This window comes from Pinus tabuliformis, chromosome 7 (genome assembly GCF_031772625.1).
Source record: "Pinus tabuliformis cultivar Carrire ecotype Pingquan chromosome 7, CPIR1, whole genome shotgun sequence".
In the NCBI taxonomy this organism is placed as follows: domain Eukaryota; kingdom Viridiplantae; phylum Streptophyta; class Pinopsida; order Pinales; family Pinaceae; genus Pinus; species Pinus tabuliformis.
The window spans coordinates 144,823,277-144,895,365 of NC_142293.1; the positions used below are offsets into that span (position 1 = coordinate 144,823,277).

Below are 72,089 nucleotides of genomic sequence, written 5' to 3' on the forward strand. Positions count from 1 at the left end.
ATAATATCATATATTTCAACATGCCTGATGTTGTATTGTTCGAGGAAAATTTTATTTACATGGAGAAATCCCGTGATATTCTATTGTGGATATGCCCAAATTGGGTAGTTTGTGCCATTAATGCTCTAACCATTTCTGGGAGCAGCCATGTGGGACCCTAAAGGATTTTCCCTCAAGGCATATAAATCGTTTATTGGCAGCATATTAATTGGATATTACAGGGGAACTCTCATTTGTGTGCGTATCCTAAACTTATATGCTCCATATGCTAATAGAAAAGATATTTTGGAGAAACTATATGCCTATGGACTAGTACAATCACTTATTATTGTAGGATATTTGAATTTAACAATGAATGCAGGGGGGATCTGAGGTCAAAAAATAAAATTGGATCCATTATTTGGCCTTTTCAATGAATTATTTTACTATAAAATGCTCAAGGACATAGCCCCTTGTCTTATAAGTCCCACCTGGAGGAATGGATGCTCCGATGTTGAGAGAATTGCGAAAAGGATAGACATGTTCCTTGTACACATCATTTTGCATGCAATATTAAAACATCTGGCAACGTGCTCCTTATTTTTTGGAATCGCGGACCATGATGCAATATTTTTGGAATGGAATGGTGAGAAAGTAGTCAATGTGCTTCCATTAAAATTTAACCACATGTGGCATCAAGAAAAGGAATTAGTGGACCTGGTTCGACGCTCTTGACTACATTCACTTGAGTCAAATCAAAACGAGAAGATGGAAAAGGTCACATGTAAAATGTACAGACTAAATTTGGAGGTTAAATCATGGGTCAACAAGCATAAAAAGGAACTCTCTCTAGAGTTGTCTAACATAAAGAAAGAAATTGATGAGCTGATGGATCCCACATTTCCTAGTTTCTTCTCTGAACAAAAGGGGAGGCACTATTGGATCTTTTGGTCCAGAAAATTTAAATTTTGAAATTCCAGGAAGATGAATGGAGGCTAAAAATCATAATGGCCTGGGTTCAAGGTGATGATAAGAACACCTGGTTCTTCCATAAGGTAGCTTATAAAAGGAAAAACAGAAACACAATCTGGTATATTCGAGATGCAGAGAACATACCTCTCTTGTCTATGAAAGACATCCAACAAGAGCTTGTATGTTTTTTCAATAAGAAATACATGGCTCTTGTGGTCTTAAACATCGAAGATCAATTGGAGTTGGTTAACTTATTACTCTGCATGGTTAATGAAGAAGACATTGAGCACATGGATAGACCCACTACTTCAGAAGAACTGCAAGGAGTACTAAAAGAACTTGCAAAAGACAAAAGCTCGGGACCGGATGGGTGACCGGTGGAACTAATTTTATTCTTCTTTGACTCTATGGTATCAGATCTCATTGAGATGGTGGATGCGTCTCATCTTTAGGGCCGCATATTAGGTGTTATCAATGTTACCTTTCTCACTCCCATTCCAAAAAAATATAATATATCATGCTTTTCTAATTACAGGCCAATATCACTTTGTAATGTAGAATATAAAATTATCTCTAAAATAATTTCTAACTGAGTGTTGATGAGTCAAAATGTACCACCAACAACTAAGGGGGTATCCCCGGTGTGAAGTCCCAATTACACCTCACACTATTTGGGATAGGAGCCCCATCCAATAAGTGGGCCTGATTGCCACCATGAATGTTTTCGCTCTTGGTTATCAAATGAGAGGGTGTTAGAGTGATACGAGAGTGGAATGCTCAGGTAGTGAAACAAATCATCCCAATATTGACAAATTACAGAAAGAGGTACACACAAGCCTCATCAACAATAAGAAGAGATATGCCATGAGAGGGGTTAGTGAGGTATAACCCAATCAGACATGCAATAAAGAGGAACATGCCAGAAGTTAATTTCAGTGTAGTTCCCAATAGGTCAATAACATGGAAATGAACAAGTAAATATATATTTGAAAGCACAACATACATGCAACCACTATGTACGAGTCCATAACATATTGCGTGTTTCAAAGCACACATACAAATATAGTGAAGTATCATACAAATAATACAAAAACCATGAGTAAGCATGGGAATCAGTGCCAAAGATAAAGAACATCTTATTAATGTCGTTGCATCTTCAAATACATATCATGCAATCAGTCAAAACCCATTAGTGGAATGTGGGCTTCTCATACCATTGCCCAATGCCAAAACCTTAGCCCCACTGCCAATCCACTATAATAGCGGCCAAGAGCTGAGTGGCTCTAGCTCTCAAGCATAAATCTCCTATCTATTCCTAACCTCAAATCAAGTGCTAAAGTATTTGATAATGAGGCGTCAGGGAATATTTATAAAGATGAGGTGATTGTTACTGTGACCCTTGGCCTTCCCTTGTGCCCTTTCAGCTACCCTCATGACTCTTGAGTTTACCCACTTCTTTCTCAAGCCAAATTAATTGTTACATGCCCACATCAGTCCTAACTTCACTGATTATATAATGGATGGAAATATTTACATTATGATGAAGGAGAAAGAGGGGAGGATGTGGAGGGTCATCAAAAACCCTAGAATGTTTGTTGCCTGTATGTCACAACGATGAGGGTGCTTTGTCTTGGAACTGTCTTGTTTTCCTGCCACTCTGATTCACTTGCATTCGTGATGTGCCTTGGAGTTTATTGAGAAGTTTTTGGAGCTTGCAAGGGACCACATGGCTTTCTATGCAAGCTTCATGATACATCCTAAATCTGACACACGGACCGACATCTTGTTACCTTCCTTTTGCCTTGGATCTAGCTTGAATTCAATATCTGTTGTTGGCCAAGATCATGCATTCCTGCAACATTGATCCCTTGGGTCATTTTAGCAACCAATTCGGCTTAAGTGTCTGCATAAATGGAAAGGATCTGCCTTCACAACTTTGGTCCTACACATGTACACAATCATTAATTAAGCATCAAGACAAAAGTATTCTGATGAAATATAAGAAATAAATATCACAATTAATAATGAACAAGAATTCTTAGCCTTGAAATTACTTGTGATTTCATGGTCACAAATTTGTGCATTGCTCTGCTCCATGTCGTGGGATCGAGGTGGCACCAATGGTTGCTCTCCCTGAGCGGTCAGATTATTATTGCGATACTATCTTTCATGCTCCTTTTTCATCCTTTCCCACATGTTGGGCATTTTTGCATTGCGTTGTTTTTTAAACATTTGCAATGGTGTCAAGTCAAATTCCTTGGCCATTTTCGTTGAATAATATGACCCTTTGCAAACATTTGAACCTTGCACTACCTGAAAAGTATTCGTGGATGCACAATGTATCTAAGAAACCTGGGGTTGGCGAGCTTGCTTCTTGAGCCTGCACCCATCATCAACACCCATCGTTATGATTCTCATGCCATGTTTTTGGAGGTGAGTGGATGCTTTTCTTTTTATTGAAGTCATGAACCATCTCAAATTCCTCCTTGAATTTGTATCCTTCGCTCTCTTATCTAAATAATAAGATAAGCTTGGTGTTGTAGTGGAAACAAGGACCCTTCAGAGAAATGATTGTCATCAACGATATATGGTAGTCTCGGTGATTGTTCATGGGCACCGATGTTGCCTTTTTTCATTCGACGAATTAATTCATGCTCCTAGGGAAAACGATGCTTGAAAAAATGCTTCTAATGTAGAGATTTCATGTGACTTGAATCAACACATCCTTATACTCCCTTCATGCCATATACTTCCATAAATCAATTGCGTGTGTTGCGTTAAGGCTTAGCGGATTTCTCAGTGCGTTGATTCTTCGTTTCCTTCTTGAAGAGACATCGGCAAGAGGATCTTGCGTGGTCGCGTAGTCGCTGAAGGGGATAGGTCGCACCCGTTGTTGGCTCCTTCTGGCATGATTTTATGACCAAGCGACTTGGGAAAGGTCGCATAATCACATTGGGGGCAAGTCACACCTCCTGGTTACGTGTTGGAATGCGACTCAGTGACTTTAGTGGATGTTAGATTCACCGAGGTCACAATGGTCACAAAATCTAGCTAGTCGCACCTCCTAGCTGCGTGCTAGAATGCGACTCAGCAACTTTAGTGGTTGTTAGACTCACCGGGGTTGAAATGGTCACAAAACATAGCTAGTCGCACCCCTCGGTATGTTGCCTAAGGCAATGAGGTGTAACTCTACAGCCTATAGTGTTGACCAATTGAGCCTTACAACTTTTTTCCAATCATATGAATTTGTGGATGTCTATGTCTTAGCTTCCGAATGTGAGCAACGAACCTGCTTTGTTACAGACGTGCGCAAGCGTGGCTTCCACAACTAGCTTTGGTGCGATGCCTCGACCATTTTGGGCTTCTTGGTGGCATACATGTGCTTCAGATGCCACCCACTATTATTTTAGATCAACCGAGTAATGGATCCAATCCCAAAATAGCCAAGCTCGGACGTTTAGTGCGATATAATATTTATTGGCCATTAAGAATGAAACCATCCTGGTTAACCTATTGGTTCGCAACAAATTGTCCCTGTTCAGTAGAGTTTATCATCTTCTATGCCTTTTCTGTTTCACAAGGCCCGTCCATTCCAACTACATCCAAGCACTGGGGAGGAAGTATCGCCATTCAAGCTAGTTCAGATGTGAATCATCCTGTAAGATGGCTAACATTTGGTCATCGCTTGGAATAGTAAGGCGTCAATGCAATTTTTCAGTCGATCTAATCAACCCTCCTATTGATTTGGTAATTCGAGTAACTGGCTAAGTCTATCACATTTCTAATACGTATTAATGGTAGTCCCTCCCCTCATTTCTATAGTGTAAGGCAGGCCCGCCAAACCTTCAATATGAATTGTGGTTAACGCCATGCCACCCACGTCTTGTACCCATGTCTCCAACATTCTATTCCACGTATCATTGTGTCGTTATTTTCCATGTCTTGGGTATGGGATATCAATAATCTTCATATATAAATGTCGATACCACATTCCCATAGTTGGTTTAAACAGAGACATTCATAAATCCCTCAGTCACATGCGTAGGGAATAGATATTTTGATTGCACCTTAATAAGAGCTTTGAATGTCTTTCTTTGTTGGCCCTGGGTGTTTTCCTTGGCAAGATTGCACAGTCGCTGATGATGGAGGTCGCATTAGTCATGAATTAATGGAGGTCGCCTTTTGGAGGCTCGCCTGAGGTGCGACCCAATGACCTGGAGAATCACGTGCGACTTGGCATCGAAACAACTTTGTCATAATCTTTCACCAGATGATTGCACCTTACCAAGCCTTCGATGTATGTCACAGTCTCTACCATCTTGCCTCAAATCCTGTACCTATGTTTTCTTATCCCACCTTAAGCGCATCAATGAACCTGAACCGCACTTGGTGTCACACCTCCGTGCAACCACAACACTTGTTACCACTTTCCATGGCTTTGGTATGGGATATTGATCATACACATAGAGATATCGCATTCCCATCATAGTTGGTTCAGGTGCAAATGTCCATTGTGCTGGCTTGGAAACTTCTTGAGTATATATATAGATATGTATATCCGAGAAATGCAAACACTTGCTTGTGGTTCTATTACACCTCTCAATTCCCTTTCCCAAAAGTCCTTTTGCCTCATGTTTCATCTCTTTGTCGCATGTGTGGGGAATAGAGCTGCTGAGTGCGCCCTCGACTATTCAAAATTATATATATATATATATATATATATATATATATATATATAATTTTATTTTATTTATTTATTTATTTTTTTTGTTGGTAACTTGTCGTGGGTGCTTTTGAGGTGGCCCATCCACCCATACGCATGCTATGTGTGTCTTTTAGGGTTGCCACTCTAGTGCTAGCGAGGCCCTGAAATGTGAGTTGTGTGGTGTTTTCCTTCGCTATCTAATTGGTGGATATATGTACCTAAATGTTGTACTATGTAACACCCCCCCATTTATAGGGAGTAATAGTTAATATTTGACCTAAAAATGGGGACCCTTTTAAATTTTTAGCCTTTTAAAATAAATCCTAACTCTACAAATTTTCCTTAAACCTTTAGAATGCAAGCCATACTTAAAGCTTTTATTGAAAATCACATTTTTTAGTTTTCCATATGACAATTATAAGCATCCTAACGAAAATCCCGAAATGCGGTATGCGATAAAGCCCCCACTGCGACTTTCCAATTCCGACACTCTATGAATATGCAACCGTACTTCGCAAGTCGCAATTTAATAAAGCATGCCATTGTCTTATCCCTTAAAAATCGCGAAATGTGATATTGCGATGTTTCACAATCGCATTTCGCATTATCTCCAAGCAGTGCTATATTGCAATGTTTGAAAGTCGTGATGCGAAAAATTAGGCGTGAAGTTAATTAATTTTAATGAAATATTAAGTGGGTTGATAGAGCAATTATTGTTTAGTAGCTCGAGGAGAGAAGTTAATGTTTACAAGTTGTGGCTAGTTAATGTAAAGATTGCATTCAAGATCTTCCTATGATTCAAGTCATTTCAATGATCTCTCATCCCTAATTTCCCTCTACTATGTGCGCTGATACATCTCTCTTTCATTTCAGGGGAACTTCAAAAGAGATGTCCTTACAAAAAGTAATGCAAAAACAGAAGCAACATAGTGTTTTAGAGTCTGAGGTTGCAGAGATGTTGCCCATATTTGTTGATACAATTTGCAGTGCTGATGGAGAAGCAACGACGTGGGAAGTCATCTACAATAGACTTGAAAATGAGCTGCCTAAAATTACTGTTACCAAGGCAAAAACCAATTCAATAAAACCCTCAGGAGTTCAATTCAAAGATGTTGCTTGCTCTTTTCTTCACAGAATGGGAGCAAGAGCTAGATACTACCATACATTGATATGGTTAGATGGGTGGTGGAGAATGTCAATATTGAAGACAGACAATTCAAGAACTCAAAGATGGCGCTGATAGGATCGTTTAAAGTTGAATATTTGAAACAAATGTACCATCTTCCTGACCCTCAGGATATATATGATAAATCATTCCTGGCCAAGTTCGCGAAGCAGAATGAAGAACCCTTCAAGATGATTCAGGGGTGGAGAGTCCTAGAAAAAAAATTCAAATATGAGAAGACGAGTGTGTATCCCGTAACTTCTTTAGAAAATCCTCATAACTATGAAACCTCTATGTTATGTAGATTGTATGGAATGCCTAATAATACCAAGTTCCCTATAGAACGGGTCCCTTTAATTGATGCATGTGTCAATTCTCATATAATGAACTGGGCTACTATCCTATCTGATAACCTAGTTACTACTATTTCTGAATATCGTCAAAAGAGATCCACCTCCATAGAGAACCTTCCTCCATTTTATATGAGTGCTTATATCATGGACTCTATCTGTTTTTGTACTAAGTTTCCAATTATGGGTTGGAAATGGACCTTGCAAGACCCCTACCCCATCCATCTTAGTCACAAACATATGTGGGAATCCCATTTTATACCCCATTTTTACAAGATATGCCATGGTGTTATTCTACCATTACATCAAATGATTTTTGATAAAAAGTCCCCCAAATTTTCTAAGGAAGCCGCTACAGACCTTGTCGTAGTAGGAAAGTACTTTGTTGAACAATGGTTCACATATATCTGAGTTTACGGTAGTACAACCGAACCACATGTACTTCCTTTGTATGTCTTCGAAAAGCTCTTAGCCAGAGAAATAACTCACCAAACTGTTGGAACAAGCTTAACCAAGACCTTGAAAGATAGCAAAAAATCACTATGGGCACTCTTTCCCATCCGGTGTGGTTCTATTTTTTTGGTGAAATTCAACCATGCAAAAAAAATAATTACTAAACATAGAGAGCCTCAGGCTGCATACTCTGCCAAAGAGTCTATTTGATGCAGAGAAAGTAGCACAAAATCTTACTATGACACTAAAGGTCAAACCCTTTATCCATGAAGCTCATGAATTTGAATATTTTTTACCATCAGCTGAATCATTCAAACAAGCATTTGATTTGGCGAAGGTGAATTTGAATCTTGATGACTTTGAAAGGTTTTAGGAATTTAGAAATCAAAGGCTTGAAACAATCCCATTGCATTTGTTAAGAACTGATGACAAACCTACGCCCAATGTAACTATTAACAACGAAGGACCAAATTCTCGCATATAATCTCAGGTGAATGCTGCGCAGAACATAGGGAAGACACAGGAAATAGAGGCTACAACGGAATCCAGTAGAAGGTCAATTGAAAAACAGGTCAAAAGTGACCTAGCACAGGATATCGGTCCCAAAGGAAAAAGCAGTGATATGGAGCAAGAATGCGACCAGTTTAATAAAAAACTCCAAGATACTACCAAACCAACAGATGTCCAAGAAACTATAGGATATCATACTCCATAGCAAACTCAGAAAATTTCAGAGTCCGAGCCAATGAATGAGCAAGGGACAAGTTCACAGAATGTAGAAATCATTCCTACATTTCCAACATCTGAGATTATCCTAAAGGTTACAAAAATACCTCCTTTAGATGTATTCTACAGCCCATTGCATAAGGTTGTAGTAAGAAGATAGAGGAAAAGAAGGAGAGTGGAAACACCTGAAATCCCACTAGGGAATGAACCAATGGATATAGTCTAGAGGGATATTCCTTCAAATCTAGCTGAAAATTTAACCAGGTTGTCACAATTTACAGGGGCATATGCCATTGCCACCATGGATAAAGCCACTGAAGTATCTGTTTTGTTAAGAGAAAGGGAAGAAAGGATAGAACATCTTGAGCAACAACTGGAAATCGAGAAAGAAAATGTAAACAAGCAAGCTGCAGAACAAATAGTCCAATTGCAGCAAAGTATGGAAGTACTTAAGATATGCCACGATGTAGACATCTCCGTAAAGAATATGAAAATCCAAGAGTTGCAAGAGGCTATGGCCAAATATAAAGATGTTCCCACTATTGATGAGTTCATCAAAGAGGCATTGGAGCTAAACTCCATTATGTCAAAACAACAAAATCTTTTCTGCTAGAAAATGTCCCATATCACCCCTTATTTGAATACCAGTGATCAATTAACAGATAAGGCAATTGATCATAGAACTGAGTTTAATGAATTAAATACTAAGATCTCTGACTACATTTAATGGCAAGAATCTGCAGAAGGAAGAAGCGCCAATCTGCTAGAGATTGAAGAAACACACAAAGACATATTATTCACAGATTGGGATGCGCGGATCAAGCAAGGAGAATTGGCAGTAGCAAGAGAAACATGAGTGGCAAAGAATATAATAAAATAGTCAATCACACTTTGCACACCACCAACTTGATAAAAGAAGGTAACCCAAAGTCACTGCCAGATTTGAATGACTTGGATAAAAACTGGAAAGCAAAGATGAAAATCCAAGGGGAGGTGATCACAAAATTATCAAAGACCGAATGGGAGGCATATTGGCAATTTCTTATCAATCCTCACAGCCAAATTATGACGTTGAATTGTTCACTCAATTCAACGCAAAGGATGTTTCCACCTCTTACAGATGCCATCTTCGCAGGACAGGTCATAACAAAATTTGGGGCACGTCCTCAAGTAAAACTAATGTCTGACGTATGCGACCTCAAGGAAAAGCTGGCAGACAACAAGACATCTTCATAACCTCTGGTCATCAAATCACTTTTATTTTTAGAGTTAGTTGCTAGTTAAGAGGAAGTTTGTTTGAAACCTCCTCAGATATTTTGTATAATCTATTTTTGAACTTTAGTTAGATAATATTTATACCCTTCTCATGCATTTAGAGATGGGTCCACGATTTTATCCAAAACATTTGAAAAGAATGCACTTTTGTAATTTTGTGAATGCCTTGATGAAATTATGGAACATGGTCATCACTTTTGAATATCAAACTACTTTCCTTTGTTGATGCACTACTATATGCTTGGAGAATAATTTGAGTGCAGAAAGGAGTTGATCTATGTTACTAGTCAAATGAGAAGAACCTCACACATATGGTACTTTTATCTTTTATGATCAGTTATGTTTTATCAAATTAGTGATAAAATTTCGTTTTAATGAATTATATATGGAGTATTTTTTTTGTTTTTGTTTTTGTTTTTATGTGTTAATTGCACTACTGTATGATCCTTAGATGAAAGCATTTATTTACATATATGATCATTAAATATATGCGATATAATCTACGCATTTCTTTGACTAACTATTTAGTCAAAGAAATTATCTTTACATGTTATCATCTCTGTTTAACATGTGAATGATCTTTATTATCACATAGAAAGCAAATATATTTTTAGATCACATGTCGCATAGAATACCCCCTGGTTTATATTAGATTAAGTTAACTGGAGATTTGCATGTCAGAATAGGTCATTTATTTATCATTATTCTTATTGCAATCGCTTGAAAACCACCCATTCTCATTTTCAAACCCATTCTAGAAAATTGGTCCCATCGTCCCCAGTCAGAGCCACCACATCAAATGGAAAAGGAGTTTCCTTCAAGGTTCGGACTGGGAGGTTATCCCCCATGTTGGAGCAGCAGAATTCTAAGGCTTCAACATTTTGGTGCTAGAAGGAGGGCCATATGACTATGAATGGCATATAAATCTAAAGATCAATTGAAAAACATTCATAAGAGTCAAAATCCCTCCACAACTTCTACTTCTTCTAGATATCATTCAAAATCTCTGAACTAGGAATCTGATGTTGTAGAAACATCTCCCTCGTCTCCTGAAGTATTAAGACAACCACCTTCTTTATATTATTCTTCTGAGTTTCCCGAAGTTCACTCCTTAAGATAGAAATTGGAACAAATATCCATTTCTGCAAGAAACATGAAAAGCCCGAAGCGTCTGAAGAAAATGTCACTTCCCTATTACGAGATATTGGTGTATTAACTCGACTACAAAGTGAAAAGCTTGGAGTAACCCCTTTTGAGTTTCCCATTCATTCACGACATAAGAAAGCTGCCACATCAAAATCTGAATCAGATATTGGTGAGATCACATCACCTTTCCCTCCATTTACTTCCCCATTCACTTCTACTCAATCCGCCTCTTCTCAACAATCCATTTTTTCAACTCAAACAGTTAGTACTACCATTAGCAGTAGATCACATCACCTTTGCCTCCATTTACTTCCCCATTCACTTCTACTCAATCCGCCTCTTCTCAACAATCCATTTTTTCGACTCAAACAATTAGTACTACCATCAGTAGTACTAGTCTAGTAGTAAGTTCTTCACCATCCCTATCTACTTCTGGATCTCCTTCCTCATCTTCACAACCTTCAACACAAGTTATGAACAACCAACCTGCTCAACCTTGGACAAACTCTAGTGTTGTGCTAGTTTCTAATCCAAATGCTCTCCCAAAAAACCTAGAAAAATGGTTACCTAAGTATAATCCTGATGATGGTCTTCCTGCTGAAGAACATCTAAATAACTTTATGTTAGCAATGAATATTAATGGAGTTGCACATGAAGATGTTTTTATCAAATTGTTTCCTTATACTTTCGAGGGATCTGCAGGATCCTGGTATTTTTCCCTTCCAACAGGCTTAATAAGAAACTGGGACACTTTTGAAGAAATATTTCTTGCAAAATTTGGTGATGATAGAACCGTGGCATCTTTAATCAATGATCTTTCCAACCTAAAAGAAAGTTCAGATGAAAGGATCAAAGACTTCAACTCCAGATTTAACAAGTTGTTGAACAAAATCTCAGCTGCCTCTAGACCTGCAGTAGATGTACAAATAGAGTGGTACATATCCTCCCTTCCTTCTAATATCACAATTTTTGTAGATAGAGCCAATAAGGTTACCCTTGTAGAAAACATGAAGGAACTCTTGTCTGTAGAAAGGAGAATTATTGCTTTAGAAAAGAGGTCATAGATAGAAGAAAGGAAATCAAAGAAAGTGACATTCAAGGAAGATTCAAAAAAGAAAGCTCCAAAGGACCCTTTCGACCTTGAGGGCCTTCAAAAAGTGCTAAATACCATGTCAAATGAAATGGTCGAGATCAAGAAACAGGTCGCAGAATCATCTTCTCCCGAGAAATCTTTTCACCCATTGAAATAAATACTTCTTCTACATCCCAGCCACCAAATACTATTTCAAACGTTGGATCCGATCAAGAATCAGAAGAGGACCCAGCAACAGAAGAAGCAAAAACTGAAGAAGAAGTTGAGTTAAATGGAATGTGGGATTTTATTCTTCCAACTGAAGAGGAAGCAGAAGCTATGTTAGTAACTACAAGAAGTAAAATCTCTACTGATACGTCTACAACAAATCAGAAACAAAAAGTTGCTACTCTTGTAAAGGAGAAAACAATAAGTAAGAAATCTAAGACTACTCAAACTAATTCTATTCCATTAGATCCTCTAACTGCTTCTAAAACTTTAGTAATCTCAGATACAATGGAATACAATATAGTCGAAGATATGAAAAAGACGAGAGCAAATATTTCATTACATGAATTGACTAAACTCAAACAACAATAGAAAAATCTAACGTAGAGAATTAAAAGCAGTTCTTGTAGCTCCTTTACCATCCATTGTAGTTACTCAAGCTGCTAAAGATATGGGAAAGCCTCCTTCATCTTCAAACAAAGTAAATCCCACAAACCTAGTTCTAATAGGTGATAGATCTATTTCTCATACTCCTCCATTTCTTCTTACTTATGAGATTTTCAACAAAAACGTCCATAATTGCCTTGTTGATTCAGGAGCCTCTTCAAACATCATGCCAAGAACTGTGTGCACTAAATTAAATATTACACCTCAAAAATATGATGTACACATAGTTCAACTGGACAGGACAAAAGTAGAGGTACTTGGAGAAATGATATCAGTTTCAATCAGGATTTCCTCCAACCCAAAAGTTTCACAGATAATCGATATTCTAGTGGCTAATATCCCTGAATTTTATGGTTTAATTTTGAGCAGGAATTGGTCTGAAAAGTTACACTGATACTTTGCAACTGATCGGTCTCATATGTGGTTAACATACAATGGTAAGCCTAACCAAATCATAGTAGACCGTGAGAAATTCACTAAGTACACAATCACTGATCTCGAGGGAAGCAATGAACTTGTAGCTTTCAACAATAATATCATCGGAAATTACTCAGCTGAGTCATTCTTGGGATCCTTTAATGCACAAAGATATCCCTTTCTGGATAATGTCGTAGTATCTCAGAGAGAAAAAATTTCACAAACAAATGCTTCCAAGTGTATAGATGTAGTTGATAAACTCGTAGACAATTCATTATTCTGGACTCTTTATTTTGATGGTTCCAAGTCTAAAGATGGTGCAGGTGTTGTGTTTCTTAATCATCCCGCAAGGAGAGAAAACCTTGTTAGCTCGCAGGCTTGAATTTCAATGCATTAACAATACTGCAGAATACGAACCATTGATTCAAGGGCTGTACAAATCCATTGGCCTTGATGTCAAGTATTTGAAAGTATACAGAGACTCTGAAATAGTTATTAAATAGGTAAGAAACAAAATCCATTGTGAGTCTCGACATCTCAAACATTATAAATCCCTAGCCCAGAATCTTACTTCTCACTTCACTACTTTTAACATTTCTTCAGTCCCCATATTACAAAATGCAAGTGCTGATTCACTTGCCAATGTAGCATTGATCCAGGTGGCTCCAGACACATGCAGAAGTCCAAGAGGACTCAGGAAGGGTCAAAAATCAAATTGTTTGGATTGTACTTGAACTAGGTTCATGTTGAAGATCTCATCGTCGTGATCATGGTGGTGTGAACGGTTCGTCAAACCGAGTCCAGATGCGAAAGTTAGGAGTAGTAAAATTTCAGGGTTGACTTGGGTGACTGGGCAGGCTTAAGGAGGCACCCATTTGGACAAAATCTAGCCACCAGATTCTGGCCAACCTGGGCCAGAGTTCGGGAGAATTTGTGGCCTACATAAATTGACTCCTTCGGTCAATTTTTGGAATTTTCAAAAAGAACTAATTGTTTTTATATAACAAAAAAACATATTTTTGGGGTGGTAGGCCACCAACCCCAACACCCCCAACGGCCATCATATGTATACATAACAAAAAAAAATTGAATTAAAAGGCCGATGGGCCATGAACCCTGCCGGCCCAACCATACCATAAAACGAAAGTTGGGGTGGGCTGGCCACCTCCGGTGGACCCGGCCCACACCCCTATCCAACCACCCCATATATACATAACAGTTAGAGCTGGGCCGGCGGGGATTGAACCCGCCCGGCCCACATGGGCCAGCCCCCACTGGGCTACCCCATGAGTCAACCAAAAAATGCCCCCTCGTACCATACTTAATGGCTCCTACACATTTAACCGGCGGAGGTTAAGGGGCAGGCCGCACAAGGTGGACCCAACCCCATCAACAATTAAATGCAGCTATCTAAAATTTGAAATGAGATTATATTAAACCATTTCGTGTTTAAAAAAAGGGGAGGATTTGGGGTTTGACAACCCAACCTCCTCCACCCAATTTGGGATTCCAAACCAACTCATCTACAACCACTTTATTGAATAATCCGCCCAATACAATTTATTTAAACCTTCACTCATTTGAGCGCAGGAGAGAGAGGAGGAGCGGCACGCATTTCTATGCAGGTGGAACCATGAACAGTGCAGAGAGGGGGCCGGAACCATGATCTGAGCAATTTCTCCAGGGGCCAGATTTTCACTTTATTAGTTTTCAACAAATTTTATATGGTTTCAACATTTCTCGATGCCATGAACTCAACGTTGCTGTTCGCTTCTCCATCAGAGATCTGCAATTTTTGGGCTTCTTCAATTGTAGAGGTATAAGGTCATCATTTTGAATTTCGGTGTACTTTCATTATCTTTCTATCTAATGAAAATGGGGCCTCCCCACTAATTCGAGCAAGGCCCGGAGACGTAGTCCCTCCTGGATGAACTCCGATATCAATCCTGTGTCTTCTATGTGTGACTTTCTATTCTTCTCTTCCTCTTCTTTTATGTGCTTGTAATTTCATGTTTCAAGCTTAATATGTAATTCTTTAATGCATCACAAGGAAAAGATTTGTTGGGATCAAGCATCTAAGCTTATACCTTCAGAGGAATTTAGTCCAGATAGATTTTCTATAGAGTTAATTTTTAGACCATCCATCCCTGATAATGTAACAAATTGGAGAGTGTTTAATAATGATGCTGATATAATCGATTTCCTTACATCAGAAGGATCTTATGAGGAACAAATCATAGATGAACATGAACATGACTTGCAAATCAACCATAAACAAGATCAAAATCCAATTCCAAAGTCTATAGTCAAAATGGAATATCTTTATGATTTGAAAGATAGATTTAAAAAGATTACCAACTCCAAGGCTCAGAGTTCTACTTTTAGATTTGATGTGGTAAACCTAGGCAAAACTGAAAAGCTTGAAAATTCAACCTAGTTCTTGGTTTATCATTCAAAGAAAGGATATCATTCATTAAATTGTTGAAAACATATAAAGGTGTCTTTGCCTGGGATTATTCAGATCTCAAGACCTATGATACCTCTATAATTCAACATACTATACCGATGACCTCTAATGAGAAACCAATTCAACAGAAGCTTAGAAAGATTCATCCAAATGTTGAAAGCCAAATCAAACCTGAATTGAACAAACTTCTGAAAGAAAAGATAATCTTTCCCATTAGACACTCAAAATGGGTATCAAATATGGTTAGAGTCAGGAAAAAGAATGGATATATTAGGATTTGTATTGATTTTAGGAACTTAAATAGAGCTTTTACAAAAGAATAACTTTCCTTTGCCTACCATGGAGCAAATATTGCAATCAGCTGCAGGCTCTGAGTTAATGTCTTTTCTAGATGGATTTTCAGGACACAATCAGTTCCTTATACATCCAGATGATAGACTGAAGACAAAATTCAGGACCAAGTGGGGACATACGCTTATCAGAAGATGCCTTTCGGACTTATCAATGCAGGCGCTACATTTCAACACGCCATGGATGTTGCTTTTAAAGGTCTGATTAATAAATCAGTTGTTATTTACCTAGATGACATCACAGTCTACTCTAGGAATAGAAACAATCATTTGAATGACCTAAAGCATATTTTTGAAAGATGCCAGACATATGGAATTTCTCTAAATCCCAAAAAGTCATGCTTTACCTTAGCAGAAGGAAAGCTTCTCGAATTCATAGTGTCCAAGAAAGGAATTTATATTGATCTTAATAGAATCCAAGAAATTGAAAATATTCCTTTCCCACATAACAAAAATACCATGCAATCATTCCTAGGCGAGATTAATTTTGTCAAATGATTTGTTCCTGATTTTTCACAGATTGTTCTGCCCCTTCAATCAATGATAAGAAAGAATGTAGTATTTAAATGGGGTAAAGATGAAAGAGAGTCATTTGAGTTAATCAAAAAAGCTATTATTAATGCTCCTTCTTTAACAACTCCTAACTTTCTCAAACCTTTTGTATTGTACACATTTTCATCTGATACATCATATGCAACAGTTTTAACATAGCTGAATGATCAAAACATTGAGACACCTATCTCTTTTTTCAGTTCCAATTTACAGAGTGCTGAGCTAAACTACTCAGCTGTTGAGAAACATGATTTTGTTGTCTTTAAAACCTTAAAAAATTTCAGACCTTTTCTCCTCAAAACTCATATAAAATTAGTTGTACCTTACCCTACAATAAGGCAATTATTGATTCAAAGAGAAATGGGGGAGAAAAGAGAAAATTGCGTCACTGCACTTCAAGAGTATGATGTAGAAATCTGACTAGCTAAAATTGTTAGGGGCCAAGGTTTTTGTAGGATGCTAACTAGAGCTTCCCATTTATCAGGATGCTTAAGACCAAGGTAATGAAGTGAAAATATCAGAGGTAAGCCTCAACGATGCACAATCACAATATGCTGATTTGAAGTTTTACTTAAAGAATGGATATGCTCCTATGCATCTCAATTACAAAACAAAGCATGATTTAAGGTTGAAATCAAATCAGTATGAATTAATTGATAATGTGTTATTTAGAAAAAATTATGATTCGGTATTATTAAGATGCCTAGAGAAACATAAAGCTGAAAAGGTTATGCAGGAATTACATGATGGACTAGCTAGAGGTCATTTCAGAGGAAACACCACAGCTCACAAAATCCTGCATGCAAGTTATTATTGGTCAACACTATTCAAGGATGCACATGACTATGCAAAAAAATGCAAAACTTGTCAAACTGCAGCTGGAAGAGAAAAGAAACCAGCATTCTCTTTACAACCAGTGAATATCCAACAACCATTTGAACAATGGAGATTAGATATAATTCGTGAGATTGTTCCTAACTCTTCCAAGTAGCACTGTTGGGTTGTGTTATATTCTTTCCACGTAGTTAACAGGGGGTTTGAAGGGCACCCGTAACCCCACTTTATGGGGTCCAGGGCAGCGCCCCGAAAATTTTTGGTTTTGGACCCTATGTTAGGTTGGGCGGACCCACCTATGGTTTTGTGCATGATTTTCACACATGTTTTTTGAATGCGATGGTTTTCAGTCCATGGTATTGGATGCTTCGGAATGTATAAATATGTATTGTAATATTGAAAGCAACATAATGAAAAATCAAGCTGGTAGTCCCGGTTTTATGTGTATATGTGTTTTATGTGTTATGCTCTCGCATTGTTTATTTTTCTGTGCTTTTAGAATTCGTATGCAGGTAATTTCTGTACGGGGTTAAAACCTACATTTGGTATCAGAGCTATTTTGGCTTTAAGGGGACGCCTTTGTTGCTAAGGGGTTTCTCTCGGGCCTGTGGTAGACCCGGTTCAGTGGGAGATCTGCGAGATCGATTCTGGTGGTGAAAGAAGATGGCGAGTAGTGGAAAGATAGAGATCGAGAAATTTAATGGTCAGAGTTTTGAGTTGAGGAAACTCAAGATGGAGGATCTCTTGGTGGATAAAGATCATTAGATCGCGGTAGATCTGGGTACTAAACCAACAGGAGTGACCGATGAAGAATGGAAGAAGTTGGATCAGAAGGCAAAGAGCACAATACGATTGTGTGTCTCAGATTCAGTATTGCTGAATGTATCAGGGGAAGCTACGACAAAGGCTTTGTGGGACAAGTTAGGGACTTTGTACCAATCTAAGTCTCTAGTGATTAAAATGTTCCTGCGGAAAAAGCTGTATAACCTGAGGATGAAAGATGGAGACTCAGTGACAGAGCATCTAAATGCGTTTAATACTGTTGTAAGTTAGTTAGCATCTGTTGATATTAAAATTTCAGATGAAGATAAGTGCATTAGTTTGTTGTGTTCTCTACCAGATTCGTGAGATAGTCTGGTTATTACAGTAGGTAGCAATGCAACTGCCTTGCATTTTGATGAAATAGTCTCATCGTTACTGACAGAGGAGATGAGACGGAAAAATATGGAGAGCCAGAATGGTGATGCCTTGTCTGTACGAGGAAGGTCCCAGAATAGAAACAAAAATAAGTCATCGAGTGGGAGATCTAAATCTAGAGGGAGATCTATATCTCCAGGAAAAATTGTAAAAGTGGTGTGCTAGAAATGTGGAAAGGAAGGGCACTTCAAAAGGGACTATAAACCTAAAGCTCCTGATAAAGGAAAGTGATCTAATGATGCTCCTTCTACAGAGGTGAAAACCACCTCAGATGAAGGTGGGGATGTGTACTTGGCTTCTTTAAGTACACATGTAGATCATGAGGCATGGTTGATTGACTCAGCTGCATCCTTTCACTTCACTCCCCATAGAGAGTGGTTCTGCGAGTATGAGAAATATGATGGTGGTGATGTCTTCTTGGGGGATGACAGGAAGACTAGAATCATTGGTCGCGGAAAAGTAAAGTTGAAGTTGCAAGGTGGAAGGGTTAGAACACGTCCAGGTGTTCTACATATTCCTCCATTGATTTCTGTTAGCAAGATGGATGATGCAGGTGTAAAAACAGTGTTCGAGAAGGATACCTCCAAGATGGTTCGGGGAGCACTGGTATTGATGCGGGGAGTTCGGATTGGAACTCTGTACAAGTTGCAAGGTAGCACTGTTATTGATGGGTGCAATATTTCTGTGGTTCCTGAAAGTGGAGCATAAAATCTAGTGGTCTTTGGATAGAAGACCATGCTGTGGCATCAAAGGCTTGGGCATATTGGAGAAAAGGGCCTTCGGATACTTCATGGTAAAGGTATGGTAGAAGGTATGAGTAATAGCTCTTTGGATTTTGATTTCTGTGAAAAATGTGTATATGGGAAGTAGAATCGGGTGAGTTTCCCCTCTGGTAGTAAGAGGGCGAAACATATATTAGAACTTGTGCACAATGATGTGTTTGGACCTGTGAAGGTTCCATCACTGGGTAATTCTGTGTACTATGTATCATTTATAGATGACTTCTCAAGGAATAAATGGATATATTTCCTTAAGAAGAAATCTGAAGTCTTTGACAGGTTTAAAGAATTTAAGGCTCTGGTGGAAAACCAAACAGAGAAGAAGATAAAGGTGCTGAGAACAGATAACAGTGGAGAGTTTTGCAGTAAGGAATTTGAAGAATTCTGTAAGAAGTGTGGTATAGCACGACAGAAGACTACTCCATATACACCTCAGCATAATGGAGTTGCAGAAAGAATGAATAAGACGTTGATTGAAAGGGCAAGAAGCATGCTCAGTGGTGTTGGGTTACGACAGGAATTTTGGGCAGAGGCGGTGGATACTGCATGTTACCTGGTCAACAGGTCACCTTCATCAGCGTTGGAGGATAAGACTCCACAAGAGGTATGGACTGGTAATAAACCCTCTCTTTCACATCTGAGGGTATTTGGATGTGATGCATATGTACATGTTCCAAAGGAGAAACGAACCAAGTTGGATAATAAATCTGAAAAGTGCATCTTTGTTGGGTATAAAGATGGTTTAAAGGGTTATAAGCTTTGGAACCCAGTCACACGGAAGGTTGTGTACAACCGAGATGTGGTGTTCAGAGAGGTGAAATATGTTATTAAACATGAATTCCAATGAAAGGAACCTGAGAAGATAGAGTTTGAGCTAAAGGAGGAAGAATTAGACTCTACAACAGAGGAGGAATCAGAAGATGAAGAGCCACAAACTCCGACTGTGAGAAGATCAGTTCGAGAAAGAAGGAAGCCTGAAAGGTATAGTCCATCTGCTTTCTATTCAAATTTTTCTTTATCTATTACTGATGATGATCCCAGAACTGTGAAGGAAGTAGTAGATTCAGAGGATGGAAAACTCTGGAAAGAGGATGTGGTTGATGGAATGGCATCTTTGCACAAAAATGAGGCTTGGGATCTGGTGGAGTTACTGGCTGGAAAGAAACCCATTGGCAGCAAATGGGTGTTCAAAAATAAGGCAAATGCAGAAGGAAAAGTGGAGAAATACAAAGCTCAGTTCGTAGCAAAAGGTTATTCCCAGGTGTCGGGAATTGATTTTGGTGATATTTTTTCTCCTGTTGCCAAGGTAACTTCTATTAGATTACTTTTATCTGTTGCTGCTGATTTTGATTTTGAGGTAGAACAGATGGATGTGAAGAAAACATTTCTTCATGGGGATCTGGAAGAGGAAATCTACATGAAGCAACCTGAAGGCTTTGCAGCGAAGGGTAAGAAAGAACTAGTATGCAAGTTGAAGAAGTCTCTGTATGGGTTAAAACAGTCACCAAGGATGTGGTATCAGAAATTTGATACGTTTATACGGGGACTTGGCTTCACTAGAAGCAAAGCAGATCACTGTGTGTATTTTAAATTAATTGGCGACCGTGTTATTTATCTGGTCTTGTATGTGGATAATATGTTGCTGGTTGGAAATGACAAAGAAATTATCCAGGATTTGAAGACCCAATTGTCCTCCAAATTCGACATGAAAGATCTTGGTGCTGCAAACTATATTTTGGGCATGGAAATTAAAAGAGATTGGGGAAAGAGGAAGCTTTGGTTAAACTAGAGGAAGTATGTCGAGATAATACTACAAAGGTTTAATATGCAGGATAGTAAACCGGTGAAGGTTCCTATTCACGTAGGTGTGAGGTTATCTGCTGAACAGTGTCCCAAGACACAAGAAGAGGAAGAGGACATGTCCCGTGTTCCATGTGCAAGTGCAATCAGTAGCCTGATGTATGCAATGGTCTGTACTAGACAAGGCATTGCACATGTAGTGGGAGTATTGAGCAGGTTTATTTCAAAACTAGGAAAGGAGCATTGGACAGCAGTGAAGCGGGTTTTCAGGTATTTGCGTGGCACTAGTGATTATGTTTTGTGCTACCAAGGAAGACCAGGATTCGACAGAGTGTTGGATATTCATGGCTTTGTTGATGCAGATTGGGCTGGAGATCTGGATCAGAGAAGATCTACAAGTGGGTATGTGTTTAACCTATTTGGAGGTGTAGTCAGTTGGATGAGTAAGAAACAATCTGTAGTGGCACTATCAACTATAGAGGCAGAATACATGGCAGCCACTCATGCAAGCAAGGAAGCAGTTTGGTTGCAGAGATTGTGTTCAAATATGGGGTTAATACAGGAAGCTATAAGGATAGACTGTGACAGCCAAAGTGCAATTTTCTTGGCAAAGAACCCTGCATATCATTCAAAGACAAAGCACATTGATGTTTAGTATCACTTTGTGAGGGATATGATAGAAGACAAAAAGGTGTTGCTGGTAAAGGTGGACACTTTGAAGAATACTGCAGATGCATTGACAAAATCTGTGAGCTCTGAGAAGTTCTCTTGGTGTAGAGAGACAATGGGTATTTCAGGGCTGGGAAAATGACTAAGCTCTCTTGTTCCCCCCAATGGAAAGAAAACAACAAATGGGAGAATGTTGGGTTGTGTTGTATTCTTTCCACGTAGTTAACAGGGGGTTTGAAGGGCACCCGTAACCCCACTTTATGGGGTCCAGGGCAACACCCCAGAAAATTTTGGTTTTGGACCCTATGTTAGGTTGGGCAGACCCACCTATGGTTTTGTGCATGATTTTCGCACATGTTTTTTGGACGCGATGGTTTTCGGTCCATGGTATTGGATGCTTTGGCATGTATAAATATGTATTGTAACATTGAAAGGAACATAATGAAAAATCAAGCTAGTAGTCCCGGTTTTGGGATCCAGTGGGAAAATCTCTGTGTATATGTGTTTTATGTGTTATGCTCTCGCATTGTTTATTTTTTTGCGTTTTTAGAATTCAAGGTAATTTCTGTACAGGGTTAAAACATACAAGCACAAGTACATCCTTATAACTACTAATTATTTCACGAAATGGGTAGAAGCTATCCCACTAAATTTAGCTAACACAGAAAGTATTACAGACTTTATCGATCAGTACATAATCACTAGGTTTGGCTTACCCACAACTTTAATGTTTGATAATGCATCTTATTTTTCTGGAAATACTATGGTAGAATTTGCCTTAAAAATAGGTTTCAAATTGAAGTATTCAGCCAACTATTATCCACAAGGTAATGGATTAGCCGAATCAACAAACAAAAATCTTATCAGAATCATCAAGTGGACTATAGACCAAAATCATAGGAATTGGCACAAAGCATTAACATTTGATCTTTGGGCAGATAGAATAACACAGAAGGTCTCAATCGGTTCTTCTCTCCTTTTGCTTTAGTTTATGGAAAAGAAGTAGTTTTCCCCACAAACATAGCAATCCCATCTCTCGCCCTAGTGTAATTTATTAATGAAATCCTTCCTCTTCTCTTCAAGCAAGATAATTTTAGATCCTTAAGCTTGAAGAAGAAAGAGAAAAAGCTAAAGCTACCCATTCCCATCATCAACAGTTAGTCAAAGCCTCTTTTGATACAACCTCTGCCAGTCATAAAACCTTTGAAGTAGGTGATCTGGTTTTGAAATGGGACAAAGCACATGAGGAAAAGGGAAAACACACCAAATTCCAAAGACTGTGGCTTGGACCATTCCAAATCATTGAGAAAATTGGTCAATCAACATTTCTTTTACAAGACTTGTTAGGTAGAGTAGATTTTTTGCTTGTTAATGGGAAAACTTTGAAAAAATACTCTTCCTAGAAGACAACCTCTTCTAATTTTGTACCATATTGTCTTTAAGATTCTTACGAAAATAAAGGTTAAGTAGTATTTACTTTTGGCTTCTCAAAATAAAGTCTTTGACAATATTTTGATTTTTCGCTTCTATAAATAGGAAAAGTTAAAGAAATAATTAGAGCATTTGAGTATCAAAATGAACCCTATTTCTTTGGAAAAACTTTACCTTGTTAAAAACACTTATTCTATGAACAACTCTTATCTTTATAAAGTATAGATGTTTTGTTATCAGTCAAGAAAAGAATATTTAACTTAGTAAGGACTTTCTATAGATGAGTATCTCAAAACTCTATTATTATCATCCACAACTCTTAAAAAAGAAGGGCCAATGATTCACCCCATCTAATAATTTTTTTTTTTAGAGTGTAATTCTAAAATATGCAAAACTTAAAAGATAATAAGTCTCATTAAGATCTTGTTTACCATGATCATAGTGGAATTATTAAACTAATATTACCAATACTGCATATCAAAACAGGGTAATAGCCAATGATCTAATCAATCAAAGGACAAGGGGTCTCATCAAGAGCCAGCTTGTTCAGTGTAGTTACAACTAGTGAATGCAATTTTCAGTATTGGGTTACCAAGCCTAGACAATGTCTTTTAAGAAACTTGAAAGAAAAATTACATGAAAGGAAAAAACAAGATTCAAATGAGAAAGAAAGCGAATAAATATCATTTTGAATTTTGAAAATTGCTTTAGATGGGACAATGAATCATTTTTGGTTAAAAGATAACTTTGCCGAGGCTATGAATGCTTGCTGGTAGTAGAGATTCTATCTATGATAAATGAGTAAACAATAAAAACTTATCTTTAGAAGACAGCTATTATATCTCTTTAAATCCTAGTATTGACTGATGCAAACATTTGTATTTTTATCACTACAAGAGTAAAGTAGTTGAATAATTAAATTAAGTGAGTAATTATGATTTCAGAGAAATGTTGTTTAGTTTGTAACTCATGTAATTATTATTCCTATAACTCTTCTAATTTTGAAAGTTTTAGAGATTTCAAAAGACCAATCAAAGATAGCTGGTTCTCCCAAGTGAATCGCCAATTGTTGTACTATGTAACAACCCCCCATTTATAGGGAGTAATAGTTAATATTTGACCTATAAATGGGGACCCTTTTAAATTTTTAGCCTTTGAAAATAAAATCTAACTCTACAAATTTTTCCTTAAACCTTTAGAATGCAACCCATACTTAAAACTTTTATCGCAAATCGCATTTCGCAGTTTTCCATGTGACAATTATAAACATCCTAACGAAATCCCGAAATGCGATATGTGATAAAGCCCCCACTGCAATTTTCCAATCATGACACTCTAAGAATATGTGATCACACTTCACAAGTTGAAATTTAATAAAGCATGACACTGTCTTATCCCTTAAAAATTGCGAAATGCGATATTGCGATGTTTCGCAATCACATTTTGCATTATCTCCAAGCAATGCTATATTGCAACGTTTTAAAGCCGTGATGTGGCAAATTAGGCATGAAGTGTGGGAAGTTACTGAGTTTTAATGAAATATTAAGTGGGTTGACAGAGCAATTATTGTTTAGCATCTCGAGGAGAGAAGTTAATGTTTGCAAGTTGTGGTTAGTTATCATAAATATTGCATTCAAAATCTTCCCACGATTCAAGTGCTTTCAAAGAGCTCTCAACCTTAATTTTCCTCTACTGTGTACACTAATACATCTCTCTTTCATTTCAGGAAAGCTTCAAAAGAGATGTCCTTAGGGAAAGTAATGCAAAAATAGAAGCAACAGAGTGTTTAAGTGTCCGAGGTTGCAGAGATGTCACCCATATTTGCTGATACAGTTTGCAGAGCTGTTGGAGGAGTAATGACGTGGGAAGTCATATACAATAGAATTGAAGATGAGCGGCCTAAAATTATTGTTACCAAGGCAACAACAGATTCAATAAAACCCTTGGGAGTTCAATTCAAATATGCTGCTTGCTCTTTTCTTCACAGAATAGGAGCAAGAGCCAAGATACTACCATACACTGATATGGTTAAATGGGTGGTGGAGAATGTTAATATTGAAGACAGACAATTCAAGAACTCAAAGATGGTGTTGATGGGATCGTTTAAAGCTAAAGATTTGAAACAAATGTATCATCTTCCCTACCCTCAGGATATATATGATAAATCATTCCTGGCCAAGTTCGCGAAGCAGAATGAAGAACCCTTCAAGATGATTCAGGGATGGAGAGTCCTAGAAAACAAATTCAAATATGATAAGACGGGTATGTACCCCATAGCTTCTTTAGAAAATCCCCATAACTATGCAGTCTCTATGTTATGTAGATTGTATGGAATGCCTAATAATACCAACTTCTCTATAGAATGGGTCCCTTTAATCGATGCATGTGTCAATTCTCATATAATGAATTCGACTACTATCCTATCTGATAACCTAGCTACTGCTATTTCTGAATATCATCAAAAGAGATCCACCTCCACATAGAACCTTCCTCCATTTTATATGAGTGCCTATATGATGGACTCTATTTGCTTCTGTACTAAGTTTCTAATTATGGGTTGGAAATGGACCTTGCAAGACCCCTACCCCATCCATCTCAGTCACAAACAGATGTGGGAATCCCATTTTATACCCATTTTTACAAGATATGCCATGGTGTTATTCTACCATTACATCAAATGATTTTTGATAAAAAGGCCCCCAAGTTTTCTAAGGAAGCCGCTACAGACCTTCTTATAGTAGGCAAGTACTTTGTTGAACAATGGTTCACATATATCAAAGTTTACAAAAGTACATCAGAACCACATGTACTTCCTTTGTATGTCTCCGACAAGCTGTTAGCCAGAGAAATAGCTCACCAAACTGTTGGAAAAGGCTTAACCAAGACCTTGAAAGATAACAAAAAATCACTATGGCCACCCTTTCCCATCCGGTGTGGTTCTTTTTCATTGGAGAACTTCAACCATGCAAACAAAGAATTACTCAACATAGAGAGCCTCAGGATGCATACTCTACCAAAGAGACAATTTGACGTAGACAAAGTAGCACAAAATGTTACTACGACACTAAAGGTTAAACCCTGTATCCATGAAGCTCATGAATTTGAATATTTTTTACAATCAACTGAATCATTCAAACAAGCATTCGATTGGGTGAAAGTGAATTTGAATCCTGATGACTTTGAAAGGTTTCAGGAATTTAGAAATCAGAGGCTCGAAACAATCCCATTGCATTTGTTAAGAATTGATGACAAACCTACATCTAGTGTAACTATTAACAACGAAGGACCAAATTCTCACACAAAATCTTAGGTGAATGCAACCCAGAACACAAGGAAGACACAGGAAACAGAGGCTACAGCAGAATCCAATAGAAGGTCAACTGAGAAACAGGTCAAAAGTGACCTAACTCAAGATATGGTCCCAAAGGAAAAAGCAGTGATATGGAGCCAGAATGAGACCTGTTTAATAAAAAACTTCAAGATACTGCCAAACCAACAAATGTCAAAGAAACTACAAGATATCATACTCCATACCAAACTAAAAAAAATTCAGAATTTGAGCCAATGAATGAGCAAGGGACAAGTTCACATTATGTAGAAATGATTCCTACATTTCCAACATCTGAGATTATCCTAAAGGTTATAGAAACACCTCCTTTAGATGTTTTCTATAGCCCACTGCACAAGACTGTAGTAATAAGACAGAGGAAAAGAAGGAGAGTGGAAACACCTGAAATCCCACCAGGGAATGAACCAATGGATATAGTCTGGAGGGATATTCCTTCAAATCCAACTGAAAATTTAACTAGGCTATCACAATTTACAGGGGCATATGCTACTGCCACCATGGATAAAGCCACTGAAGTATATGTTTTGTTAAGAGAAAGGGAAGAAAGGATAACACAACTTGAGCAACAACTGGAAATCGAGAAAGCAAATGTAAACAAGCAAACCGCAGAACAAATAGTCCAATTGTAGCAAAGTATGGAAGTACTTAGGATAAGCCACGAAGCATACATCTTTGCAAAGAATATGCAAATCCAAGAGTTGCAAGAGGCTATGGCCAAACATAAAGATGTTCCCACTGTTGATGAGTTCATCAAAGAGGCATTGGAGCTAAACTCCTTTCGGTCAAAACAACAAAATCTATTCTACCAGAAAATGTCTCATATCACCCCTTATTTGAATACCAGTGATCAATTAACAGATAAGGCAATTGATCCGAGAACTAAGTTTAATGACTTAAATACTAAGATCTCTGACTACATTGAATGGCAAGAATATATAGAAGGAAGAAGCGCCAATCTGCTAGTGATTGAAGAAACACATAAAGGCATATTATTCATAGATTTGGATGTGCGGATCAAGCGGGCAGAATTGGCAGTAGGAAGAGCAGTAGGAATGGCAAAGAATATAATAAAAGTAGTCAATCACACTTTGCACACCACCAACTTGATAAAAGAAGGTAATCCAAAATCACTGCTAGATTTGAATGACTTGGATAAAAACTGGAAAGCAAAGATGAAAATACAAAGGGAGGCGATCACAAAATTATCAAAGACCAACAGGGAGGCATATTGGCAATTTCTTGCCAAACCTCACAGCTAAATTATGACACTGAATTGTTCACTCAATTCAACACAAAGGATGTTGCCACCTCTTACATATTCCATCTTCGTAGGACATGTCAGAACACAATTTGGGGCACCTTCTCAAGTAAAACCAATGTCCGACATATGCGACCTCAAGGAAAAGTTGGTCGACAACAAGACATCTTCATAACCTCTGGTCATCAAATCACTTTTATTTTTAGAGTTAGTTGCTAGTTAAGAGGAAGGTTGTTTGAAACTTCCTTAGATATTTTGTATAATCTATTTTGAACTTTAGTTAGATAGTATTTATACCCTTCTCATGCATTTAGAGATGGGTCCACGATTTTATCAAAAACATTTGCAAAGAATGCACTTTTGTAAGTTTGTGAATGCCTTGATGAAATTATGGAACATGGTCATTACTTTTGAATATCAAACTACTTTCGTTTGTTAATGCACTACTGTATGCTTGGAGAATAATTTGATTGCGGAAAGGAGCTGATCTATGTCACTAGTCAAATGAGCAGAACATTACACATATGGTACTTTTATCTTGTATGATCAATTATGTTTTATCAAATTAGTGATAACATTTCGTTTTCATGAATTATATATGGAGTATTTTTCTTCTGTTATGTGTTAATTGCACTACTGTATGATGCTTATCTGAAAGCATTTATTTTCATATATGATCATTAAATATATGCGATATAATCTACACATTTCTTTGACTAACTATTTAGTCAAAGAAATTATATTTACATGTTATCATCTCTGTTTAACACGTAAATGATCTTTATTATCACATACCAAACATATATCTTTTTAGATCGCATATCCCACAGAATACCCCAGGTTTATATTAGATTAAGTTAACTAGAGATTGGCATGTCATAATAGGTCATTTAGTTATCATTATTCTTATTTCAATCGCTTGAAAACCACCCATTCTCATTTTCAAACTCATTCTGGGAAACTGGTCCCATCATCCCCAGTTGGAGCCACCACGTCAAATAGAAAAGGAGCTACCTTCAAGGTCCGGATCGGGTGGTTATCCCCCATGTTGGAGCAACAAAATTCTGAGGCTTCAACACTAAAGAACACATATTCCCTTATAATGCTGATGTGCGCTTGCCAACGCATTATATTAATGAGCTTAGACTTGACATGAATCATCCAGAAGTTATTTAGCTCGTCTTAATAGTCATGAACGATACCACAGTTTGGAAATAATTCACATGGCCTAACTAGTTTCATTTTAGGGTATTTCTATTGTGGGTATGCATTGATCGGTGTGTATCCGAGCCCACTCCAGATTCCCTAAAAAGTCAATAAAAAAAAGAACCAATTAGTTTACAGATATGACAAATAAATAAATAAACAACTAGTTCACTTTGGGCAAATAAACAATGAATTATCCAAATCAAGGTGTTACAAATTATATGGGTTGGTCAAGTGTGCCCAAGTTTGGAGACCAACTCAAAACCCAAGTGCTCCCATGAATCTGTTAATTGTAGTTGTGTTTGATATTTTATGATGCCCAAGGTGATGATGCACTCATCGAGCGCATTCCTTGAAATGCTCATGACCATGTGTTTGGAGGGTGGAGATTAATGCAAAGCAAGGCTTCAAAGACGCATGGGAAATGTGACAAACTTACAAACCCTAATGCATGCGTTGAGATGGGGAACCAATTATGAATAGGGGAAACATGACATTCAATGATTCTTACCATAATGCCAAACAATGTTGATGAGAATGCAACTCTAGAGATATATGAATTAGGTTATATCATGTAGGGAAACATTCTTGTGCCAATTTAGGGTTTCTCCCCAAACCCTAGTATGGCCAACATAATGAAAGCCAAATTGGAGTCTTGTCCACCCACAAACGGTGCCGCTATTTATTGAAAGGCATAGGGATAATCTCTGAAGTTGTGGGCAAGACATCAAACTTCTGAAACCCTAGTGCAATATATATCGCACGATTGCACAAGTGAGTGCATCAACAGGGTCTGATAAGAACAAGCCATGGGGGGAATTAGCCAATGAACAACTGGAGCATCCCTTAATGGCTTGAGGTGAGCATAGGGGGACTTGAAATTTTTAGATATGCCCAAAATTTTGGGTGGTGTTGTAGCGGCTACAACACCGAGTTAAGTAGATTTTGTTTGAGCACATCACTTTAGAAATATTTGGTTTCCTTGTAAACAAAAGGATCCAGGATGTCGTTGGATCCTTCACAAACTCCAAGCACTGTTATGGCATAAAAGACACTAGGAACTTCAACCTTCCTCTGCTTACCAAGAATATGTGGACCAATTTTATGGGTCCTAGTATTTGGAATGACATTATAAGTGAAAAATACCTTAATGACACTAATTTGGAAGATTGGGTCTTAGTTGGTGTGTCGGTAAAGAACAAACTATCATTCATATGGCGTAGCTTGATGAAATCAAATCCATGGTTATGTGGAAATCTTAGATGGGAGGTAGGTCATGGTAAAATATATATATATATATATATATATATATATATATCTTGGATTAGATGCAATTCTAGGTCTGACTGGGTATCATATCCTCTCCCTCCCCATTATTCAATTCTTAATGGGTATGGGATCCTCACTTTAGCACACATTGTCTACCCACAAAATGTACTTTTTTCCCTCAACTAAATGGTTGCATGTAGAGGAGTTGGCACTCCCATTAGAGTTTGTTGTCGAATTGGAAATCTACCATTCTCATCTATGCCACGTGGGGATTTCTCTGTCGGAGAAGGAAAACAGGCTCACATGTAGCGGTCGCTCCTTTGGAGGTTAGATCTAAACCAAAAATGCATATTAATATATCACCAAGTAGAATCGACAGGGCTATTGCACATATTGGTTGGCTCTTATGTGGAAATAAGACATACCAATAAAACTAAAATGGTTCACCTAGCTAGTGATCCATAATCAAATTCTTACCTAGGAAAGTTTAGCCAAGAGAGGATTTCAGGGCCCGAGGTTTTGTCCTCTCTATCGATCAACATATGAGGAGGTTGTTCATCTATTCTTGAACTATCCTTTTGTGATCACCATTTGGGAGGACGTCTCCAATTCTCTTAAGATCAACACACAGGTGGACAAGTCTTCTATTGCAACATGTCTCCTCAACTGGTCAAATTGTACCCAAGAATTGAGAGAAATTCCACTATATATTTTTTGGGGTATCTAGCATTGTGGAAACAATTGCATTTTCAAGAATAAACTCCCTGACTCGAGATCTGCCAGTCTGAAATTTGTGTCCTACTTTCTAGAAATTGGTCCATGGCGACCATTTTTTCACAAGCGCCAATGGACATATAAGAACCTTGATAATTTTTCCCTTGGCTTTTTATGATGCCTCTACAAGTGGTGTGTGTGGATGTGGTGATATTATCATCTTTTGACCTTCCCTGGCTTTCCATTTATTCTGGTTAGTGGGGCCTGGCACCAACGTTCGAGCATAGGTGAAGGAAACATTCGACCTGCTGTCGAAAATTACTTAAAACAATACAGGCATCTTCAGATGATCATAATAAATCTATATTGGTTTTATCATCTAAGGCAATGTATGTAATCGGGTTTTGGCATTTTCTATAACGATATCATATTTCCGCTATGCTCACGACATTTTCCCCAGACAAATTTAGTGGAATTTTTCCCTTTTAAAATTTTCTCGTTTATTATTGTTATAGTTGAAAAATATATGATTGGTAAATGTCTTCATTGTTTTTCAATTTTAATTCAGTGTTGTGTTTTAATTTTTTTTCAGAGAGAAAAAGCGATATTGTATTATATTGAGGATATATAATAAAACTAGATAGTTACAGAAAAACAGCTCTTTGAAGCTGTAAGATCATGATCATGATAGAGACAGTCTACTATGGACCGTCTGGGCTGTTCAAGAAAAAACCAGGAAACAGAGCAAAAGATAAACATATACCCGATATATGTTCGCGCATACATCATCTATGTGAAAAACTGATAGAACTAGATTCATGGCTGTTTGACATCCAAAAACGCCAGAACATATACAAGTATTAAGAACAAAAGGGAGAAACTAGAGAAAGAGAAGGACAATCATAAACCGGGAATAGAGAAGTCCTGGATAAAGCATGAGAAATCTCCATATATAACCTTCATGGACCAAGCACCAGGTTCAAGTAGCAGGCCCTCCTTTGACAGTCTGTCCGCTTGCTGATTCTGAGCACGGAAAATGTGATGAATGGAGCAATCCCTCAAGAGACCCCAAAAGAACTTGATTCTGTCCACCCAACCTGCAAGATGAGGGGCCAATATATTGCAGGATCCTTTGACATGATCAATCATAGATTTGGAGTCGCCAAAGATCGAAATAGACTGGATATCACAAAAGATGCAGAAAGCAAGGAGGCCCGCTAGAGCCCTTGCTTCAGCCAAACTGTTTGTGCCCTTTCCACTGTGCCATGAGATAAAATATTGAAGCTCCTCGTCCATCAGGATGTGAAAACCACATCCACAGTTGTTTTGCTGCTCAGCACCGTCAAAAAAAGCTCTCGGGAAACCTGCAAGACTAACATCTTTCGCTTCTCTGTTGCGTCTTTTCATACTGGGCTGCTTTTTAGGCACAGAGTCATAAGTGGAGATGATGTGTTGCAGGATAGATTTGAGTGGGAGTTTTGACTCTTTGAAAATCTTGTTATTTCTCCACCTCCATGCACACCACAGCACGATGATAAGGATCGGCCTCCATGAATCCCTTTGTCCACACCACCATTCAAAAGCAGATTGAATTGAGTCAAAAACAAGATGAGGAAAACCATATAGAAGAGCCAGATCATGCCAGATTTGCGAGAAAGCTCTGCATTTAAAAAAGCTGTGAAGATTGGATTCTTCTTCTGCCTCACACATCAAACATCTACTCGGACCGTGCCACATTCTTTTTCTCAGATTATCCCACATCAGATTCCTATTGTGGTAAACCATCCATGAGAAGAAAATAGATTTTGGGGAGCAGCCTGACTTCCAGAAAATCGCAGGGAACTTTGTTCTAGCGTGACAGGGCTTTTGCACAATCAAGTCTAAATAAATGTCTTTAACACGAACCGACAGACTAGCTTTAGGCAGTCGCCATAGCAGCTGGTCATCCTGCATGGATCTATGAAAGCCGCAGCCCCTCAACGCTACCTTGACATGATTCCAGAGCATAGCCAGAGGCGCAGGCATGCCAAGATCACTGGCCTCTTTCCAGAGAGGACAAGGACCACGCCAAGCAGCAATAAGCTTATCCCAAGTGAAAATGCCAATCCTGTGGAAGAAGAACAGAAGGTTTTCGGGGATGGCAATACTTTCCCGACCATTCCATAAGGAGTCTACGCCGATGAAGATACTGCTGCCCGACTGAAGGGACCAATTCAAATTCTTTATAAAATATTGTTCGACTTTGCGGAAGCTGAGCCATATGGCTGACCCGTAAGATATTCCAATCCTGCCATTCCTGTACCAATGCTCCAGGGATTTTCCTTTCATATACTTATTTTTTATGGTAATGCTCCACGGCCCATCTCCGAACATGCCTCTCCACAACGATTTGCACAGGAGAGCGTTTCTGAAAGACCTCAGGTCCAGTAAACCCCAGCCACCTGAGCTCTTGGGCATGGCTATCTTTTCCAATTTTGAAAGGTGAAATTTGCTCTGTATTGATTTACCACCCCATAAGAAATTTGCAGTGACCCTGTTTATTTCGTGAATGATACTAGCAGGGAGGAAAAAATGTGAGCCCAATAAACAACCAATTGCATTAAAACAGCTTGAGTTAGAACTATTCTTCCCGCCAGAGATAGGAACCTATATTCCCAGGCCAAATTTTTTTTGTAATACCTGTCAATAAGCCACTGCCAGTCTGTTTTAGAGTACCCTTTGGCTTTTAGCTGAAAGCCCAAATATTTTAAACCATCCTTGATCGATCTCGCCTCTATACCAAACTGCTCCGAGATCCACTTCACCATGTCCATATTGGTATCGTTGTGGAAAAGAATTGATTTTGCCCTATTTATATGTAACCCTGTAGCATTTTGGAATCTGTTCAGGATGTCACTGAGGCATATCCAAGATATCCTGCAGAGCATAGCAAAGATAAGCACATCATCAACAAATAAATTATGCGATAAGAAAATGTTCCTGCAAATTTTTACAGGCTTGCACTTGTTTTCAGATACCGCCTTATTTAAATGAAGACTGAGAGTGTTCATAGCCAGGATGAACAAAAGCGGTGAGAGGGGGCATCCTTGGCGCAACCCTCTTTCTGCACGGAAAAAGGGAGATGGCATCCCATTAATAATAACAGCATAATGCACATTTTCGACGCATGCCATGATCCATCTGATGGAATTTGGATGTAAGCCAATTTTTGCTAATAAACACCTTAAGAACCCCCAATCTAAGGAATCATAAGCTTTTTGTAAATCAATTTTGAGGATGGCAGCGTCTGTCTTTTTTTGAAACATAGAGAACATGCATTCTTGTGTAATTGCGACTGCATCTAAAATGTTTCTTCCCTTTAAGAATGCATGCTGATCCTTTGTTATGAACTTTGCTAAGGTCGCTTTTATCCTTTCTGCAATAATTTTTGTTATGATCTTGAAAGATATATTGCATAAGGAAATTGGCCTGAAATCTAGAAAAGAGTCTGCTTCCTCTTTTTTTGGGATAAGAGCTATTTGAGTGGAAGATGTGATCTGGTGAATACTGCCGGATATCCTTGAAGCTTCCACCATCCTAAGCAGATCATGTTTGATAATATCGAAAAAGTGAAGAAAAAAGTCTATTGTCCAGCCATCCGGGCCTGGACATTTATCTTTTTTAAAGGATTTCATTACTCCAAGTAGCTCTTCCTCTGAAATGGGATTAAAGAAACTCTTATTTGTTTCCTCATCAAACATTTGAGGTGCCAAATCTATACCCCACCGGATGTCCTGGAAACCGCATCCCCCTCCTCTTTTATATTGTCTTTCAAAATGCCTGACTGCTTCCTCTGATATATCTTGTTGAGAGAATAAAAATCCTCCCTGACCATCCTTTATTTTCCATATTGAATTTCGCTCGCGCCTTGAGTTTGCATACTTGTGGAAAAACTTGGTGTTGCGGTCCCCTTCGTTGAGCCATAAAGCTCGACTTTTAAGCCTCCAGGAGACTTCTTCCTGCTTCAGAAGGCTTTGTTTTTTCCGTTCAAGCTCCCTTAAACGACATCTCATACTAAAAGGAGGGGAATTTTCATCCATGGACTCAATAATGCTGTCGATATCTTTCTGAGTTTCCTGGAGAGCATTTTTATCCCTCTGTCTCTTTTTTTTTTGCCACTCTTTAACAACCTTTTTCATGGCAGACAGCTTATCGCGGAACGTCATAAATGGAGGAGTCATGTTCTTTTCAGAGAGATCTTTCCATGTTTTAATTACGATTTCATTGAAACCAGGGTCCTCCAAACATATTCGGTTGAATTTAAAAGGATACCCGGTTCTGAAACTTTTTTCCCTCTAGGAGAGATAAATCGGCCTATGGTTCGAGATAAAGACATTCCCAATTGAGAATAAAGGCATGCCCATTTTTTCGATGATGCTAGCATGGACGATGAACCTGTCAATTCTTTTTGCAATGTACGCCTTCTCCGCTCTCCCATTGTCCCAAGTGGGCATCATTTTCGATGGGCCTATGTCTACAAGATTCCTGAGCATTAGCTCATTCTTTATGCGCTCTGCAATCGGGTCCCTCTTCCTGCAGTTTCCCCAGCATTCTTCTGAGCTAAGTGTCAAATTTAGATCACCTGCAATCATCAGCGATTCAATCTCAAAAATTTCTGAGTCAAATTTTTTTTCCCAAAAAGGAATTTTGTTCTTATATGGAGCGTAGACATTTAAAATATTAATAGGGCACTCATATCCTCTGATGGATGCAGAGATCAGGATGCCTGCAAAACACTTATATGCTTTTGCTCTGATCCATGTTGGATCCCATAAGACCGCCAGACCCCCTGAAAGACCCTGAGCCTCCGAAGCAACTAGGAACCAAGAGGGAAACATTTTCCTGAAATAAGATATGGATACTTGCTTGCTGTGCATGGTTTCTTGTATTAGAATGATTTTAGGGTGGACTGAATAGAAAGTATCTTTTAACGCCAAAAATTTGAGGCCTGCTCCCAGACCTCTAATGTTCATGGAAATTAAAAAGGTCATTTTGACAATGCACCAGCCATGCTTGCTCTAAGAGGCTGTGATTCAGTCGAGATAGAAATGGGAACATCAACTAGGGCCAGATTCCGGACTCCATCATCAGCAACAATTGTCCTGCCCCTAAAGTGCCTACTGCCACCATTGTGCTTTTTTCTTACTGTTATATTCTTAGCAGAATTCAGGCTTATGAATGGGGAAGTAGGATTACTCGGCTTATGGATAGTCAGAGGTTCCAACTCCAAATATTTTCTGATGAGGAGAAAATCTAGCTCGCTATCAAACCGGTTTGAAGGAGATAAAACTGGAGAGTTTAATGGAGTAGCAGAATCCATAGGCTCTTTACCTTTAGAAAGAGATGGATGGGTCTTTCTAGGCGACGGTGAGGAGGATGAGATTATAACGGGATGGGAGCCCACAGTAAACTGAAACGATGGTGGAGGAGGAACAACATCACCATCATATGGTTCCGGGATGGGCGCACACGGAGAGAAATTAGCAGATGGACCGTCCTTTGCCGAGCCTTCATGTTTAGAGACTAAGCCCTGAGAGAGATCCTGAGATACCAGCTGAGAAGAATTACTGGCATTGATTCCTAAATTCTCATAAGCATGTGTTGGCATTATGATGCATGTGTTGTACTTGATGGCAACCAACTCGTAGAAGATCAACTCACTTATATATATCTAGATGAATCTATGGAAAAGATATCAGATGTGACAGAACACATAGGATGCAAGACAGCTCAAAGGAATCAGATGACAATTCTTAGTATGACAAATCTCAGATGATAAATTATAGTGCAACAAAGTTCCCACACTTTCATGAAGATAAAAGTTTCTTTCATGTAGAGAAAAGTTCACACACTTTCATGAAGATAAAAGTTTCTTTCATGTAGAGAAAAGTTCACGCACTTTCATGAAGATAAAAGTTTCTTTCATGTAGAGAAAAGTTCATGCACTTTCATGCAGAGAAAAGTTTCTTTCATGTAGAGAAAAGTTCATGCACTTTCATGCAGAGAAAAGTTTCTTTCATATAGAGAAACGTTCACGCACTTTCATGCAGAGAAAAGTTCCCTTCATGCAAGAGAAAAGTTCATGCACTTTCATGGTTGGTTCATGGTATTAGTCCGACAGTTTTTGATCCTATGGTTTTGGTCCATGGTATTGCATCCAAAAGTGTTGATCTCACGCACTTTCATGGTTGGTTCATGGTATTAGTTTGACAGTTTTTGATCCTATGGTTTTGGTTCGTGGTATTGCATCCAAAAGTGTTGATCCCAAGTATTGGGTCTGTGGTATTGTGTTATTATGGTTTTGGACCGTGGTATTGTGAAAGGCCTAAGACTATAAAAGAGGAAGGAGATCATTTGGCAAAGTATCTTCTGAATAATTGAATATCTGATAAAGTGCTAGATCTGGAATATAGTGATTAGGTTATGGTGCAGATCTAGATTTGAATAAAGAAGGAACCTGAGCGCAAGGAGAAGGATAAGTTCTATTGATGGGTCAAAATCTTAAGGCTGGAATAGTGGTATCTCTATATGATTTTGATCTGTGATATGTGGCGCACGCTTGATCTATAAATCTGATAATCTGGGTTAACTAATATCTGAATGTTTGAAAGAAAGAATTTATAGATCTGTACGCAGGTTTCTGTTGGTGAAGTTGCGGACTTTACTTGAAATATGTTTTAGTTGTTTTTATCTATTACTACGGTGTTCAAGGTTCTGATTTGATATCTGGTTGCTGTGTGCTGAGAAAGTATTAATTCAGTTTATGCACAAGGAAGTTGGTTGATTGCAGATCTATTTGATACTTGATGGATCGGGATCTTAAGGATTGTAATGTTTATCATTATCTGGTTTGATAGACTAGATCTGTATTATTGACGTATGTTTTATGAATGGTATGATCTGGGTATGTCTGATGTATGGAACAACTGCAAAGTTATAAGGAAATATTTGCAGATCTGTATGCAGGTTGGCTTTGGTGAAAGCATTGATTCAATATTGGGTAATTCAGAGATTGATGATGCTAATATTGATTGATTATGAGCTTCAATGATATTAATGGGTCCAGTATGAAAATTGGATGAAACGTGGCCTTTCAAATTATGATGTTGTGCTTCAGTGTATCTAGTCTGAAAATTTATGAAACGTGGTACCTGGAGGAGAGAAGATTGTAGGCTGGCGCCTATGTACTAGTATCTTAGCTAGTACAAGAGCTAAGGGGGTGGTAGCTCCCTTCCAGTAGCAGTTGAAAACTTTGGAGCATTGTAGCAGGTAGCAGCCTACATACTAGTAAACGGATTGGCTAGTATAAGAACTATGGGGGTTGTAGCTCCCTTTCAGGAGAGACTGGAGAACGAGAGAGGGTTGTAGCTCTTTGCAAGTAGTAGCCTGCGTACTGGTAAAGGACTGCACTAGTACAGAACTTTTGTAAAATGATTTTCTTATTAAGAAGAAGATTGAGATGACTTGCAGCAGGTGGTTTTCTCCCACATTGGGTTTCCACCTTATATCATGGTGTTCGTGGGTGTGGCTTATGTGTGATGATCTGTTCTATTTTACTACACCTGTTTACTGTTAATATGGTTAATAATGTTCTAATGCACTCATTGAAGATCAATTAACTGAATCATAAGTTTACTGAATATACGCGGGTATTCTTAACTGAAGCAGCATATATGAATCAGAGTATGGAAATGAAAAAGTTTTATTGACTTAATAATACTGATTCACCCCCCCCTCTTAGTATTATTTCCAACAATTGGTATCAGAGCAGGTCCTTTTGTAGAAGCTTGATCGCTTGAAGGAGATCCGTGGAACAATGGGAAAGAACCTTAAGAAGAAAATGCCTAAGAAGAAGAAGACATCTCAAAAGAACTATGACAGTGGGAGAATCGATTGGGGATTATGTGGAAGAAGCACTTCAGATTCAGAATCACTTCAGAATGAAGATGAACTATCAGGTATGAATGTGTTATCCTCTGATGTTCCAGCTATCTATCCATTTGGAAAAGATGAAATTGATAACGAAACAACTAAATTTGCTCTTATGGGTGAGCAAGAAAGATATCAAATAGAGGCAGAATTCAAAAGGCTTACAGACAAAATTAGAGATCAACAAGATCTATTGAACAAAAGAGAATGTGCCTTCAAAGAAGAAGCTACCAAACTAAAAGCTCAACTAGAGGAAGGAAACAAGGTAAGGAAGTTATTCAAGGACAAATATCAAAAGTTGCAGGATGAAGTAACATCTCTAAGAGATGAAGTCAATGAGAAGAGCACAACAATCAAGAAACTCGGAGATAGATCCAGTTACTATGAAAGTCTTGAAGCTACGATCCTCTTGCTGAAGGAAGATCTTGAAGAATCAAAGAAGCAGAATAACGAACTTCTCCAAGATCATGAAAAACAAGAAAATGAAGTCCTCAATCTAAGACATCAGTTGGAAGAAGAAAGAAAAGTTGAAGAAAACATGAAGAAGCAGCATCATGAAAAGGAAGAGCATCTTCAGGTTGAGGTAACCATTCTAAAGGATAAATTAGAAGAAAAAGATAAGATCTTACAATTTCAAGATAGTACTAAGATTTTGGATGATATTCTTAGTAGTCAAAGGTATCCTGCTATCAAAACTGGTCTTGGTTTTCATGAATCTATTGAAGGTGAATCTAGTTCAGGAAATAAGACAAGGGACTCTACTGCAAAATCTGAAATGCTCAATAAGGAGATGAAAGGTCAATCTCATCATCAACCAAGGAAAGAAATTCTTCAAAGAAAATCTTTTACTCCTCCTATGAATAATGTTGAATGTTATGTATGTCATAATCTTGGACATGTTGCAGCCAGATGTAGAAGAAGAAGGGTTCAAGACCATGATGCAGAAAGATCATCACATTCAAGGTACTTTAATGGATATTGCTTTGCTTGCAATATGTTTGGTCACAAAGCTGTTGATTGCTATAGAAGAAATATGAGACATGTAAGATGTTACACATGTAACAAGCTTGGACATATAGCTAAGGAATGCAGGAACAAAGTATGGGCACCATACCAAAAGGAGAAAACATCATCACACTTGAAGATGTGGAAGAAGAAAGAAGTACAGTCAGAAAGAGGCAGCACAACACCACATACAGACATAACAGAATCAGAGGGAGCTGGAAGTGTAAAACTTCAGTGTCTTAAATCTCATATGCAAGTTTCTTAAAGAGAAGTCATGTATATATGCGAGTTGGTTATGGCATAGTCGCGTATATGATTGTTTGAGGAAAGGCAGTAGGGACAGGTTCAGGAAAAGGATCAGTTATGATTAGGTTTATTATTTGCGCTGTTTGATAATGATTACAATTTGCTGATGATGTGTGGAAATGACTTGATGGTTAGAAGTGTTTTGTTTCTAACTTGATAATGATGATGTCTTGATACTTCTTGCCGATATGCATGATCAGATCTGACAGTAAACAAGATGGCACAGGTTTAGGGGGAGCATATGCTTTTAATACATTGTTGGCATTATGGCTAATAGTCCTTGGTGATGATGCTTATATGGATAAATGATTCATCTTGCTATGATACGGTTATGAGTTGATTCTTGGGGTTACATAGTTGATATTTAGATCAGATTTGTGGTTGATTCTCTAATGGTGCTTACATGGTGATCTTCATAAGGATAAGGAGAAGTACATAGCTTGAATTCACATCTTCTTTACTTGATGATGAGTCACTCATATGTTGTTGTTGTCATATGCATAAAGATCATATATTACAGTTATGATGCAGGATTCCTATTGTTCTTGGCACATATATGGATGAGGATTGTTGGCTGGATACATGGATGATTATTCAAAGTTGCATTGTTGGAGACATGATGATGATGAGTTCTTACCTATATGATGATAGGTTGTTTCGTACATATGTTGATTGATGCATATATTCCCAATTGATGATACTTGGTTCATGCAGATCTGGATGGCTATGGTGTTTCTCACATATGATAGAATGTGAATGATTCTGTATATACAGAATTCTGTTCAAAAGGATGAGTTGATACAGACATACCTTGATGATTCATGCACTAATACAAGTTGCTGGTCTAGTTGCTGTTGACAGATGCTATGGAGTAGATCATACAGTGTCGTTGCTGATGTTTATCATGATCTTATTTAGGTGTTTGGTCTCTGTTATAAATGTCATGTATATCATTCGATGTAAAGGTCATATCAAGACTCATGATGTAATAGTGTGTCTCTATCTATTGAAGTCATTTGATGAGATCTCTTTAGGTCATGTAACGGCCTATGTTGGTTTCCCCACTATGCCTGGGATGAATGATGTTATGTTATCATATGTAAACTTTTGGTATATCACCATTTTGATGGGAGATAGATGTATGTATGAGTCTTTGGTGATAGGAAGGTCATTTTTGATGTATAGAGTCATGTTCTTCTTGTAAAACATCTTTTTGCAGACCATGCTTACAGTCAGGGGGAGCATGAACAAGCATATTTCAGTAGAGCAAAGACTCAGCATGTACTCAAGAGGAGCATGGATAGATTGGTACACCTTGGCATATACAAAGGGGGAGCTCATTCAGAAATTTCAGCAGGCACTCAGGGGGAGTATGGACAACAAAGGAAGAGAATATCTTGGTCCACCCTTTGCCCTTGATGTCAAAGGGGGAGAGTGATTTGGTATTGTTGCCATCAAGTCCAAAGGGGGAGATTGTTGGCATTATGATGCATGTGTTGTACTTGATGGCAACCAACTCCTAGAAGATCAACTCACCTATATATATCTAGATGAATCTATGGAAAGATATCAGATGTGATAGAACACATAGGATGCAGGACAGCTCAAAGGAATCAGATGACAATTCTCAGTATGAAAAATCTCAGATGATAAATTATAGTGCAACAAAGTTCACGCACTTTCATGAAGATAAAAGTTTCTTTCATGTAGAGAAAAGTTCACGCACTTTCATGAAGATAAAAGTTTCTTTCATGTAGAGAAAAGTTCATGCACTTTCATGAAGATAAAAGTTTCTTTCATGTAGAGAAAAGTTCACGCACTTTCATGAAGAGAAAAGTTTCTTTCATGTAGAGAAAATTTCACGCACTTTCATGCAGAGAAAAGTTTCTTTCATATAGAGAAAAGTTCACGCACTTTCATGCAGAGAAAAGTTCCCTTCATGCAAGAGAAAAGTTCACGCACTTTCATGGTTGGTTCATGGTATTAGTCCGACAGTTTTTGATCCTATGGTTTTGGTCTGTGGTATTGCATCCAAAAGTGTTGATCTCACGCACTTTCATGGTTGGTTCATGGTATTAGTCTGACAATTTTTGATCCTATGGTTTTGGTCCATGGTTTTGCATCCAAAATTGTTGATCCCAACTTTTGGGTCCATGGTATTATGTTATTATGGTTTTGGACCGTGGTATTGTGAAAGGCCTAAGACTATAAAAAAGGAAGGAGATCATTTGGCAAAGTATCTTCTGAATAATTGAATATCTGATAAAGTGCTAGATCTGGAATATAGTGATTGGGTTATGGTGCAGATCTAGATCTGAATAAAGAAGGAACCTGAGAGCAAGGAGAAGGATAAGTTCTATTGATGGGTCAAAATCTTAAGGCTGGAATAGTGGTATCTCTATATGATTTTGATCTATGATATGTGGCACACGCTTGATCTATAAATCTGATAATCTGGGTTAACTAATATCTGAATGTTTGAAAGAATGAATTTATAGATCTGTACGCAAGTTTCTGTTGGTGAAGTTGTGGACTTTACTTGAAATATGTTTTAGTTGTTTTTATCTATTACTACGGTGTTCAAGGTTTTGATTTGATATCTGGTTGCTGTGTGCTGAGAAAGTATTAATTCAGTTTACGCACAAGGAAGTTGGTTGATTACAGATCTATTTGATACTTGATGGATCAGGATCTTAAGGATTGTAATGTTTATCATTATCTGGTTTGATAGACTAGATCTGTATTATTGACGTATGTTTTATGAACGGTATGATTTGGGTATGTCTGATGTATGGAACAACTGCAAAGTTATAAGGAAATATTTGCATATCTGTATGCGGGTTGGCTTTGGTGAAAGCATTGATTCAGTATTGGGTAATTCAGAGATTGATGATGCTAGTATTGATTGATTATGAGCTTCAATGATATTAATGGGTCCAGTATGAAAATTGGATGAAACGTGGCCTTTCAGATTATGATGTTGTGCTTCAGTGTATCCAGTCTGAAAATTGATGAAACGTGGTACCTGGAGGAGAGAAGATTGTAGGCTGGCGCCTACGTACTAGTATCTTAGCTAGTACAAGAGCTAAGGGGGTGGTAGCTCCCTTCCAGTAGCAGTTGAAAACTTTGGAGCATTGTAGCAGGTAGCAGCCTGCGTACTAGTAAATGGATCGGCTAGTACAAGAACTATGGGGGTTGTAGCTCCCTTTCAGGAGAGACTAGAGAACGAGAGAGGGTTGTAGCTCCCTTTCAGGAGAGACTAGAGAACGAGAGAGGGTTGTAGCTCTCTGCAGGTAGTAGCCTGCGTACTGGTAAAGGACTACACTAGTACAGAACTTTTGTAAAAGGATTTTCTTATTAAGAAGAAGATTGAGATGACTTGCAGCAGGTGGTTTTCTCCCACATTGGGTTTCCACCTTATATCATGGTGTTCATGTGTGTGGCTTATGTGTGATGATTTGTTCTATTTTACTGCACCTATTTACTGTTAATATGGTTAATAATGTTCTAATGCACTCATTGAAGATCAATTAACTGAATCATAAGTTTACTGAATATACGCGGGTATTCTTAACTGAAGCAGCATATATGAATCAGAGTATGGAAATGAAAAAGTTTTATTGACTTAATAATACTGATTCACCCCCCCTCTTAGTATTATTTCCAACAACATGCCCTTCCAGTAGTTTCGTCAGAGATAGACTGGCAGAAGGAGATGGAGCCTCTTTCTCAGAGATCAAGGGGGAAACATTCCAGAACTTATGATGATGCATGTTGCGTTTTAGAGCCTATTTCCGAGAGCAATTTTTTATAAGATGACCTGTCCTGTGACATGCCGAGCATCTGAAGCGGATGCCCCAAAAATACAATCTTTGTTTTATATTTAAGTCTCTCCATGCAATCTCCATATGGTCAGGAAACCCCCCCCCCCATAGGGCTTTTCAATGAGAATCCACGCAATTCTCTTATCCTTTTCCCCCAGACACCATGGGTCGACGTAGATAAATCTACTGATAGAATTCCCTATCTCTTCTAAAGTTTCCTTTGACCACATCTCTAGGGGAAGATTTGGGAGCTTTACCCAGATCAGGTTATTAGAGGGAGTGTTTTTCAAGGGATCAAAACCAATATACCATCTGTAGATCGCAAGGAAGCTTCTTCTGTAAACCCAAGGACGCTTCATAACAGTTTCTGCATCACTGGCTTTCAAGAAATGGAAGCAGTACCACTGTTTCATTAAATTTGAGATTATGGGGGTATAACCAATCAGTGGTTTCCACTGAGCATCGAGCCATTTCCTCATCGCCGCATCATCCATCTCTGGGAAGTGCCACCTACCCACCAAAGCAAGGTCCTGGAGACTTTCGATTCTTTCAGACAAATGGATGCTATCCAGTTTTAAAGCAGGAGGCGGGGGAGAGGTTTTAACAGGATTCCGAGCCTTGTTATAGCGGTTTGCATGTTCGCGAACAAGATAGTCTTGCTACAATGAGGCATCTTTTCTGTTTGATTCCCGTAGAGAAGGCTCTCCTCGAGCCCTCACCTTTCCTCTGTCAGCATCATACGACACAGGCTTTACTACCAAGTCGTCCAAGGTTGATTACCATCCGCCTGCCAACGTGGCATTCCCCCAATCCTTCTCAGCCTGTATTGCCACCCTGACCATAGCCTCCGTGGCCGACCCATCGGAACCCTCTTCCATGCGCCTCCAAAAGACTGCCCCTATATCCTAGAAAGATTACCAAATCGGGATTTGGTACCAGAATTAATCACCCTTCTGACCAATTCTGAACATGAGGCCTGGAGGGAATAAATGTCACTAGAGGGGCATAAAGTCACTTCTGACAGTTGAGCTGACACAAAAGAAGACTCGAGAAAGATGAAACCAAAGGTTCAAAGAGGGCGCGGAAAAAGAAGTGATCTTTAGGCCAGGGGAATTAACTATAGCTGACCTAACCTCACATGCCTATAGTCCTGAAAGGAAAAAACTATGAAATATTTTATACCCTCAAGTACTTGACAGGACTACAGAAGGACAAGCCCAAATCTCTAAGAAATTTGAAAAATCAATTCTAGGAAAGACCATAAAAAAAACGGTCCCGTGGAAATGGACTTCCGGGCCTGAAAATCAAGGTCTCTGTCTAACGGGAAAAACCTGAAAACGGATGTTCATGGAGGATCTTGGAGCTCCAGATGATAAAACAATGGATAACATGAAAGCACACCAGCACTTTGAGTCTAGTTAGCTTGATGAAGAATCATGACAGACCAAACAACAGCAGTACATTTCAAAAATACACCACCATGGTCCTACTTTGAAACGGAAGTCTGTGCAGGGTTTATAAATTACTATAAATTCCTTTAATTTCTGAAATATTTTCCAGAACATGCTGAGGTAAACCTTCAGACAGAGCATAAAAACTTTAAAGCATGATGGAAAAAGGTCTGCAACCCTGAGAAAAACTTTGGAAGATTGAACCTTTAAATAAATTAATATGCTCCCTACCTGTATTTAATCGTAGCAGGAGACTTCACAAAAACAAAACATAAACTTACTGTAACAGGGAATTCTCCTTCAAAAAACGAGGAAAAGATATATATATCATTACAGGACAGAGTGACTAACCTCTTACCAGACGCATGTCGAGGGGAAGGTACCAGACCTTTCCAGTAAAAACCGATAATGCAGCAGAATAGGATGGAGAAACATATAGGTTCAAAGTGGCAAAGAGATGATGATAACCAGTGATGAAAGAAAGTTAGCAGAAAAACTAATACCCCGCACAGAAAGTGGATATATAGTAAGGGAGTCTGCGTGTCATTCACTGGGATTGCATGGGCGTCTGAGGACGCGAGCCTATACGTGCTTATGAGATGGGAGATAAAGTTGCATGGACAAAAACGGAAGCAAGAGACAGGCGTAGAGCGTGCATTGGATACCAGCTGAGAGGCACGACGGGGATACCGGTGTTGTGTTTTAATTTAGTCTATGGTGTTTATCGAAATAGAGATAGTTAAGATAGTGCTTAATAAAATCCAGTTTAAGAATAATAGTTAATAATATTTTGTAGAAATTTGGGAGAAATAATTTATAATATTAAATTAAAAGATAAATTTTAGAAATTAAATTAAATTTTTACTTAAAAAAATTATTTATTTTATAAATAAAATATTTTCATATAGCCATGTAATGTAAGGTTTATTTATAATTTTAAAATTAAATTATTAATATTATAATAAAAATAAATAAATAAGTATTTTATAAAATGTTAAAATTTTAATATAAACTTAAAATTAAGATTAGTTTAGAAATATAATTTAAAAATGTTTTTGTTTTGTTAAGAAATTGTCTTAATATGTTAATGGAGAAAAATTCAAAAGTATGTCCCAATCAAAGTAAGCCTAGTCTCTCTTAATAAAAAGCATGTCCCTTACCAACCACTAACACGTTAGACGATATAGTTTTCCTTAAATAATTGTAACGAGTCACTTTACATAGTAATGACTATGCATAATGTTGGTTTGACTACTAGGTTATCTTAAAATTTTCCACCATTTAAAGATATATAAAAACAACATTCGAGTGAACTTATGCTATTCTAATTTCTATTTTTATACACACAATGTTAAAAATATATATATATATATATATATATAAAATAAAAGATTTTCATACAGCAATGTAGCCATGTAATCTGGAAGGTTTATTTATAATTTTAAAATTAATTTATTATTATTATTATAAAAATAAATAAATAAGTATTTTATAAAATGTTAAAATTTTAATATAAAATTAAAATTAAGATTAGTTTAGAAATATAATTTAAAAATGTTTTTGTTTTGTTAAGAAATTGTCTTAACATTTTAATGGAGAAAAAACTCAAAAGTATATCCCAATCAAAGTAAGCCTAGTCTCTCTTAATAAAAAGCATGTCTCTTGCCAACTACTAACACATTAGTTGATGTAGTTTTCCTTACATAATTGCAATGAGTCACTTTACATAATAATGGCGATCCATAATATTGGTTTGACTACTAGGTTATCTTAAAATTTTCCACCATTTAAAAATATATAAAAATAATATTGGAATGAACTTATGCATATTCTAATTTCTATTTTATACACACAATGTTAAAAAATAAAAAAAATTAATGATAATTATCCAAAAACCGATTTTTGAATTTAGAAATTATGTAATAATTATGGACAATTCTATTAAGAATGCATAATATTAAAAAAAAAAAAGCAATAGTTTGTTGACTAACTAGTAAAATCTATACTTTAGAGGTGTGTTGACTAGCTAATAAAATCTATACTTTAGAGGTGTGGATCAATTAGTAATAGTGAATAATTAATGCGTTTTTCAATTTAGAATAATAGAGATGTAATGTTTGTAATGTCTTGTCTTGTCCTATAACATTTTAACTGGGTCAAATTATTTAAAAAATAAAAATAAAAATAAAATAAAATAAAATTAAAAGATAGAATTAATAATTAAAATAAAATAGAGGTAAAATAGTCAATTTATCGTTCATGGTTTCTTGGTTCTAGGTTTTGACAACCCATGGTTTTGCCCATTGTATTCTTATATAAGAATATATATAAAATAAAATATAGAATTAATAATTAAAATAAAATAGAGGTAAAATACTTAATTTACCATTCATGGTTTCTTACCTATAGGTTTTGAAAACCCATGCATTTTCCCGTGGTATTCTTATTACATAAAAATAAAATAAAATTAATAACATGAAAATATTTTTACTCAGTCAAAATAAAATAAAATAATATTAAAAATAATGTTAAAATAAAAATAACTTCATGGTATTCACCCATGGTATTGACCCATGGTATTCATGTGGAATATAAGTTATTTAAAGGGGGGAATTAAACCAACCTAGATCCATCTTAACTCTGAATCTACAATATAGTGTAATGTTGTTGGTTCAAACATCGCCTAGTTTGTGTGCCATGCTTCGTGTCCTGGCCCCATGTTGTGATGCCTTAAGACTACCATAGGCATTGTGCAGCATCGGTGATATTTCGTCGCAATTATACAACTACTCTAAACCAGACTACACTTACTTCAACACTTAATCAATTTTCCAATTCCAATATTCTTTATTCATTTACTTCATTCAACAATTATACAATTATGTGCTATCGTAACTTCAATACACGCAGTGGAATAAAACTTCTTTAACAGTCCATCATATTGTGAAGAACAATATGAACACAGTATGTGTGACGGGAGGGGGCAACTCCTTACTCTTATAAAACTTCAAATAATATTTACAATAGAGTTATAAAGGGGCCATCCATGTCCAAACTCATGTGTTGCCCAAGTATAAAGAGTGGCAGTGGTTGGCCCAACCCAACACACTAAGCCAAAATTTCCAAGTTTCACAACTAGGGCGTGCTCAACCCAAGGTTAACACCTTGCCCAGTAGAAACCCCAAAAATGGCACCCAAAACAACCTAGAAAACCAACCCTCAGCCCTGCCCAGAAACCGGATTGCTTGGGAGAGCTCTCATCCTTTTGCGACATGTCTTAGTGTTACACAAGAAAATGACCTCCTCATTAACTCAAAGGAGAAAGGTTGGATGACTAAAGAACTGACCAAGTTCATAGGCCTATTTGTCAAGCTAACGTTGTCTAGGAACTAGAAACCTGCTTTATAAAGCTTCCTAGCAATGCATCAGGTGTGTTAGTGCCTAGGCTAACTATGTTTGTTACCTCGGCAAGGGCGTTAGTCAACCTAAATGAGTTTCCATGGGTCAAAGGAACAAGTTGACCGAGAAATATCCCAAGATTCACTCCTATGTCAGCTCACAAAAGAAGGGAAACATCAAGATTTGACCTATTTGGAGGAATTACTATTCCTAACGGATTCTACAAACAGGAAAGAACACAAAAGCATGGAAACATCTCTACTTTTTCCCAAAGGAACTCATGAGGGATTTGGCAAGGCTTATCCTCTCATGCTATATATGTGAGGCTAGGGCCATTATGGAAGAGGTTGAAACATTTGAAAGGATTGCCTATTTGACTGTCGAGACTAGTCTCCGACTAAGGCATTGCAAGAGGTTAAGAAGGGAGAGAGAGAGGAGCTGGAGGAGTAAGGGAAGGTTGATACGACCGATGGATGTAATCACCCTTTTCTATTACTGACTATTGACTGGGGAGGTGGCAGTGGACCAAAAGTGTCCACAAAATCCCACGACTCATTAGTTGTCAATGGATGGTAGGTGTAGGTCCAACATAAGACATAGGAGGTACAAATGCAACCAGAATCAAGAGTGGTCCCAACGGATTCGTGATCAGAGTATTGTATGAAGGAATGAAACCTTCAGTAAAGAGATCTTCCGGTAAGCTTGAATCGTGGGATGTCCAAACTGATTCAGTGCTAGATCTTGGAGACTGATTGGCCGAGGATGGTTAATCTAGTTCACTGGGGCTCGGCGAATCCTCCACAATGTGTGGGGGAATACCTAATAGCCATCTAGATTGACGACGAGGGTCAGATGTAGCCACGATGACCGATAAATTTTATCAATAGATTTTACAGTGATATTTATTAAAGTCTCGGTGATAACAAGCTGACACCTAAAAAATAAAAAATACACTAAAGAAATCAATCAACAAGCAGAGGGTATGACCCTATTTGATAACCACCGTTTGCTGGAGATGAAACCCAGTATCACAATGGATAAAAGAGAGAGTTGGCCAAATGTACAGTTACGATTACTCTTGAGCTTCGCCCGAACCTCAGATTAAGGGGCCAAGTACTCTCGTGAAGATGAGCACCCTCCCAAAAACCAAAGACAGAGTAGGTTCATTTGTGTTAGGTACTAGGGCAGCCCGCCCCAGTCACCTTGTGTTCGTCCCTAAAAGTATGGCTACTATGGTTACCTCAAATCACATACACTACTGGGGGGAACATATTCGTAGACAGTATGCTGTGTGGGTAGGATACCTGGGTCCCCGACTCAATTCTGATATCCCCGAAGGGATCCCCGATACATAGAATACCCAAAGGAGATGTAAGGGAAGGAGGGCTACCTTCGTTTACAGTCTAATGTTGTCTGGTATTTAGCTCCTCTTTTACTGGAGTGGTCTAGGATTGTATGAGTGCAAAAGGATCTCCCTCATTAATGACACTAGTTTCGGTGTATGATCTTGGACAGTTAACTCACAACTGCCTAACCCAAGATCCTAGCCTAAACTAATATGTGTTTACTCAAAAAAGAGTCGCTGATTGATTTTGGTGGGGTTGTACGTATGAATTTATGTGGGACTCTGACTCAAATCATGCAAAAACAATGCTTTTAAATTTCACTTTCGATGAATAAGTTGCTTCTACAAAGGAAGAGTCATTTATATGTCAATATATATACCATGCATCCAGTTCAGTAAAACAAAAGCACAACCAACAAAACTAACAATGCTCACTAACAACTTTTAAAAACCAAATAAATGCAGATCTAACCAACTAAGCAAAAAAAAAGTAAAATTTTGTATTCTCTCTTTTATGAAAAAAACTTTAAGAAGTAAAGCTATTTCTCTAAAAAACAAAATTTTCAAGGAGACATATATCAATCAAACATGCACAGCTGCAGATCCCTGATCAGTCTACAAGTAGATTTCCCAACCCATGAGGTCACAGAGCAGTTTGTTTATCAAGAAATGGCTGGCTAACACACTATAATAGAGGGTACAAAGAGTTAGTGGCTGCACTAACACACTGTGTGTAAGGCCACAGTGCTTTATAAAGCACTGTTTACGCTACAAAACAATGTTAGTGAGGAAAAAGGCTTAAAAGGAAGGTTGTGGGGATCAGATCTAGGGTTGAGCATAGAGAGAAGGGTGTTTTATAGTCTTGAGTGGTTGTAAAGGGGATCAAGAAGTACATAAAGTCCTGGAAGAAAGGGAGATCTAAGAACTTTCTAGGAGAAAATCAGGAACTAAGTGTAGTCCCCAGTGGAGTCACCGCTTCTCCCTTATAGGAACTCTAGAGGTATGACTTGTCTTAATTAAAGTCATTAAAGTAGAAGTAGTTCATTTCCTATGATATTTATCAGGCGCCATGTCCACATATTGTTAGAAAATACTCATGTTTTTATGAAAGGACTTTTGGAGCTGAATTGCAGAAATGATCGTGTTCGATTCTCAATGAGCACTTTCTTTTATGGTATCTTTTCTTGCTCCTGAACTGAAAAATCCCCGAGTTTTCGTCATCGGGTTCGTTAAACTCCTACGATGACAGTATGAGCACTTTCTTTTTTGGGACTCTTTCTTGCTCTTAAATTGAAAAGTCCTCAAGTTTTTCCCTTCTTCGGGCTAATTAAATCTATGAAGAAGAAATGAGCAGTGCTTTTCCCTCTTTTTCCTCGCTCATTAAACTGAAAAAGGTAAACAACGTAAACTTTGAAACGAGAACTGATACTATTACCTGTTTCATAGAGATAGCAAAAAAGTGACTCGATTTTGAAAAGGGGCAATGCAAAACACACATGTTTTTTAGAGCATAGTTTTTGGCACTTTAAATAACCGATACGATTACCCGTTTCATAGAGATAGCAAAAAAGTGATCCGATTTTGAAAAGTGGTGATGTAGAATACACTTCTTTTTCTTCAAGCATATTTTTGCCTCTTTAAATTTTCTTATGTATTAAATATAAATATTGTTTTTAAATGTCAGTGATTTTCATGCTGATTTTGAAACGTGTTGATGCAGCATACCTTTTTTTTAGAGGGCTAATTTTTCACACTTTAAAATTTATTATGTCCAATATTTTTTGAAATCATGATTACTTAACGAATTTCCAAGTTGTTTTATTTTTCTTTTTTTAAATGTTGATTACTTAAGAAAAAAAATATAAAAATATATATAAAAAGGAAAAAAACATAAAAAATGTAAAAAAATAAATAAAAATGATGTGTAAACCATAAAAGAATTTGGAAAGAAAACAAAATTTTAAAAAATATAAAATTAAGTAAAAATAGAAAAATTTAAAAAAAATAGAAAATTAAAAACAAACTAGATTGAAAAAAAAAGAAAGAAAATTAACATTAAAAGACTACGAAAATTAAGATTCATTTCAAAAAAACTTGTAAAAATATACGATTAAAAATAAAAGTAAAAATAAAAACCAAAAAAATGAAAATGAAAATATATATATATATATATATATATATATATATATATATAAATATATATTCAAATTCAAAAAAAAAAAAAAATGATTAAAAACAATATGTATTTTTGATTTCGAAAAAAAACGACAAATGGTTTTCCATTTGATTTACGCCGAAAAATCTCTCACAAATATATGTGTTTGATTTAAAAAAAATTTCAAAATTAAACATTTAAATTTTTTTAATAAATAAATATTTTTTATTTAAAAATAAAAAATATGCACCTGTTTTTTTTTTTTACACACTTAAAACTTATATATATATGAACAAAAAATTAAACTTTAATTAATTTATACACAATTTATTTATTTATTTATTATTATTATTATTATTTTAACTTTAAAAATAAATTTAGACAAAAAAAAGAATGTACCCCCTCAGTGGGGCCACCATGGGTAGCCGGGAGCGTCGATTTGTTTTTTCTTTCAAAAAAATAAATTATTTAAAAAAAATTCCAATAATTTGTTTATTTTGTTTTAAATAAAAAATATATTTTTTTAAAATGGTTTTGAAATGTTTTTTTTTAATACAAATTCTAAATGTTTTTTTTTTTAACAAAAAATATATATATTTTGTTTTAAATTTAAATGTTTGTTTGTTTGTTTTTTTTTTTTTTTTTTTAATATATATATATATATATATATCTTAAATTTTAATTGCTTTTTGGTTTTTTTTTTGTTTTTTAATTTGAGTATATTTTGGTGTTTTTAAGTTTTTTTCAAATGTTTTTAATCCTAATTTTAGTAATTTATTTTTATTTTTTTTTGCTTGTTTGTTGATTTTCTATATTTCTTTAAAATCTAATTTGTTTTTAATTTTCATTTTTTTTAAGTTTTTTGTTAATGATTTTTAATTTATTTTTACTTAATTTTTACTTAATTATTATTATTATTATTATTTTTTTATTATTTTATTTTTTTTTCCATATTTTTGTTTTGTTTTTTTTTTTTTTTTTTCAATTTTTTTAGGAGTTGCCTTTAGTGTTTCCGGCCTAATTTCTCTAAAATCCTGCAGGAATTTATTGAAATCACAAGCTTGATGGATAGCCCTATGCAATCGAAATGCCCTAGGGGTTTTCCAGGGTGCTGAATCCATATATACAGTCAAAAAACGAGTTTAAATAATACAAATCAAGATTTCACCTCAAATTTTTCCAGCGGATTCTGGCATCGGAAAGTCCAAAAAGTTGCACTAAAGACAACTCCATTTTTTATGGTTTATATATATATATATTATATTTTTTTAAAATATGTTTTTCTTATTATTTATTTGTTTATATTTTTTAATTTTATTTTAGTTTTTTAATTCTTATTTTTATAGGTTAATTTTGTTTTTTTAACATTTTTATGATTGATTTTTTTCTTCTTATTATTATTATTATTATTATTTTATTATTTTTTTTTCTATGTTTGATTTTTTTTATTTATTTTTGTCTCTTTTTTTTTTTTTTTGTTTTTTTTTTTAATTTTATGTTTTGTTTTTAATACATATTTCAATTTAAGTTTTGTTATTTTTTTTAATTTTTTTTTTTTGTTTTTGTTTTGTGTTTTTTCAATTTTTTTTTTTTTACTTATTTGTTTATTTTTTTCATTATTCTTTTGAAATTTTAATGTTTTTTGGATTAATGATAAAATCTTTTACACCATTATTTCGAAATGTTGAAAATTTGTCCTTGAAAAAAAAAAGGTGTTATTCCAGTGTGAACACTTTTCGTTTTGAGGGCTTTTTTTGCACAAAATTTATCATTGAAAAAAAATGTTATTCGAACATCAACACTTTTCATTTTGAGGGTGTTTTTTGGATAGTTTTTGCACAAAAAATTGGTTTTCATCGCAATTTTTAAAACATGTTAAAAATTTACCCTAAAAAAAAGGGTGTTATTCGAGCATCAATACTTTTCGTTTTTAACACTGCTTTTCATGTTTTTTTTGGGGTTTTTTGGCTAGAGTTCCCGTTTTGAGTTTATAGCTCCCGTTTCAAAGTTTACATTGTTGATACCTTGAGTTTTCTTCATTTGACTTGTTAAAATTTGATGAAGATCTATTGAGTTTGTCGTCGCGTGACTCATTAAAAATTCGCGATGAATATCGAGTTTAGTCCATCTCCTTGTACTTGTAACAAAATGAGGCAAACATATATTGAATGTAGGCTTATCTATTTATCCGGACTCAGCAGATTAACTCACAGAAAAGGAACCTTTTCTGGTAAACTATTAAACCTTCGTCGCACCCGGTTAAAAACTATGACAAAGGGACCACTGTGGAGTTGCTCTTTACGATCTTTTCATACTCTCGAAATATGAAAAGACCACCAAGTTACCTATCTGGACTCATTAAACTAATCAGATGAGAAATAGAGTCTCTCTTTACGATCTTTTCAGTCTCTTAAAATATGAAAAGACTAATGAGTTTACCCATCTGGACTTACTAAATTAATCACATGGGGAAAGTGGACAACACAATTACTTTGTGTTAGTATTTTGAAAAGAGTTTTTTGGTAGCAGTCACTCCCTTGAACATGGCATTCCCTCAGCAAAACATTCCTTGTGACAGCCTCTCAATATGAACCTTACCATCCTATGAGTTTAGCCTATATTCCCTGATGTTCTTGCATCCCTGTATCCTAACACTCTTTGGTGTTCATGAGTTTAGTGTTGCATGGTTAAAACCTTTGTGTCGTGCCTTCTATTATTCAAGGGAAAACCTTTATCTTCTGTTTCCTCCATCAAACCATCAAGCATATTCTTCCATCATGCCCTTTGTCGTTTTGACCCAATGCTAAAACTATTCTTCAAAAAACAATGATTCTTGTCCTGTTTCGTGTCGATTGATGTAGGACACATTATTGCCTATCTTTCGACAGGTCTCTTCCTATCGACTTCAACACTCTATCTAGGAAGTAAACCTAGAAACACTTCAGTGCCTTGGAACTTGCAGACATCAGTGGCAAGTTACCTTATGTTTGGTTAGGGGTTTTCATTATTGGCTCCTAGTTAAACGATTCTACGAGTGTTCGATGACAAAAACATTATTCACACTCACTAGATTGTACTATGCATCTTGGAGACCATCACCATTATTGGTGGCCATCCTCATGTCTGTTAACGGTCTCCATTATTGACTGGTAATCAGACGATTTCATACATGTTCAACCTCAATGCATTTATTCACATGTATCAAACTATGCTATTACGGTGAAGTGGAAATCAAGACCTTGGGTAGAGGCTTACATCACTCAGCCTTGTTTCCTTTCCCAAGTTGTGTTTATTGTTTTTTGGAGACAGCTCATCAGAATGATCTTGTTATGACACAGGTTCCGCATTGTGCTTATCGGCAGACACGATCGTCATATCAATTTATTAAGAAATCGCTCTGACATAGCTACTGAGTGTGGGAATGCCTGACTCAAACTAGATTTTAGATTTTTTATATATGTGTTGTATCCGGTTTCTCATATTTGTTATAGACATTTTTAGGCACTGCAACCCCAATCATACATGTCCATAAACCAAGGGCTCCTAAGTCCCTAAAAGTGTTGCTTCACACCCTAAAGGAACAAGGTCAACTGATTACATCATCTCCCAGAAGTTCTCCACAGAAAACTACTCAGAACTGGTCAAAGCTAGACCATACAGACTGCCCAGTGCAGAGGGTGTGATGCATCTCACCTACTGAGTGTAAAGGGTGTGATGCATACTAGAAATCCCTTCTGTAGGGTGCGATGGGTGAGAGTAGACAAATGGCAGAGACAGTTTGCAAGGTGGATCGTCATGGAATCTTCCAGAAACTTCTCCTGTGACACTTGCCTCTCTGAATTCGCCCAGGGATGAGTAAGAGATCATCAATCTCTAAGTGGAATCAAGAACTATCAGAGAGAGGACACTAATCAAAATCCCAGAAGCTGACTCACCCCCCTACAATTATCTATATATGGATCCCTCATCCCAGAGATCCAGAGGCTGGAATTTTGTATCTTGTAAGGAAGTGTTGTTGGTTTCTTGGTGGAATATCATAGTGTTGGGTGGTCTAAGATTTTCATGAGGTGAAGAAGGGCTTTCATGTTGGGAGGATGACGCTGGGTCAGAACAATTGGTTGTAATCCTCTTTTCTATTCTTGATATTAATAAAGCTATTCAAGTTTTCCTCCACATTCTTGTATGTTTGATGATATATGCATTTGTGTGGTCAATATATATCTGGTCCTACATTGTTTATGATTGTAGATCTCTGTTCTTCGATAGTATTATGTTGCTTTGATTCCACAGGTGCTCTTTGAAGCCGGGTAGACGAAGGAAGAGCGACAAGGATTTGTCAGAAGGGAGAGGAACCAAGCAAGGACCCAAGCGCAAGACTGAGGTTGGTGTCCTTTGTTCCCCTATTATCTACTTCTCATAAAGGAAAACGAAAGTAGTTTTGGTTTGTTTGTTTCTAAGATAGCTACCAGTATTAGTGGGACTAGCAGCTCCGAGTGGACACTAGATTTCCCGATAACAAAATGGCGACTTTGCTGGGGAGCGAATAAATTGTTTGCTTGTCTATATTTGTTTTATTTATAAACTTATAGACGGAGCCTGAAGTTAAGCCAGCTAGCCTTCGAACTACATTTTCTATGCAAGTGCAAAGTAGATCAATGCTGCTTCAGTCTATCTCTGGGTTTTGTTTATAAATTGAACAATCGATTTGAAAACATCCTAATTGCCCTAGTGGTGGCTCTAGTAACCTCATTAGATCATCCCCTGTTATTTCTATTTACTGACTATCATCTGCTTGGCCTAAATCCCTGAACTGAGCTGCAAACTGTGACCAAGAGCCAAGTAAAGTCTCGTCCTGGTACCATCGCACCCTCTCTTCAAGGAAACCAGTGTGCATCGCACCTCCCATGTGCAGTAGGTGGGATGCATCCCTATTTCCCTGTGTTAGAGGTGCGATGATCAGAAAAGGCTAATTTTGCCTCCAGGTTTTGGTTTTTCTTCACTCTTTTCAGCTCTATTCAGGAGTTTTGCTGTTTGTGATCAGTATACCACTGTGGAAACTCCCTTCCTTTGCATGATTCCGCCTCCATAGTACAAAGAACTATGAATGTTTTTATGTATTGTGCACCATTTTCAGTTCTCTTTTACAAAGAAGTAGTGTAATCGAACTATCGTTTCTTGATTTGGAAGTGTCGCAAGTGTTGTTTTCAGTCATAGAAAAGAATCCTATTGTTCTTGATAGTCGATTATACTGTTACTATTGTATTTTATTTGAATTAATGATTTTTCAAGTGTCGAAAGCAGTTTTCAACTCAAAATCGCAAAGTGTCATTGTTATCTTCCTTTCGTTTTTGAAGAGAAATTTGTTAGTACTGTCGCTTTGAAAATATAATTCAGATTTGTACTTAGCATTCTTCTTGTCATTCACACATTAAGAAAGCTGAAAAAAAATACATGCATGTGCATTTTCATTTAGGCTGCTTGTTGGTTTGATTTAGGACAGTGCATCTAGTGTGTGCTCTCTGCTCTATGTTGAAAGAATATCATCTCTCTTTCTTTAGTAGCTAGGATTTTCATTGCAAAAAGAAGATTAAATGATTGTTTATCATCTTAGATTGCATTTTAGGAATTGTATCTACATCACGCGGTGAACCTGAAAGGAAAATTTCTTAAGAAAGATCAAATGTAAAATAAATTCAATGAACATAAAAACGCTTTGGAACCTAATGCACAACATCTAGAAGTCTAGGCTAGAGACGTATTCCGGCGTCGTAAAGCCTGGTAATTGTCGCTTTCATTGTTGGTTGGGTGATTCCTCCTCTTTGAGACGACAAGTGCCAGTATGGACTTGTGCTCCCACGTACCGTCGAGTATATATTGGGAGACCACAATAGGCTATATCCTTTATCCATAGGAAGCTGTGTCTGCTGCCCTATTGATCGCAATGCACTGAACACAGCATTCGGGAAGATTGACTGCCGTACCGTAAAAAGTATTCTGCAGTTTTGCGATTGGTTTGGTAATCCCTTTGTCTAGATTTCTAGAGTAGTCTCTTTCATTCCTTTTCAGACTCCTTAAAGGAAAAGGTCCATCTGAGCACTTGTCACTTCAGGCTCATTAAAAATCGAAGGCGACTAGAGTCATCTTTTGTTTTTTCTCGACTCTTAAAAATTGAAAAAACAAGTTGTGTCAAAGCGTCTAAAATTTATTTTAATCGGAATAATATCACCATTCCTGCGTTGGTATTAGTTTGAGGAAAATGGAGTCCACCAACCAAGGATTGCCCCTTGGAGGAAATCCTAGTCCTTTCTCCTCTTGGGGAGATGTTGGTGCACCTCATATGGCCACATTGTCACTTCCAGGATTGACGATTGGCTTGCCAATACGGCTCTTCTCGACCTCTGTCATTCAAAACACCATGATTCCTGAGCAATTGAGTTAGCAACTAGATGATACCAAAGTTACCCCCCAACCTTCTACTTCGTCCAATTCTCCCTCTCCTCCTTCCTCTTCACTTGATGAAGCTAGTAAAGCCAAAAATCAAGTAACTAAGAAGGAGAAGAAGGGGAAGGAGAAGAAAGAGAAGAAGAAGAAGGAGCCAAGGGCGAAAAGGGGTAACCGGGCATCGTCTAGTGAAAATCCACACACTGCACCATCCAAGCCTAAATCTCCATGTGTCATTTGCAAAGGAGACCACTATCATCGAGATTGTCCTTGCATCCCTCGGATCTTAAGAGATTGGTCTCCCCGTTTTCACAATCCGGTGTCATTAATCTCTGAAGATCATGTTGAAAGTACACCATCAACTAGTGAAAGCGAAGCATTTGGACAGAAAAGGAAATGTAAATTTCCTTGTAAACTGTGTGAAGGCGATCGCGTCGTCCACCGTTTTCCCTTCCTAGACAAAGCTAAAAGAGTCTTGGATAACCGTCCTGCTTCACCACTATGGCTTCCTCCTGGATACAAGAAACTCTTGCCGAGTCCATCACTAGTTGAAAATACAACTAACACGTCATTGTGGTCAGTTGACGCATCTGTCATTGAAGATAAACCCGCTGAATCCATACTAGACGAAAGTCAAAAGGTTGAGGCGGCAGTCGACCCGGTCTGGTCTTCAGAAGGTCCATCTTGAGATGATACAATCACCGAAAAGAATGAGAATGAAACCGTTCAAATTCTTTTCGTAAACACAGACTCCGATGAACATGGGGGAAATCTACCCATTCCTTTACCACAGGAAGGAAGTTCGTCAGAGTCATATCCAGCCGTCTATTCGGTCCCACCTCCAAGCAACCTAGTCGTTTCCTTCAATTGGAATCTACTAGGCAGACCCCGTTTACCGGCTAGTGTACCATTCCAAATCATTGTACAAGCTTACAAAATGGTCATGGTCGGTACCATCATAGATGAAGGGGCTTCTGTGAGTATCTTTTCCTCAACTGCTTGGAAATCGCTTGGTTCGCCATCGCTTCTACCTGAGATAAGAAATCTGACAGGCTTCGACAAAGGAACCAGTTGACTGTTAGGGATCCTTCCCAATGTACCTATAACGTTGAGATGGAAAACCATTTATATGAACATAATGGTAGTCCAAGGACCTCTAGATTATAATATACTCCTTGGGCGCGACTATATTTGTAGCATGGGAGCCATTGTCTCCTCACTCTTTAGAGTAATGTGTTTTCCGCATGAAGGTTGAGTGGTCCAGCTCGTAGACCAGCTTTCGTTCCCCGGCTCACACATAGCTAATAGTCAAATGCCATCCCTAAATGGTCTTTTCACTCAAGGAATGTCTCATCAATCTCCGGTCCATCCACCTGAAGAGCGCGAGTAATTCGGGGGGACATGACTGAAACCCAGGGGGCATGCACCCTGGTCTGTTTCGGCAGGAAAACCTTGGGTATAGCGTAGGTTTCCGTGGAGGATATATGACTAGTCTGACACACTCGTTCGTTTAGGAAAATGGGATTAGACTGGAAAAATATTCCCTCGTCAAAGTTATGTGAGTAGAGGTGACCGCACCACTCACCTTTGTCTATTTCAGTAGACATAAGTGTTTTGTCTGCAACGTGGATGGAGCAATCTTGCAAATGCGAAAGCTTTCATATGGTAACCTAGAAAGTCTACTTCGCTATGCTTGGGGGCATGCAAACCCTTTTGCCTGAAAGTAAAGAGCGACCATTTATTTTCTAAGTTTGTAGTTTCTCAACCCTTTAAACTCGTAGGATTGGTCGTTCCTAACTTGCATAGTGAAAGGATCTGGAGCAAAGTTTCGAATGGTGCAAGCTCCCTAAAAATTGAACCTATCGATGAGACACTCTTATTATATGATTGGCACGAGTAGTTTTTTATGCGAAGTTCAAGCTCGTTAAAAATTAAACCTTAGCAATGAGCAAACGTTCCCCCAGAGTTTAAGCTCATTTAAAAATGAACCAATCCCCGGTAAATAACCATTGTGAATGCATTATCATTAGCTTTTGAGCCCTGGTCGTGTTCTCCTCATCACCTCCACTTTGTTTTAGCCGATCATTCACCTCCATTTGATTGTTTACCCCTTTTGAGGAACAGCCGCAAAGAGTGATCCTGTTAGCCATCCTTGTGACACTACCATGATTGGAAAATTCCAAACCTTACCTGGAATCAGCTGCTACCTGAAATTATCACTCGTTCCTCAAAAAACGAGTCTCCTTTAATCTCTTTTCGTCTGACTCGTAAAATATGAAAATATTGTCAAGTAGTTGGCCTCTCCAGCTCGTTAAAGCTACTGGGAGTGCTATCCCTCCTCTATATTTTAATCTTTTCGGAGTTGAGGGATTATTACACAAAAAGATTGAGCGCTTGTTTTGTTTGGCTCGTTAAAATTATTGAAAATTCATCCCTTTCGTATTATTTTATAATTTTTCGGACTTAAGGGATTACATGACAAAAAAGGATTATTGTAGTTTCCTTTACATCCCTTTCAGACTCTCTAAAATTGAAAAGGATAGAGTTATCTTTGTCGTTAAACTCGTTAAAACCAATAGCGACAAACTTGTCCATATAGACAAGAACGAGTTTCACTGTCGCTAGGCTCGTTAAAACATAGCGATGGGTTTTCCCGAAGGGAAAATTATAGAACAAGCATATGTTATCCTCCTCAAGCTTGATAAAAATAAAGAGGTACTGGTCAGAAATGACTGGGGAAAAATTGGGAAGAAAACTTGAAGAAACTTTATTGGTAGCAAGTTGCTCTTGAACATGACACTTTCACTCCACATCCGAGTCGGGTTGGGTTATTCCATTCACCAGTCATATCACCATTGGTCCATTGCACCATCCATATTTCGGGTTAACACTACCAATCTATGTCAGTGTCGCCAGTATGTTCAAGAGAAGTCGCTCAGAGAATTCACCTGTGTCTCATCCGTTGCAATACATTCACGCTCCATTCTTTCATGACCGCCACCCTGAACACTGTATCATCAAATCATTTTCACCTCCAAAATCATTTACTCCGTTCCGTGTCGTAGATGTGGGATTCATTAAGGCCCTCCTACGATGGGTTGCTTCTTGTCGACATCATCTCATTATCCAAGAAATCGACTTAGGAACAACCCTTTCAGTACTTTGAAGCTTGCATGCCTCAATGGCAAGTTTCTCACTTCCGGTGACAGGTTTAAATCAATGGCCTTTGACCAAAAGATTTTGTGTGGTGTTCGATGCCAAGTCCCTTTTTCACACCACGTGAATTGTACTATAGTACCTTGAGGGTCATCATCATTATCGGTGATTCCTCTCGCGCTTGTTAACATCTTACATCATTGGCTGGTAATCAGGCGATGTCTTTCCATGTTCGACTCCAGAACATCTTTCACATGGACCGACTTGTACTCCGAGTGAAGATTGGACGAGTTTGAAGACCCTAGATCTAGTTTCATCCATCCGGGTTGCGATATATTCAGGAAAATAAAGACATCAAATGTACATCATTGCTGCACAGATGATCATCCGAATCGAAGGATGATGGCTCTATCAGAATCAGCAGTCTGCCACACAGACAGTTTTCTGTCTTATGTACATGAAAATGAATTTATAAAGCTGACCATGGGAATGCCCGTCTCAGCTAGATCATGAAAAATATTATGAAGATAATGTATTGTATTGTATCTTATTACAGGTCGCCTTCCAGCTCGAAAAAACTTCGGATCCTCATGATAAAGAATTTCACCCAACATCAAAAGATTAACGACCTCATGCTTTAGAGGGCAACTGTTATAGACATTTTTGGGCACTGCAACCCCAATCATACATGTCCATAAACCAAGGGCTCCTAAGTCCCTAAAAGTGTTGCTTCACACCCTAAAGGAACAAGGTCAGGTGATTACATCATCTCCCAGAAGTTCTCCACAGAAAACTGCTTAGAACTGGTCAAAGCTGGACCATACAGATTGCCCAGTGCAGAGAGTGTGATGCATCTCACCTGCTCAGTGTAAAGGGTGTGATGCATACTGGAAAGCCCTTCTGTAGGGTGCGATGGGCAAGAGTAGACAAATGGCAGAGACAGTTTGCAAGGTGGATCGTCATGGAATCTTCCAGAAACTTCTCCTATGACACTTGCCTCTCTGAATTTTCCCAGGGATGAGTAAGAGATCATCAATCTCCAAGTGGAATTAAGAACTATCAGAGAGAGGACACTAATCAAAATCCCAGAAGCTGACTCACCCCCCTGCAATTATCTATATATGGATCCCTCATCCCAGAGATCTAGAGGCTGGAATTTTGTATCTTGTAAGGAAGTGTTGTTGGTTTCTTGGTGGAATATCATAGTGTTGGGTGGTCTAAGCTTTTCATGCGGTGAAGAAGGGCTTTCATGCTGGGAGGATGACGCTGGGTTAGAACAATTAGTTGTAATCCTCTTTGCTATTCTTGATATTAATAAATCTATTCAAGTTTTCCTCCACATTCTTGTATGTTTGATGATATATGCATTTGTGTGGTCAATATATATCTGGTCCTATATTGTTTATGATTGTAGATCTCTGTTCTTTGATAGTATTATGCTACTTTGATTCCATAGGTGCTCTTTGAAGCTGGGTAGACGAAGGAAGAGTAGCAAGGATCTGTCAGAAGGGAGAGGAACCAAGCAAGGAACCAAGCGCAATACTGAGGTTGGTGTCCTTTGTTCCCCTCTTATCTACTTCTTATAAAGGAAAACGAAAGTAGTTTTGGTTTGTTTGTTTCTAAGATAGCTACCAGTCTTAGTGGGACTAGCAGCTCCGAGTGGACACTAGATTTCCCGATAACAATATTCTCGAAGCTCTGATCCTCTCTCTCTATTTTCCAAAGAAAACAACAACTATATATAAAGTATTTCGGCCATCATCTCTGTCTCTGATCTCACACTTTAGGAGGCATATGTTACACAGGAAAATGACCTCATCAGCTCAGAGGAGAAAGGCCAGATGACTAAAGGACTGACCAAGTTCACATGCCTATTTGTCAAGCTAACACTGTCTAGGAACTAACAATCTTCTTTATAAAGCTTCCTAGCAATGCGTTAGGTGCATTAGTGCCTAGGGTAACTCTGTTTGTTACCTCGGGAAGGGAATTAGTCAACCTAAATGAGTTTCCATGGGTCAAAGGAACAAGTTGACTGAGAAATATCCCGAGATTCACTCCTATGTTAGCTCATAAAAGAAGGGAAACATCAAGATTTGACCTGTTTGGAGGAATTACTATTCCTAACGGAGTCTACAAACAAGAAAGAGCACAAAATCATGGAAACATCTCTGCTTTTGCCCAAAGGAACTCATGAGGGATTTGACAAGGCTTATCCTCTCATGATATATATGTGAGGCTAGGGCCATTGTGGAAGAGGTTGAAACATTTGAAAGGATTGCCTATTTGACTATTGAGACTAATCTCCGACTAAGGCATTGCAAGAGGTTAAGAAGGGAGAGAGAGAGAGAGAGGAGCTGGAGGAGTAAGGGAAGGCTGATACAACCGATGGTTGTAATCACCCTTTTCTATTATCAATATAGAACTGCAATTGTGTTGTCCACTCCATGACATTGGTAGTGTAATTTGTTTACATATTTATGCAATGTCATTATTATGAGTGGCTTAGATACATGCAATTAGATATCTTTATATGTTAGTGCATTGATTGTCAAAGTTATATGTTGTGATATTATGCCTTGTCTTATCTATGTGCAGGTTTTGATCTGGAGCTAGCTGAGGGGTCTTCCACTCCACTACTTTGCGCTCTCCAGCAACACCACACCAAGACTTGAGGTAATAAGTCCTTCTTCCTGCTTTGATTCTCATTTGTTTAACATAGATATGCATGCATCTCTGTGCTAGTTGTAGCTAATCTAACAGCCTGCTAAGGATCATGGGAAGATCCTTGAGGGTATCTTCGTCACCAAACACCCGTGATTACAACCATTGGTTGTATCAACCTTCCCTTACTCCTCTTGCTCCTCTCTCTCTCTCCCTTCTTAACCTCTTACAATCCCTTAGTCAGAGACTAGTCTCGATAGTCAAATAGGAAATCCTTTCAAATTTTTCGACCTCTTCCGCAATGGCCCTAGCCTCACATATATAGCATGAGAGGATAAGCCTTGCCAAATCCCTCATGAGTTCCTTTGGGAAAAAGCAAATATGTTTCCATGCTTTTGTGCTCTTTCTTGTTTGTAGACTTCGTTAGGAATAGTAATTCCTCCAAATAGGTCAAATCTTGATGTTTCCCTGCTTTTGTGAGCTGACATAGGAGTGAATCTCGGGATATTTAATGGTCAACTTTTTCCTTTGACCCATGGAAACTCATTTAGGTTGACTAACACCCTTCATGAGGTAACAAACAGAGTTACCCTAGGCACTAACGCACTTGATGCATTGCTAGGAAGCTTTATAAAGTAGGTTGCTAGTTCCTAGACAACGTTAGCTTGAACTTGGCCACTCGTTCAATCATCCTGCCTTTCTCCTCTAAGCTAATGAGGAGGTCATTTTCCTATGGAAAACTTAGTTGTGTTTTCAAAATCTCCAATGTACACCTTGTGGTTTTGCGATATCATACCCCTTACATTTTTGCAATATCACAAACTTCACCCTTTCTGCGATCTGCTATGTGATATCACTTATCTTGTGCGAAATTGCTTGCTACCTCCTCCAAGTGTCGAGCTCCTCTACTTATATGCATCCCTACCCTTTGGTTAAGTGTGGGTCAACGACCCTCGAAGTGTTGAGCCGACCTTTCATTTTTGTGCAGGCGCCCCTTCATGGGACGACATGCCCCTTGTTGGGCGGGTGCGCCCTTGGGCCGACATGTTGTCAGGTCATGTGGGAACCCCTTGTCGAGTGGGCACACCCCTGCTTGGTGCTCTACCTCCATGTGCTCCACACTATTGCCTCGTCGTGTTGCCTACTACATCTTCACACTGCCCATCGTTCAGCTGATTGTTCACACGTCGTGTCAATTGATTCCCTCATGCAACTCATGTCACCCCTCACCTATGTCGTTTAGTCCACACTCATGTGTGCCTTCACTTGGTCTACCCGAGTTTGTGTCACCCGTGTCACCTGAGTTCGTGTCGCTCGAGTCAATTGAGTCTGTGTTGCCCATGTCACCTAAGTTTGTGTCCCCCGAGTCCATGTCGCCCGACTCCGTGTTGCCCGACTCTGTGTCGCCAGTGTTAATCGAGTTTGTGTTGCCTGAGTCACCTGATTTCGTGTCATGGGCAGGTGTGCCCATCGTGATGCATTCACTATGTCTTATCTAGCACAACACCTGACGCCCCAACATCGTGTGGGCATGCCTAGGTCATACGTCCCTCCAACTCGTGCATGCTGCCCCTATGTGGACCTAGGTGCCCCTCCTCAATGTGGGCATGCTCATCACATATGCACGCTCGCCATGCCTCCAAGTCGGTTCCATCTCGGTTTTTCGACACCAAGTGAGCATGGCCCATCATGGGAATCCATTTTCCTTCATACCAACTTGGGGCCCTGGCATCCTCCCCCTCTCCAAAAAGGTTTTCACCCTCAACAACACCATCCCAATAAAATCTATTTGCACGACCAACTGTCACAAAGTGTCATAAGCTCCAACATTAATCATCCTTGTTACATGAACTTTGCTGAAAATGGTCCCAACAAAATCTATTTGGAAGACCAACTGTCGCAAAGTGCCACCAGCTCCAATGTCAATCATCCCTGCTACATGAACTTTGTTGAAAATGGAAATAAGAAAATCCTGATTTAATTTTCCCTTGAATTAAATTAGGAGAAAATTGTAATTCCACATCACAAGACAACAATAATGAGTTAACTAAGTTAATTTCACTCAGTTGGCTTAGTTAATTCGATTTGAGGGTCTATCTTGAGTCATGTAGAGTGGTTCCTAAATTTTAGGAGCCTAGGTTGAGTTTAATTTGAGTTGTAATAGTTTAATTCAATTAAACTAAGTTAATGTCAGTTAAACTAGTTCCAACTGTTAGAGGAACTAGTAGGAGGTCTAGCAATGGGGTGTAGCATCTTGTGTTCAACCAGTTAACTGGTAAATCAACCATAATTTAACTCATGCATGCATGAAATTTGAGTTACCTAGTTGAGATTTGAGTTCAAGGGCAGTGTACTATCATGTTGGGTGTGGAGCCTAATTATCTTCTTTATTTAGAGTTATTGCCACATTGGACCCTAGTTCGTAATGTGGCAGCAACGCCGCCTATAAAATGTACACTGCAAGAGATCTAATGGTAGAAGTATGTTTAATTTAGGGTTTTTTTCCCTAGAAGGAAACCCCTCACTATATATGAGGGAATTGTATTGCGTCTATGTAGATCTGTATTCTGAGCGAGAAAGAGAGAGGAGATTGCATGAGACCAAAGAGGGAATTACATCAGATATGTTGTAGGTTGTATCTCTTCATTTTGTTGATAATATAAAAGGAAGGACTAGATGTTTCTCCGTGGACGTAGCCCAAATTGGGTGAACCACGTATATATGTGTCTCTCTTGTTTTATGCATTTTCTGTGTTTATATTTATGCAATCTGTTATTTATGTGGTCCATTACTCTATAATTTATAATTTTTCTAACAACTGGTATCAAAGCCGAAGGTCTGTTTGGTTGATAAAATCGCAGGAGAGAAGGGTTCCTAGTTCGAGTGGGAGAAATGGCAGAAAATGGTAGGTTTAGGGTCAAAAAATTTAACGGCCAAAACTAGCAGTTGTGGAAGATGCAGATGGAAGATTATCTGTATCAGAAAGATCTATACCTACCATTGAGCGGAAAGACAAAGAAGCCGACAAGTATGATAGACACAAAATGGGATATTCTTGACAAAAAAGCACTTGGAACAATACGGTTGTGTCTAGTGGCGTTGGTAGCCTTTAATATTTCAAAGGAAATGACAATGGAGGGTTTAATGTCGGCATTGGCCAAAATATATGAAAAACCCTTGGCCTCAAATAAGGTATTTCTTATGAAGCGTTTATTTAATATGAAGATGTCAAAAGGTGGATCTGTTGCTGATCATTTAAATGAATTTAATACAGTTACCAGTCAGTTAAGTTCTATAGGGGTAACTTTTGATGATGAAGTTAGGCCTCTGTTATTTCTGTGCTCATTGCCAGAAAGTTGGAATGGTTTAGTTATGGCCATTAGTAACTCTGTCTCTAGATCTAGTACTTTAAATTTTGATGATGTTGTCGGTGCAATCCTTATCAAGGAAATGTGACAGAAAAGCTCCAGTGAGACATTAGGTAATGCTTCGACTGTAGATACTAGGGGAAGAAAAATGGAAAGAGGAAAGGGCCTAGGATATCGCAGTAAGTTAATGAAAGGCAGATCCAAGTCCAGATCGAGGATAGTGTGCTGGAAATGCGGGAAGAAAGGACACCTGAAGAAAGACTACAAGTCTCGGAAGGGAAAAGAAGGAGATGCGCGGCAAGAAAACAATTATGAAGCGAATGTGACAAGTGATGTGTTGCAAGATGCTTTGATTCTTTCATTAGAAAATATTATTGATGCCTAGGTGGTAGATTCAGGGGCCTCATTCCATGCCACACTTGATAAGAAAAATTTTCATGATTATGTTCAAGGAGATTTTGGACAGATTCGATTGGGTGATGATAAACCCTGTAAAATCATTCGAATGGGTATAGTTTTCATAAAACAACAGAATGGAAATCAATGACTATTGAAGGAGGTAAGTCATGTTCCAGATCTAAAGAAAAATCTTATTTCAACAGGGCAGTTGGGAGGTGAACGTTGTGTGACTACTTTTACAGATAAAATCTAGAAGGTCACTAAAGGAGCCCTGGTAATAGAAAAAGGAGAAAAGGTTGGTACATTGTATTTATGCAATGGTATTTCTAATTATTTTCATGCTTTAACCTCTACAAGATAAGATATGACATTGTGGCATCATAGGCTCGGACACATGAGTGAGAAGGGGATGCAGATTCTTCACTCTAGAAATTTGTTGGCATGTTTGAAGTATGTTGATTTAAAACCCTGTGAGAATTGTGTTTATGGAAAACAGAAGAGAGTCAGATTCCTCAGAGTTGGGAAAGAAAAGAAGAGCGAAAAATTAGCATTTGTGCATACAGATGTATGGGGACTTGCTCAGGTATCATCTCTTGGTGGCTCTCGTTATTATGTTACTTTTATTGATGCTGCAACCAGAAAAACATGGATTTATTATATTCGAAATAAATATTATGTATTTGATACTTTCAACAAATGGAAAGATTTAGTTGAAAATGAGACAGGAAAAAGGTTGAAGTGTCTCAGATCAAACAATGGAGGTGAATATTGCAGCAAAGAGTTTGATAGGTACTACTCATAGAATGGAATTTGTAGAGATAAGACAATTCCAGGAACACCAAAAGAAAATGGTGTGTCAGAAAGGATGAACACGACAATCATGGAGTGTGCAAGGTGCATGAGATTGCATGCAGGATTGCCTTTACAATTTTGGGTAGATGTTGTATATACTATTGTTTATATAATAAACAGAGGGCCTTCAAGTTCCTTGGATGGTGGTATTCTAGAGGAGGCATGGATAGGTAAAAAGGTAAACTACTCATTTTTAAAGACTTTTGGTTGTGAAGGCTTTGTCCGCATTAATAAAGAAAACAGAACGAAGCTCGAGGCAAAATCAAAGAAATGTACCTTTGTTGGATATGGTGTTAATGATTTTGGTTATCATTTTTATGACTATGAAAAACACAAAATCATTAGAAGCAGAGATATCATATTCAATGAAAGGTTTTGTATAAGGATCAGCTGCAGGAAAAGAAACAGGAAAAACAAAACAAAGAATACACAGTGCTTGATGAGATCACAGAAAAAGTGATGGTGCTTGAAAATCATAATGATCAACAACCAGAACAACAACAACAAGCACCTCAAACACCTGAAAGTGGTGTTAGAAGATCTACCAGGATAAGTAGACCCCCTAAATGATACTCTCCTTCATTATATTATGTATTGTTGACTGATTTTGGTGAACCAAAATGTTATGAAGAAGCAGTGCAGGTAGAAACCAGGAAGAAGTGGGAGCAAGGCATGAAAGAATAGATGGACTCCTTAGCACATAACCAGACCTGGGACTTAGTCAGGTTGCCTACATGTAAAACAACATTGCATAATAAATGGGTTTACAGGTTGAAGGAATAAGATGGAGGTAGAAAAAATTATAAAGCTAGACTTGTGGTGAATGGTTTTGCACATAAAAGGGGTATAGACTTTGATGAGATAACTTCTCCTGTTGCTAAAATGACTTCAATCATAACTATTTTAAGTCTAGTAGCAGCTAAAAATTGCATCTTGAGCAGTTAGATGTAAAGAAAACCTTTCTCCATGGGGATTTGAAGGAAGAGATATATATGTAACAACCACAAGGATATGAGATAAAAGGGAAGGAAAAACTAGTGTGCAGGTTGAAGAAGAGCTTGTATGGCTTAAAATAGGCCCCAAGGCAGTGGTATCTAAAATTTGATAGGTTTATGTCTAAACAAGGTTATACTAGATGTCACTGTGATCATTGTGTTTATCTTAAAAGGAAAAATGATGGCAGCTATATTATATTGTTATTGTATGTATATGACATGCTTGTTGCAGGTTCTAACATGTAGGAAATAAATGTGCTCAAAATAAAATTGGCAAACTCATTTGCAATGAAGGATTTGGGTGCTGCAAAAAAAATCTTTGGTATGAGAATAACTAGAGACAGGAAGAATCGCAAATTAAGATTATCTCAGAGTGAGTACATACAAAAGGTGTTGAAAAGGTTTAATATGTAGAATGCAAAACCAGTTAGTATACCTTTGGCTAGCCATTTCAAACTAAGGAAATTTGTCCCAAGACTGAGGAAGAAATGGATTATATGTCTAAAGTTCCATATGCATCAACAATTGGAAGCTTAATGTATGCAATGGTCTGCACAAGGCTTGATATTTCACATGTAGTGGGAGTTGTAAGAACGTACATGAACAATCCAAGAAAAGAACATTGGATAGCAGTGAAGTAGATTCTCAGGTATTTGAGAGGTACCACAAATCAAGCATTATGCTTTGGTGGTTCAAACATTGCTCTACATGGATATGTTGATGTAGATATGGTGAGCGATAGAGATAACAGGAGGAGCACCACAGGTTATGTGTTTACTGTAGGTGGAACAACTGTCAGTTGGGTTTCAAAACTACAAAGTGTTGTTGCGCTCTCAAAAACAGAAGCAGAGTATGTTGTTGCTATAGAGGCTAGTAAAGAAATGATTTGGTTACAAAGGTTTCTGGATGAATTGGGTAAGAAGCAGGAATTGGGTAGGTTATATAGTGACAGCCAGAGTGCCATACATCTTGCAAATAACTCTGCATTTCATTCCAATACTAAACATATACAGCTCAAGTACCATTTCATACGGTTAGCATTGGAAGATGGACAGTTGAAGCTAGAAAAGATACACACTAGCAAGAATCCTGCAGATATGTTAACAAAAGTTGTAACCATGGAGAAACTGAGACTCTTCTTAGTTTCAATTAGTCTTTAAGTATGATGAAGAAGATGAGAAACAACCAAGTCCAAATTGGAGTCATTGTCCAACAAATAAAGCAACGACGGAGTTGCTATAATCAATCTCCAAGTGGGAGATTGTTGGGTGTGGAGCTTGATTATCTTCTTTATTTAGAGGTATCACCACATTGGACCCCAGTTTGTAATGTGGTGGAAATGCCACCTATAAAATGTACGCTGCAAAGGGGGTCTGGGGGGGGTGGCTGCGATCCTTGGGAGCCCTCCCCCCGACGGGAGATCGAGGGCAGCATCCCCGAAGCTAAAAATAGATGTAAAATTGCCTTGTAAAATGTTGTAATTTCGTAGTCAATCTGGGTCGTTCATTAGGCTGAGATATGACGATAGAAGTTATGTTTAATTTAGGGTTTTTTTCCCTAGAAGGCAACTCATCGTTATATATGAGGGAATTATATTGCGTCTATATAGATCTATATTATGAGTGAGAAAGAGAGAGGAGATTGTGTGAGAGTGAAGAGGGAATTACAATGGATCTGCTGTAGGTTGTATCTCTTCATTTTGCTAGATAATATAAAAGGAAGGGCTGACTGTTTCTCTGTGGACATAGCCCAAATTGGGAGAACCATGTATATCTGTGTCTCTCTTGTTTTATGCATTTTCTGTGTTTATATTTCTGCAATATGTTATTTATGTGTTCCAATGCTCTATAATATATGATTTTTCTAACATATTAGTTGTATACTTTTTTGAGTTGTACAGGTGGTGCATGCAGTCAGAGAAGTGCCTATAGAGATTGTGCAATTCAGTATGGGG

General features: G+C 37.7%; 2 protein-coding genes across 2 annotated transcripts; both read right to left on the reverse strand.

The window, feature by feature from the left end:
• Positions 1 to 31,710: 31,710 nt before the first annotated feature.
• LOC149246254 (uncharacterized) lies at positions 31,711 to 35,030 on the reverse strand. The gene is made up of 2 exons (XM_089440203.1): positions 33,490 to 35,030; positions 31,711 to 33,343 (listed from the first exon to the last, which is right to left on the reverse strand). The coding sequence occupies exons 1-2, from the start codon at positions 35,028 to 35,030 to the stop codon at positions 31,711 to 31,713; spliced, it is 3,174 nt and encodes a 1,057-aa protein (XP_089296329.1).
• Positions 35,031 to 35,144: 114 nt separating this feature from the next.
• LOC149246255 (uncharacterized) lies at positions 35,145 to 35,726 on the reverse strand. The gene has a single exon (XM_089440213.1). The coding sequence runs from the start codon at positions 35,724 to 35,726 to the stop codon at positions 35,145 to 35,147; it is 582 nt and encodes a 193-aa protein (XP_089296339.1).
• Between the last annotated feature and the right edge of the window lie 36,363 nt (positions 35,727 to 72,089).

Excerpts from the sequence above, each read along its gene's own strand:
- LOC149246255 (XM_089440213.1), bottom strand. The coding sequence starts at position 35,726 with ATGCACAGCAAGCAAGTATCCATATCTTATTTCAGGAAAATGTTTCCC.
- LOC149246254 (XM_089440203.1), bottom strand. The coding sequence starts at position 35,030 with ATGACTCCTCCATTTATGACGTTCCGCGATAAGCTGTCTGCCATGAAA. Across the intron at positions 33,344-33,489 it reads TGGCAGTGGCTTATTGACAG|GGTCACTGCAAATTTCTTAT; the intron begins GTATTACAAAAA and ends CGAAATAAACAG.